The following is a 72,089-nucleotide window of genomic DNA, read 5'->3' on the forward strand; positions in this document are numbered from 1 at the left end:
CAGCTAGTCCCGAGCCTAGGAGTAGATGCAATTTGGCCGGATTGAGGTAGGGTAGAGTATAGTGACTTACCTAGAGGGCCGACCAAATTAAGTCCAACCTACGGGCCCCACAACCTTGTCATGAGGGATCAAATCATGACATACAGAGTTTCAGGGATAAAGCACAGTTATGTATATGTATACAGTTTTACAGTCTTTGATAAATATAGTATGATATTACCAGTATAAAAAGTAGAAAATTCAGATGATACAGTTATGTTTCAAACTACGAAAAGTGTAAGATATGTCTTACATATTTATCCTTTTTTACAGCTCAGATGTTATTTAAAGTATATGTAACTTAGTCGCCACACACTAGTAATAACATATTTCCACTTACTGAGCGTCGACTCACCCTATTATTCTAACATTTTTCAAGTGAGCCAGTTAGGCGAGCATATCATGCTCGCGGATAGAGATTTCTTGGTTACCCTAGTTACAGGGTAAGGTGTAGAGTTTTGTATTTTTGAGATAGATCTTATTGGGGAGAGATGTATTTTATGACTGTGATGGAAATACTGAGTTCTGGTATTGTATTATGGTACATGTGGTTGTGTGATTTGTGTTTCCGCTGCATATGTATGATATTGTATATAGTAATACCACAGCACCTTTGAGGCCTGAGTTTCCATAGTAGGGATATTAAAGAAATTTATTTTTTTTTAAAAAAAATTATATAAATTTTGAGGTCGTTATATTTTGGTATCAGAGCCTAGGTTGTTAGGTTCTGTAGACTCTAGAGTGCAACGAAAAACAATACCGGAATAAAAGAAAAAGGAATTGAGGTTTGTTATGTGGTCTAGATACAAGATTTTCGTGGGGGTTTCTATTTTTTTCCTAGGGTGACGATTTTAGGAAAGCCATGGTAAACTACTAACGAGTCGTGTGTTTGGGTTGCAGGATTTGAGTTGGGAAATAGGATTTTGAAACGATGTTCTATATATTTGTAGGATGGACCCGGGAGGTAGTAGCGCTCACGCCAGTGGTGATGATGGTGTGGGTCCTTCTGGTGCAGGAGGTGGAGATTCAGATGTTGTGCTACGTAGTGTGACTCAACAAGTTATGGCAGAAATAGCGTAGAGTTCTAGAGAGCGGGGAGGTTCATCTCCAGTTCAGGGATGTACCATAGAGAAATTTATGAAGATGAATCCGCCAGCCTTTTCTGGAGTGACTAACCCTACAGTTGCTGGGAACTGGGTGCAAGAAGTAAAGAAGATACTAACAGTACTTCACTGTACTGATGAGCAGAGTCTTATATGCTACATATAGACCGGCAGGGGAGGCTGAGAGATGGTGGGCAACCACCAGATTATTGGAGGAGCAGAGGGCGATTCCAGTGTTGATGAAATGAGCCCATTTTAGGGATATATTCTTTGATAGATACTATCCTGCCTCAGTCAGAGAGGTTCGAGTACAGGAGTTTCTGAGTCTGTCCTAGGGGTTGATAATAGTCCAGCAGTACGAGGTGAGATTTATCGAGCTCTCACATTTCTACCCATATATTATCCCAGACGAAGTGAAAAAGGCTAGAATGTTTGAGAGAAATATGAAGTGAGATATTTTCAAGCAGGTGGTAGTATTGAGGATGCAGGATTTTGTAGAGTTGGTTGATAGGGCTATTATAGCAGAGGAGAGTCTACCGAGGGAGATTGAAGTATAGAGTCATAAGAAGAGGACTACGCCCTCATTTTTTCATGCGGGTCCCATTCGAGGCCCTTGGAAAGGAGGTAGATTTGGCGGAGGCCAGAGATAGATGGTAGAGTACGGTGGATTTCAGGGTGGATAGCTTCCTGCCATTTGTCCTAGATGCGGATGGAGACATTCTGGTGAGTGTCGGCTGGGGAAGAATGTCTGTTGTCGCCGCGGGAGACCTGGTCATATAGCTCGATCATGTCAGATGCTGTCGACTTATGCACCGGTTCATAGACCATTTTGGGGTGGATACCAGGCGCCTCACGGTGGTCAACAGAGGAACACTGTGTTGGCGAGGGTGTTTGCGTTGATGCCAGGTGATGTTGATACGGTTGGAGACGTGGTCACGGGTACCCTTACTGCTTTACCATATTAAATTATTGTTTTATTTGATACAGGTGCCACACACTCCTTTATATCGGCGGGATATGTGAAGATAACTGGAGTAGAGACCCAGCCATTAGATGTAGAACTGTCTATGGGTACGCCGATGGGATCTGTAGTAAGATGTAGGAGGGTACTTTGGAATTTTCCAGTAAGTATTTAGGAGAGAGTACTACCAGCTGATCTAGTGGTCCTAGATATGCAGGAGTTTGGTGTGATATTGGGCATGGATTAGTTAGCTACTCATCACGCCAACATAGATTGCCATAAGAAAGAAGTGATTTTTAAACTCCCGGGTGAGCCAAAATTTAGATTTGTGGGTTCACGCGTACGTGCCTCCCCACAGCTGGTGTCAGCTATTCAAGTGATGAGATTGCTGTAGGATGGTTGCCAAGGGTATATTGCATACATAAAATAATTGCCAAAAGAAGAATTGAGACAAGCTGATATACTAGTAGTGAGGGAATTTCCAGATGTATTTCCAAAAGAATTGACTGGTTTGCTGCCTTACCGTGAGATTGAGTTTACTATAGATCTATTGTTGGGATCTGCAATAGTATCTAAAGCACCATACCGTATGACTCCAGTTGAGCTGAAAGAATTAAAAGATCAGTTACAGGAATTATTGGATAAAGGTTTTATCAGGCCCAGTGTATCGCCCTGGGGAGCACCAGTTTTATTCGTGAAAAAGAAGGACAGGACAATGAGGTTGTGTATCGATTACAGGGAGATAAACAAACTGACAGTCAAGAATAAATATCCTCTCCCTAGGATCGACGATTTATTTGATCAACTCCAGGGGACCCGCGTTTATTCTAAAATTGACCTGCGGTCAGGTTACCATCAGGTGAAAGTAAGAGCAGAAGATATATCGAAGACCACATTCCGTACCAGATATTGGCATTACGAGTTTTTAGTGATGCCATTTGGGTTGACTAATGCACCAGCAGTATTTATGGATTTAATGAATCGGGTGTTCCATCAATATTTAGATCAGTTTGTGGTTGTGTTCATTGATGATATACTGGTCTATTCGAGGAATTTTGAGGAGCACGAGCATCATTTGATGTTGGTGTTGCAAATATTGAGAGAAAGGAAATTATATGTAAAATTGAATAAATGTGAGTTCTGGCTAAGGCAAGTTACCTTTCTTGGCCATGTGATCTCTGAAGCAAGTGTATCAGTTGATCCGAGTAAAATAGAGGCAATGGTGAGTTAGGAAAGGCCAGACAGTGTTCAAGAGGTCAGAAGTTTTCTGGGATTAGCAAGCTATTACCGAAATTTTGTAGATGGCTTCTCTAGACTATCAAGTCCATTAACACGACTCACAAGGAAAAATGTGAAGTTCGATTGGACCGACAACTACAAGCAGAGTTTTCAAGAGTTAAAGCGGCGGTTAGTTTCAGCTCCAGTACTGGCTATTCCTTCAGAAGATGATGGATTTGTGATATACAATGATGCGTCTCTAAAGGGACTTGGGTGTGTATTGATGTAACACGGTAGAGTCATTGCATATGCCTCTAGACAACTTAAAGAATACGAGAAAAATTATCTTGTGCATAATCTGGAGTTAGCTGTTGTGGAATATGCTTTTAAGATTTGGAGGCCTTATTTATATGGTGGGAAGTGCAAGATTTTTACAGATCACAAAAGCCTGAAATATTTTTTTACCCATAAAGAACTAAATATGAGGCAAAGAAGGTGGTTAGAACTCATTAAAGACTACGACTGCACCATTAGTTACCACTCAGGAAAAGTGAATGTGGTAGCTGATGCTCTAAGCAGGAAAACAGTGGGACAAGCGTTAGCAGCCATGGAGATTCTGCACTCAAATATGATGGATTTGGAAAGACTCAGCATAGAAATAGTTAAGGATAATCCTCATGCATTTATCGCCAGCTTGGTGGTTCAGCCTACGTTATACGAGAGAATTAAAGCAGCTTAGGGTGATGATGCAAAACTAGCAAAGGTAATGGCAAGAGTGCAGGATGGTCAGGGAGAGGAGCTTAGTATCTCTAATGACGGAGCTCTGAGGTTCCGCACCAGACAGATGGACAGACCGAGAGGACCATCCAGACATTAGAAGATATGCTTCGTGCTTGCATGCTTGACTTTGGAGGTAGCTAGACTCAATTTATACCATTAGTCGAGTTTGCTTACAATAACAGCTATCAGACTAGCATTGGCATGACACCTTACGAGGCATTATATGGTAGGAGGTGTCGTTCTACTCTTTTTTGGGATGAAGTAGGCAAAATGTGAGTTTTGGGTCTAGAGATAGTACAACAGGCTTGTGACAAGGTCCGACTAATTAAAGAAATAATTAATACTGCGCAGAGTCGGCAGAAAAGCTACGCAAACACTCGCTGCTGAGAGTTAGAGCTTGACGTGGGAGATCAAGTATTCTTGAAGATAAATCCTCTGAAAGGAGTTATGAGGTTTAGGAAGAAGGACAAGTTGAGCCCTAGGTATATTGGCTCTTTTGAGATATTAGAGAGAATATGGTCAGTTGCCTATAGGCTAGCATTGCCACCAGCTCTAGCTAGAATTCATGATGTGTTTCATATTGTTATGTTAAGGAAATACATCTCAGACCCGTCCCATATAATTAGCTATGTAGAGATAGAATTGAAAGATTCACTAGCTTATGAGGAAGCACCTATACAGATTCTAGATCAGAAGACACAAAAATTGCGCATGAAAGAAATTTTGTTAGTAAAGGTTTTGTGAAAAAATCACGCTATAGAGGAAGCTTCTTGGGAACTCGAGGAATAGATCAAATAGAGATACCCGCAGTTGTTCCAAGAGGTTAGTGATAGTAGGTAAAGTATAAGTAATTAGATAAAGTTTCTTTTGTAGGTACATGTATTGAATTAGTTAGTAGGTGGTCTTTTAGTTTTATATGTGTAATCTCCCGTAACTAACTACGGTATTCCTCCGCCATAAGTGAGGGTAAGTGATAAAATAAGTAGACTATTTGCCTATGTGAGATGATAGATGATGATACATATAGTAAATTTTGAGGACGAAATTTTATAAGGAGGGGAAAACGTAATAACCCAAAGAATTAGAAGGGTTCTCATCGATGAACACAGGGGATTTGTTAACGAGGATATAAGAGGAGCTCGTTGACGAGGACAAGTTTTTTCGACGAGAAGATACCGAGAGGGGGTTTATGGAGATATGAAATTCATTGACGAGGAGAGAAGGTTCGTCGATGAACTTCTTAAAGGACTTGTCAACAAGATGACGTGTCTCGTCGATGAATCTGGGGCTATAAATAATAAAAACCCAGGTTTTTTAGTGTATTGTGGTGAAAAACTTCCTCTCTCTCTCTAAAACGCTTCTCTCTCCTTCTCTCTTCGATTCCGGCTCCGCCTCTCATCGGATCGACGATTTGAAGCCACCACGATGCTCTTGGGGAAGTTCTATGCAAGTCTACCGGAGCAGATCATCGATGGAAGTGGTTTGAAATTCATCCCAAATTCAGGGTAAGGTGTTTTATTTAAAATAAACTTTCTCTATAGTTATAAGAAATGTTGTATGTAGGAAAATACTGATGTTTTGTTCTGGGGGATGTCGTTTTCAGGGTGTTGAGTGGAGAACCCTGCGGGTGTAGGGCCAGAGTTCAGTGTGGGTTTTTCAGAAACTAGGTAAAGGAAATATGTTATGCTGGGAATTTTACAATATTAGCAGAGATTTTATATATACCAGTTTATTATCTAGCTTTTGCAGAATAAGAGTTTTCAACGCTTGTGTGGCTTGAGTAGATTTTTTTTGATATAGAACTTATATAGTTTTTTACAACATATTATACTATAAAATATTTACAGATAAAGATTGATATATATATCACAGTTTATTTCAGAACAGTTTATTATAGATATTTATCTAGATCAGTATACATATACAAAAGTTTATTCAGATTAGTATATTACAGCTTATTCAGAATTAGTACGTTACAGTTTTTATACAGATCAGTTTATACAGTATTTACAAATAGAGTATATAGACAGATTATAGATGCCATAACACTCAGAGTATATAGACAGATTATACAAATAGAGTATACAGATAGATTATATAGACATATTATACAGTACAGCATCAAGATGCTACAGTGATTCAGAGAGTACAATATTTACAGTACAGAATTATAGTGTTGTGGTTATTTTGGAAACATGATGAAAATAGTAAAAGAGTATATATGTATATATATATATATATATATATATATATATATATATAGTATCAGATCCCTGTGAAAAGATTACAGACAGATACAGATACAGAATACAGAGCACGATGCCGTTGCTTATACAGATAGAGTGCAACCACATATCTCAGATAGTGTGTGGGTACCGTCAAATTGTGCTTGGAGAAGATGCAGCTCCCTAGTTCACTGGGTTGAGGGGGCCACTTTGACGAGGTAGCATCCAGTCCCGAGCCTAGGAGTGGATGCAGTTTGGCTGAGCTGAGGTAGGGTGGAGTATATTGACTTACTTGGAGGGCTGACCAGGTTAAGTCCCACTTACGGGCTACACAACCCCGTCATGAGGGGTCAAATCATGACATATAGTGTTCCAGGGATAAAACACAGTTATGTATATGTATACAGTTTTATAGTATTTGATAAATATAGTATGATATTACCAGTATGAAAAGTAGAAAACTCAGATGATACAGTTATGTTTTAAACTGCGAAAAATGTAAGATATGCTTTACAGATTTGTCCTTTATTACAACTTAGATGTTATTTAAAGTATATGTAACTTAGTCGCCACACACTAATAATAGCATATTTCCACTTACTGAGCGTCGACTCACCCTATTATTCTAATATTTTTCAGGTAAATCAGTTAGGTGAGCAAATCAGGCTCGTGGATAGAGATTTCTTGGTTACCCTAGTTACATGGTAAGATGGTGTAGAGTTTTGTATTTTTGAGATAGATCTTACTAGGGAGAGATGTATTTTATGACTATGTGATGGAAATACTGAGTTATGGTATTGTATGGTACATGTGGTTGTGTGATTTGTGTTTCTGCTGCATAGGTATGATATTGTATACAGTAATACCCCCGCGCCCTTGAGACCTGAGTTCCATAGCAGGGATATTAGAGAAATTTATATTTTTTTAAAAAATGATATAAATTTTGAGGTCGTTACATGTATGGTTTGAAACAAACTCATAGGACTTGGTATGAAAGACTTAGTGGTTTTCTATTACCCGTGGCAAAATTGATACTACACTTTTCATCAAATCTAAAAATGATGATATGCTCCTTGTGCAAATATATGTAGATGATATTATTTTTGGAGAAACTAATTATGATTTGTGTAATGAGTTTGCCAAATGCATGCAAAGTGAATTTGAAATGAGCATGATGGGTGAACTTAGTTTCTTCCTTGGGATGCAAATTAAACAAGCTAAATACGAGACTTTCATTTGCCAATCTAAATATGTTAGGGATTTGCTCAAGAAATTCAATATGGAAGATGGTAAAATTCTTGGCACTCCTATGAGTTCTTCCATCAAACTTGATAAAGATGAGCAAGGAATCCCTATAGATATGAAATTATATCATGGCATGATTGGTAGCCTTCTATACCTCACAACCAGTCAATCTGATATCATGTTTAGTGTATGCATGTGTGCTAGGTTTTAGGTCGCTCCTGAGGAGTCTCATCTATTAGCAGTTAAACAAATCCTTAGATATCTAGTTGAAACTATTGAGTTAGGATTATGGTATCCTAAGCATACTACATTTGAGATTGTTAGTTATACTGATGCTGACTTTGTCGGTAGTAAGGTTGATAGGAAAAGTACTAGCAGCACTTGTCACTACTTAGGACAATCTTTAGTTTCTTGGTTCTCCATGAAACACAACTCAGTTTCCTTATCTACAGTTGAAGCAGAATATATTGCGGCTGGAAGTTGTTGTGCTCAAACTCTTTATATGAAACAACGACTTATGGATTTTGGATTGCACTATGACACGGTTCCAATTAAATGTGATAATACTAGTGCAATTAATATTTCTAGAAATCCTATCTCACATTCATGAACCAAACATATTGAGAATAGACATCATTTTTTTTGCGATCATGTGTAGAAAGGGGACGTGGCACTTGAGTTTGTGTGCACAAATGAGCAATGAGCTGATATTTTCACTAAACCACTTGCAAAAGATAGATTCATACAGATTAAACGTGAGTTAGGTTTAATGCATAGCAGAGATGCCTCCTAGATATTTGATAGATTGCACAAACTTACAGGAGCTTTCTAACAATTTTAAGTCTAATAATATGTATCACTTTAAATCTATCATTGGCTTAGACTTTATGAATCTGTTTATGGTTTGAAATGCATAACTATCGTATCTCTTGCATGTATGGTATCATTTATGATAGTTACATTTATGTTTTATGCCTTGATCATACTGTACTATTTGAGTTAAGTAGCTGTGGATAAACTGTAAATTTAAAACTCAAATTAGGTCATTTTTATACAGGTATTTTTTGGGAAAATGTTTTATTTTCAAATGGCATGCTGCTGATATTTCTAAAAATTTTCCCAAATATATCTTGTATTTAAATGAATCATACTCAATGCCTATGACTTTATATCTATCATAGCCCTTTTTTGCTGTTGCCAAAAGGGGGAGAAGAGGCAAAATTGGGTATTTGAAACTAGGTATTTAAAAAAAAATGTTTGCATTGTTAAATTTTTAACATTATGCATATTGTCAAGGGGAGCCTTTCAAGGTTGTACCTACTTTTGTATGGTGTATTTGTCATCATAAAAAGTGGGAGAATGTTGACCTTATAGGTCATACCCAGTTTTGATAATGACAAATACTTCGGTATTTAATGTTTGCCGAGTTGATGTGCAGGTTTACATTGACAATATCATTTGTTGGCACTCAAAGACTCGAAGGAAAATGAAGACCTTATATGCTTTTAAGTGTTGTAATTTTTATTCATTTGGGTCTGTAATAAGCATTTATTCAAACGTCTATAATAATCATTACATTGCATGCATGTAGGGATAAGTAAGCTCTAAATGACCTTAGAAAAGCCTTTAGGTCCCTACACTTCGATAGCACATGAAATTAGGACCTTAACTCGAAAAACATGAGGTTTCAGGCGACTGAACTTGGCAAAGTTTATTTGCCTCAGTCGACCGAACCATAGAAAGTCAACATTTTTTACTTAACTTTGGGCAACCAAACTGGAATGAGCGTATCTTCCTCGGTCGACCGAACTCGTTTTTGACTTTTCCCTAACTATTCGGGCTCCCCAACCTTCACGTGTAAAATACCCTTGGGTGATCGAATGTTGTTGTTAGGGCTACCAAAAATATGTACAGGCGACTGAATTGCGGTCTTTTGAAATCACCTTCAATTCAGCCAACCGAACCTTGACTCGGGCACCCAAACTTTGAAAAACAATTTTTTTCGTTGAGTTTGTTCGGGCGACTGAACCATGGATCGGGCACCCAAAACTCTTGGATTGTTTTATTTTTAACCAAGGTAATTAGGGATAAAATGGGGATTATTTCTTTAAACTCATTTAAAACAAATTTAAGAATTTCCTCTGAGTCCCCAATGGTTATAATTTGCCCCATCTCTATATATATGCCTTCATTTGTCAATATTAGGGGTAATTAACATTGTGATTAAGAAAAATATTCTCTCAAATTTTCCAAACCTATTTTTTACATACTACTTCCATACACTCTCTTACTCCAACTTTCTTGATTGACCAAACTTTGTGAGAGTGCCTAGAGTGTCTATACTCAATCCAATATTACTCAAACATTCTTATTGTACTTCTTGTTGATTGAGTGTTTGAACTAAAGTTCTCTGCCGATTTAATTTAATAAATCTGGTGTGTGGAGAACTTTGTGGCTTGCGGGTTTTTGCATCAATATTACAAGATACCTTAGCCTATAATTTTTATATGTGCAAAATTATTTTTTACAAGCTTACTTTCAAACATCTCTTGTATTAAGTATATTGAGAAAACATTTTTGAGATTGTTTGATTATTCTTGTTTGCATATTTGAAACCCTAAGTTGATATTGAGATTTTTTATACAAAGTTTAAAGATAGGCTTGTTAAACACTCTTATGCATATTTGAGAATATACATTATACTGAGTGTTGATAGCACAAACTCACACCATGAGCTTACTATTCTTACATGTTTGATGTGTTTTGATTATTACTGACACATATCTGCTTGATTGAAAAACATTATATTTGTACGCACCTTGTATTGTGAAATTTGTTGTATTACAGGCGTGGCTTGAAGGGGCAGTAGTCTAGTCCGGAAGGATTGTTTGTAAAGGTTGAGGTCAGTCCTATACTAATTGACCTGGTTGTATTTAGGTGCTGTTCCACCCGTTAAATGAGCTCATAGTGTAATCTTTGTACTAGTGAGCAAAGGCGAGAACGTAGGCAGTTTGCCGAACATTGATAACATTTCTGGTGTTGTCTATATTTACTGCTTTATCGTGCATGCTTAGTTAAATCACTAGTGCAGTTTAATTTTCGCTGAATATTTATATTGATTTTTCTTATACACATTAGATTGACCTTAAACTTGTATAATACTGCTGTTAGTGGATTGACTTAGGGGTTTAAATTTTTTAAAATACCAATTCATCTCCCTTTTGGGATTACAGTAAAACTAACATTATTTTTAAAGACCATCAAATTCAATTTAGGGATAATTCATAATTAATTAAGTATTGTTCGTAGAGCATGTGTGTAGGGGGTGTTAGTAAATTCTTTGGCATAACTGAACTTCCGATCTCGATTTTGGTAAAGTAGACTGAGACCACTGATTTCTTGACTTAATAATAATAATAATAATCTAGAGATCAATCAATAAGCAATAAATAGGTGTTCTAACTACATCAAGGTAAAAAAGTCGCGACTCCATTCAAATTTTAATATCTATTATCCTTCACCATTTCGAACCCTTTTTCGGGACGTTACAACATATATCTTAATGAAATAATAATATATAAGAATTACATATTTATAATATTATTATTTCATATTAAATTAATTAAATTATTTTTTTATCCTATAATGTTATAATTGATAAATTAAATTATTTTTGATTCTTATATTTATGTATATTAAATACTATAATATAATTTTATTTTAATTTCTTATGAAATCAAACCGGGAGAGAAATTTGACATTTTAATTTTAATTTCTAAACCCTATGGGAAATTATATCGAAGTATAGAGGGGGGGCAAGATGTATTAAAAAAAGAGGTATTGATGACGTCATCCTTTTTGCACAGATGGCAACTTTTAAGTGGTTGGGAGTACGGATGACGTGGCAATCCGATACTGGCAGTACTGAAAAACCATTCGCAATTTCCCAAATCCCAACTCACAGGATCATATCCCTCCCGCCCTTGCTTCCCCCACTGGTCCTCTCCCTCCGAGGGAGCTCTTTTTCGCATTTAGCTCAATCAATGGTTTTCACTCTTTTATGATAAGTCTGTCTTTGATTTTTCCCAAATGGACGGTTCCGCTCTCTCCGCCGCCGCCGTTATGGCCACCGCCACCGCCACCGCCACTTTCGGTATCAACCAGTCCATTCTCAAATTGTTCTCATCCACAAGAAGAACGAAAACCCTCTCTTTCCCTCGAAGATCTAGGCTTACTGTATCTGCCTCCAAAGAGGATCTTAAACTTGACAAGTGGGACCAGATGGAGCTCAAGTTCGGCCGGTTGCTCGGCGAAGACCCCAAGCTCACCCTCGCTAAGGTCCGCCCTCTCTATTTTTCTTTTCATGTTCCTGTGCTTTTATTCTTTTATTATTATTATTATTATTAGTAGCAGCAGCAGTAGTAGTATTAGTATTAGTAGTAGTAGTAGTAGTAGTAGTAGTAGTAATTTTCTGATACTCACCATCCTTTTGGTCGGTGAGAAAATATTGAGAAGGAAAGAAACTTCTGAATTTTCGTGGTCTCGAGTTAATTAATTGCGCCTAATCAAAATGCAATTTTTGTTGTTTATTCTATGACACAACGAAGTATGTTCTGGCTGCGTTTCATAATTTGTGCTTTTTCTCCGTTTTCACAGCAACAATCTGACTTTAGAGTGTTTTCATTCCTGCCACCTATTCACTGCACTCACTGGACGATGTATGCAAAAGCTCAATTTCGTAAAACATATTAAAATTGTGTGAACCATTGAAGGGGAAGAAGGTACCCTTCAATTATTATTATTATTATTATTATTGTTTGTGTGCGATAGGCTTGTGATTGGCTTTTGAAGAACTTCATTTGACAATATGAAACAATTTTGATTCTTCAGATAAGGGGTAGAAAATTAAACCCAGATGCATCTTATCTGGAAATTGAGAAATCATATTACAAGAAAAAGGGTAAATTAGAATATAATGATGTAGAGGAGGTTCCATTTGATGTGTCTCCGGGAAGGCAGCCATCGAGTTCATTGAATGGGCTGAACTTGGTCCGTCCTGTTCCTAAGAAAGGAATCAAATTCGAATCTGGAGACAAGTCGGATGCAGCAGGGATGAAGAAGCCAAATAAATCAGTTGGAAAGGCACAAGATAGTAGTAAAGCTGCTGTACCTAATGTTGAGGCAGCACATAGTAGAAAAGATACTGTACCTAATGTCATCTTGCGAAAGCCAACAATGTTTTATGAGGATAATGTGGAGATGGAGAAGCCTTCAAGATGGAGGCTTGAACCAAATTTGTCACTGAAAATGGGACAGGAACCAGCAAAGGAGAAATTCAGTGACATCATGTTGCTGAAGAAGCCAGAACCCATAACTGTCAAGACAAGTCATGATAGCAAACAAGATACCACAGGCGTTTCCGAACTCAAAGTTTCCAATGACGTTGAAGGGAATATTTTACATGGTGGACCTGCATATGCAGAAACAGCTGATGTGAAAGAGTCCACGTCTGTTGAATCCAGGGATGGTTCATTGCCACTGGAACTTGAGATAGAGGATGATTCTTTGATAGGTAGTGCAGCACTCCTTGGTTGAATTTTTTGTGGTTGGAATATATAAATTAACATCAGGCCTTTGTTTAAAGGATTACAGCCACTTGAGCAGAGAGATGCAGGGTCAGCTGCAGAGAAAACCGCTGCAAGTGAACTGACTGCAATGGAAGTAGTTGATTCTGCTGCCGAGTTCTCTGTAGAAGCAGCACTGCAGGGAAAACCCATCAGGTATTCTAAAAGGCAATCTTTGCAAATTTTTATGTTTTCTTTTTCTTCTTCAGTTGGCTTTGTTTGTTAAAGGTTGCTGTCTGCTATCATATAGATTAGACCAATCTGTTAAAGAGACATCAAATCCTAGTACAGTTGAGACAGTTCATGTGAATCCTGAACGCTATAGTGAGGCAGTTGACAGCGAGAGTCTCCTTGCAAGTTCAACTTTGAAGGTTGGATAATGCATGCCATTTAGTTCTTTTACTTGTTTTATTTGAGATATACTTCATGATGCATTCTAGGCAAATCTAAAAAAATTTTAGGAACATGAAGATAATGACTGGACAAGGGCAGAAGATCTAGCTAAGAATGGAGGGAAGGAGGAAGTCGAGTTGATAAATTCCAGCACCAGAGGTTTTGTAGTAAGCACTTGTAGGCCGGAAATCTGATAGGCTTTGTTTGATGTGGATGTTTTGTTTTGTTTTTGTTTTGGTTTTTGTTTTTTTTTTTTTTCTTATTTTTTTTTTTCAAATTTTTTGTTTTGTTTACTTGCATGTTCAATTGCATTACAAAAATTTATTTCCATTTCAATTTTCTGAACTTTGTTAATCATTTTCAGGTATCTTTTGGCTCTTTGATAGGATTTTTGCCATACCGTAATCTTGCTGCCAAGTGGAAGTTTTTGGCTTTTGAGTCATGGTTGAGGAGGAAAGGCTTGAACCCATCAATGTACAAGCAAAATTTAGGCATTATTGGGAAAACTGAAGTTGTAAATAATAGTTCTTTGCCTGATTCAGATCCAGAAATTAATAAAGAAATTTCACCAGATATGACACTGGAAGATCTTCTTAGGATTTATGACCAAGATAAAATCAAATTCTTATCATCATTCATTGGCCAGGTTTGAAAAACTCAATTTATTATTGCAATCTTGATCACTCTTACTTTGAATTTTGATAAGCTTGATTTTTGCAGAGAATCAAAGTTAATGCTGTATTGGCTGACAGAAAATCCAGACAGCTAGTTTTTTCCCTGAGGCAAAAGGAAAAGGAATATTTGGTTGAGAAAAAGAGAAATCTTATGGTATGGAGCTCTAATCACATTCAACTTTTCCTGAATGTTTTTTTTTTGCTTCTCCTTTTGCTTTTAGTACACACTCCAGAGTTGCTGAAGTGTAGCAATTTCATTAATTCAGCATCAACAACTAGTTATATGAGTTCTCTTTTTCCTATTAATGAAACTCTTGATTACATTGATGACTGATGTGATAGTTTTATGAAGTAACTATATTTATACAATTTGGTGGAGTATCCTGATTCAAATGTGAATATCATTTTTCACTCTCCCAAATTATTTACTTGTAAGTGACTAAAAATTTTTTGGCAGATCGGTTACCAAAACTGTAAATTTTTTTCTTTCTTATGGTACTTCTTTAAACAGATATAAAAATTCTCTTAATCAATTTTCCTTTTGATAAGCCAAAAAAAAAAAAAAAAGGAAAAAAAAAAAAAAACACTTGAGGGGGCATCAAGGGGTACACCCATGTACTAATGTAGAAATTACACGGGAAGTTTCAACAAAATCTTAGGCAGCATGAGCATTGACAATGTGCGCTGCTGCCTGCCCCTGAAACCAATATGAAGTTCTAAACCATGTGATTTACAGTTTGGAATGCCTATATTGCTCCATGTATACTGGTAATTTGGTGAAAACTTATTCCATCCAAAATGAAAGCAAATGTCACCTCTCCCCATGCTTCTGCTGTAGTGACATCAATCTAAAAGCTGGAGCTGTCCAAGAATAGATTTAATTATCTAATGTGCCCCCAAAGCACGTGCGCATCACTTTAACATCATTCCTTCTTGTAATTAATTAGAAGAATGGGGGCTCCATGGATTTGTAATCTGGACCTTCGGGTTGGAGGGGTCTGAATACCATATTGAGGAGCTTCTCAACCCAAGAGTTTAGGCCATTAGATGAGGACCCAGAATAGGTTTATTATCTATCGATTGTTTCTGAAAGTTCTCATGTTTGCTCATTTGATTTGACAATTTGCAGTCAACTGGCTATCATGCTGTTTCATATTGCAGGCTAGACTCCAAGTTGGGGACGTTGTAAAATGTTGCATCAAGAAAATAACTTACTTTGGAATTTTTGTTGAGGTAAATCAAAAGTTTGTTGCTCATGTTTCTTTCAAGATATATGATGGGCTTTCCAGCAGTATTTTGATATCATTTTAGAGTATACTTGATGAGGAGCTGTGAGGCTAGAAATAATTAGAACTTGAAAGCAATTGGTTAATGGACTGTTGTATGACTCTGTGCGGTTTGCTCCATAGTCCATACTTGGTGGCCTTTTATGGGTTATTATTGAAAAACTGGGACCACTTATTTTTGTGCTGATCCTTTTTATCTTTTGTAAGAGAATACAGCATGCAAGAGCATTGGAAAAGTAAAAATTATATATTCACATGCAAATCCTTCATCTGTCATGTTTGAATATTAGAAAAACAAGAAAGGGTAACAATTCACCAACTTTTGGATTTAATGAATTTATTCCAGTTCTCTTCCGATAACCTCAAAGCCATGACTTCTTAGGTGATGTTTAGTTCATGATTTCATGGAATAAAAAATATCATCATGGGATGACATTCCCGAGAATCTCATTCGGGGGAATGAGATGTCAGCTTCATAGGAATATTTTTATTTGGTTCTCATTATTATAAGTTTGCTAGGAATATACTCCATATCAGTGTTTGGTTCAACATGGGAATCCTTGAAAGCATTTTAAAAAGATTACCATTGTACTCTTGACCGATGTATGAACAATATATGAAGAATAATTATATCTTTAGCACAAGAACCTATCAAAGAATATGTTCCAAATTAAATGCATGCCCTAAAAATTTCAACCATCATAATTTTTTTAACACATAATAATCTAATTAACCAAAATAATGGAGTATGGTTTCAAATTTGAACTATTATCTAATACTATTATAACAAAATAACATTATTATTTTTATTTTTCTTTATTTTTATTCTTGTTACTATAATAATTAATTATTATAAATATAACTTTACAAAAAAAATTGTGTAAATACAACAAGATGAAGGAACTAACCAAGCCTTAAGTCTCACTAGTTTAAAAAACTGTATAAATATGGTGTGTTATAATACTAAATTATGGGGCCATTAATGTTGTAAGGGCAGTTTAGTCTAAATAATAAGATTCATAGGGAATTGGATTCCAAAGTCTTTTTTTTTTTTTGTGGCAATTCTTTACTCCAAGGGAATGTGCCATGTCATATTCCAGCACCAAAAGAAATGTGGAATGGGATGCATTATATTCTTGGTAATGTTGATGCAGTGAACCAAACGTCTCATAAGGGTATTCACATGAGTGACATTGCAAAGAAGAAGCTCTCATGTGCACACACACTGCTCACAATTGAGAGAGAGGGAGGAAGGGGGAGGGAAGGAGGCTATTCTTGGTCGCCCCCTCCTTGACCTCATTGAAGAGGAGAAGAAAGTGTGCAGGATGGACTCAAGGCCTTCTCAAAATCTAATTAATAGGGTTTAATAAACACTTTTTTATTCACAGTCTCACCCCTCGTGCATCTCTTGCATTTAACCTCTCTTATCACTTTGACCTTTAGTGTGTGGTTCATTTTAGTCTAGTAATGGATTTAATAACATTAATGTCTTAGTAAGAATTCAAGGTTTAATAAACAATTTATTATTCACAGTCTCACCCCTCGTGCATCTCTTGTATTTAACCTTTCTTATCACTTTGACCTTTTGTGTGTGGTTCATTTTAGTCTAGTAATGGATTTAATAACATTAATGTCTCAATAAGAATTCTTTTTAATTAATTTGAATTAGAACACCTTCTTGTTCTTTCTCACCAAGTAGTATTAGGGGAGTCCCTGAGTCGTTTCCACAGGGAACGGTTTGTTTAAGTTCCAAATTTAACTATTATAAAAAATAAAGGAGAATTAAGCACTACGATTAATTACAATGTTATTTACAATGAAAATGGGTTTTTGGGCATAACCAAAAATGGTTTGTTTTTCTTTTGTATGAATTGGTAAAATGTATACTAAGTAAGCTAAAAGAAATTTAAATGCAGCGTGTTAATGAACTCAAAAAATAGCTATGTATCTAATTAAGATTTATGCTCCAATGCACCTTGGCACTAACATTACTCTTTTCCATAAATTGGAGGAGTTTGCGGACGTGTGTTGAATGAATTATGGTTATCTTTGCTCAAGGAGCTAAACCATAATCATCAACATCATCTAATCCACCTATTCCCAACAATAAACAGTAAATTATAATGCTTATGCTCTAAGGGGCATTTTTCCAAACACTTTGTGTGCACTTTGAAACTAAGCTAGGTTCCATTCTCGTTGAGTTTCAAAACAGCCCACAAATACAATTTAAATCAGCAAATGGCAACAAGAATATATGCAAAAGAACAACAACAATAAATCTTGAACTAATTCCAGCAGAATTCACAATCATAAGTCTAAGGATAACACAAAGAAATTGCAGAAAATTAAACTATCAAATTAAGAATTGGAAAATTAAATGGAACACAGATTGGGTTTGGATTCAGCCAGCATTTCTTGATTTCAAACCCAATTAAAATAAAAATTGGAAGGAGGAACAGCAAGGGGACACTCTCAGGTTGCTGTGCTGGGTGTAACCTGTGAAGAAGAGGGCCTTGGGCTGCCGTTTGGCTGGGCAACAGTTTGCGAACAGCAGGGAAGGCCTCGGACAACAGGTTCGGGTGCTGCTGTATATTGAGTCCTAGACCAAATTAAAATCAAATTTGGTAGGAGGAACAGCAAGGCGACACTCATGGGTTGCTTTGCTGGGTGTAGCCAGCGAAGAAGGGGGCCTCTGCTGTTTGGCTGGGGCAACAGTTTACGAACAGCAGGGAAGGCCTCGGACAGCAGCTGCTGTTCTGGGTTCGGGTGCTGCTGTATATTGAGTCCTAGACCAAATTAAAATTGAATTTGGAAGGAGGAACAGCAAGGGGACACTCTCGGACAGCAGCTGTTCCTGAAATCAAAAACATAAATTGAAAGCAAAATAAAATCAAAATGGAAGAATAAAGAAGTTGCAAGGAGAGATTTGGTGCTGGAGTTCAGCTGGGGAAGCAATCTACGAATAGCCTAGCCAAGCCACCCAAACTGAAATCAAAATAGAATGAAGGAAGGAGAAGAAGTGGGCGCTGTAGCTTGGCTCAAGGAATCTACAAACAACCCAATCCCATCGAAATTGCTGTTGTGTTCTCCCTTTTCTTCCCTTCTCCCAGCCGAATTTCCCTCCAACAGATTGCACATGCATCCCCTCCTCCAGCTGCGAATTTCCCCAACAGATTGACACATGCGCAGGGGGGGAGCATCTCCAATTTCCTGAAATGCTGTAAGAGCCCTCAAGTTCCTGAAATGCTACAAGAGACCCTACTATTTGGGCTTGGAATAAGTTTCTGTTGCCATTTTGACCGGAAGAGAAAAATCAAATAGTAAACTGTGTTTTGGGAAATAAAATAAAATGTACCGACAATTTAAGCATTAAACTATATTTCAAGATTGCACAAATGTCAAACATTTTATAGCCAGTTCAAACCTTAAGAATGCAGCTAATAAAGGGAAAACACAGTGATTTCTTAAGAACCGGATTTAAACACGCTTTTTGTTCTTCATGGCCTAATTTCATCAATTACAAGTGAGCAAAACTGTGATTAATGCGAGTTATCGTGCAATATAATTGCAATATTATGGCTCAATCATTCTCCTAATATACTTAGGACCTCTTTTGTCCATAATAACACCCATAAGTATATCATAGCAATTGAGGTGAAAATGAATTTGAGAAAATTTCTGTTACAATTTCCATGTGAATGTGTAACTTTCTGTTCACTTTGGGAAAGAAGAAAGATTTTCTTAGGTCACACCATAGTCAGTGATATTGATCCCCCAAATTCACACGTGTTTAAGCTTAAGATATAAATGCACTGCATTGACAAAGTTCAAGAACTCAAATACAAGGCAATTATGAAGCTTTAGATTTGGGACAGTTCGTACAACTATAAATTTGAGTATCTAAATGTAGGTTGTAACTCTATTTAGACATTGTTAACATGGTCAAGCTCAATGAACTTGTTCTCTAACAAGACACACTATGTTTGTCTTAGTGCAGACAATTAACTTAAGATGCTCCTCTATTCAAATAGTCAATATCCAATTGACAATCCTGTGACTATGAGCCTTTATGAATTAAGGACAATCCTCTTGATGTGAAGGAGGAGGAGAAGGATATGATTCATATCTTCCTTGGAATTATGCTAGGTGTGGTAGTGAATAAGGATGGGGAGAGCAGGCAGGGACAGGGTAAAGCATATACTGGAATAGGATAGCTAGGATAATGTTATGGGGATAGTGGAGGATAAGATTGTGAATATAGTAGGAGGCCTTCAAAGGCATTGTGCCTAGATGTGTGTTTGTGGGTTGTATCATCAGTTCAGAAATTGTTCCTCATTTATTTTTGCACTACTGATTTACTTGGGGCATGTGGAACAGATTGTTTGGCTTATTTGGTGAGGATTGGGTGTGTCTGGAGATGGTGGGAGGGCCATTGGGTATTTCGTTTACTGGATTCAGAGATGTAAGGATGCTGTTAGTTTGTGGAGGTTTCCTCCAATTCTCTATATATTGAATTCTCCTTTCTTGCAGTTGTTATCTTACAATCTTCATCGTCCCCTAATTCAATGAACCGCTCAAAGATTATCTCGTATTCTTTCTTTCAATTCCTCTCATAGTTGTTGCCTCTCTCTCTCTCTCTCTCTCTCTCTCTAAACAAAGAAGGTAGAAAGAGTACAAGAAGAAAAAAGAAGAAAACTGGGAGGATAAGATATCCTCCCAAAACACGTAAGGAGCACAATGAAAGCTGCAAAAAACAGAGATTACAAATCAGTTATAGAAGAGCAAAGCCACCGAGTCCCACTGTAGATCTGCCTGAGGAAGATGCCAAAAGAAACCATTTGCTGGAAACCACCGCAAGCAAGAAAAACCATTCTATTCCAAAGCAAGCTAAGAGGGGTATCCAAATTCTTAAAAATTCTGGCATTTCTCCCCAACCAAATGCACCAAAAGGTAGCTGTAGTTGGACACTGTCACAAAAGCCTTTTTCTCCTTTTCCCTATCTAAACCCCATAAACATCAAAGTGCAAAATGCCTCCAAGGAGGAAGTTCGTACCCAATTCTCTCCAGAAATACCAGACAACTTGCTCCAAACAATGTAAGAACAAGTGAAAACAAGTCTCTCCACTCTTGAAACAAATGACACACACATTTTGTGATAGAGAGTTAGAGACTTGTAAGGTCTACATTCCTGAAGCAAGTCACTGTCTACAAAAAGGCCATAACCTTGAAAAGAACTTTACCATTCCAAACAAAGGAGTAAGGAGAAAAAGGAGTAGCATTGGGAACGTGAGTCAAATGAGAAATGATAGGATTACAAGGAAAATCCCTAGCAGAATCTAAACCCCAAGCTTTTTCGGCACTCCCTGATTGGAGCTAAAATGAAGGAAGCACACTGATTGAAAGGGCAAGCTCATTGGTTTATCTCTCATTGAGGTTCCTTCCAAATTGAAAGTCCCAAGAATGCCCACTCTCTTGCTAGGGGAAAAAAGCAGAGATGGGGGAATCATTAAAGAAGATAATCTATAAAGATGAGGATATGTGAAAGCCAAAGGAACCTCCCCAATCCAGTGATCCTCCCATAATTTAATTCTCTCTCAGTTACTAACACTGTATCTAACACGAGGAAAAAAATGGTGAATCTGAAACACAAATTTCCAAGGACTCCAATAGGTTTTATTAATCCCAACTTTAGCATTCCATCAATTTTGAAGAAGTCAAAAATGGGTTTCCTATTCATTTGTTGTAGATTTTGCATCATATTTGTCTCAACTTCAAAAGAAATGTTGGGGCACCTTGACACTTACCCTTGTTCATGAACCAAATGTTGCTTTAATCTTGTGATAGCCTCTGCTTTGCAAAAACATCCCCAAATTAGTTTACTGTAAACCTTATTGACATAATTTCATCCACAATTTCAGGAAATTGCCACACTATTCTCTCTAGGTGCATCCCTTCAAGGCCACCCTCATTCCTGGTTCTACTACAATGAGGTATTTTGAACCTTTCAAGGCTAGAGGGGGGAGAGGGTGGGGGGGGGGGGTGAGAAAGAAGAAAAACAAATGTAAAGAAATTATGATAGGTCACTAAGCAAGCTCCAAGATGGCATTTAGTTATTTACAATTTTACATTGATGGAGTGGGTCAAATGAACAATTCATGTGGTCATGTAGTTGATATTCATAAGTCAGTAGAATATTTCTATCTAAAAAAATAAGTTGTCAGTAGAATTTTCCCTGAATTTTTATTGCATTCATGATGTCTCCACATAAATTAATAATAAAAATAAATATTAAAACAGAAAATATGTACTTTATAAAATTAATTTGAGCATATTCTTCTGATTTTGAATATTATAGCTAGGTAAAATAAATTAAGAAGAAAATCAGGTTATTAGTAGCAAGTATAAACTATAACTCATAATCATATAGAAACAAGAAGAAAAATAAAATACAAAAAAAGGTCTGCTGGGAAATAAAATTTTAGTTTGTAAATGGTAAGCTGGGGCTTAGATCTCTCCAAGATCATTGGCATCCAGTTGGGCATATCCAAGATTCACAAGGAGTTTCATCTCCCTTTGGCTGCTAAAGTTAAGTGCATTTTAGATGGATGGCAATTGGAGCTGGCGTAGGAGACAACCGATAAACATTTCTATCATGAAAGAAAGTCTGCATTTTGGCCCTCTCCCTTCAGCTGCAAACAAGCTGGTTCTTTCATCCGGTTCCTCTGATAGTTTGAACCTCTTCAAAGGTTGAGACCTAATTAGAGTGAGAGGCCAGGTCTGATCATATTCCTAAGCATGCATTTATTTGTTGGATTGCTGCTAGGAATAATAGGCTGAATACCCTTGACAGAATAGCTTGTTGGAGAGATTCTCAATCATTTCGTGCTAAATCTGCCATGAAGTTAATGAACCAAGGGAGCACCTGTTTTTCCGGTTTATTTTTACCAAAAGAATCTATGGTAACCTGACAACTGTCTTAAGGATTTTTTTACCACTCTCTGATTGGGATGAAGAGATATTCACAGATTATATTGCAAGAATTGCCCTGCCAATTTCAAAATATGCTTTGAACCTTTTATCTTCTATGTTTGGAGAGGTAGGAATGAGATTGTTTTTGAGAAGAAGAGGGTTAGTTTCATGAAGCTTACTAGCAGATTAGTTCATGATGTTAGATGCTTCACTAGCTAGCTGATAGTTTGGAGCCTGTTGGCAACTAGGCTTGCTGTTCTGGTTTTTGGCATTCTGGTTGTATTTTGTTGTGTTTGTGTTTTTGTGCCGTTCCTGCCTGTGCTAATATATGATTTATTGCCTTTCTCCAAATAACAGAAAAAAGTGCTGCGACTTGGACCAAGCAACTGAATCCTACAGTGCAACTCCAAATTATAAATAGCTTGTAATAAAAAAGAAAACGTAAGCAACAAAAATTAAGAAGCAGGAAAAAAAATATTTGTCAAATACAGGGGGGGAAAAAGCAGATGTAAGATTTTTTTCTGTCATCAGGAGATTCATGTTTTGTTTGATCAAGTACACCCAAAATTGCACAAAAAGAGCACTTGGGTAGTTGAAAAGAACACTACATTTTTGCTTCCGAAGATGGTACTTCTAAAGATTGTTTATCAAGATTAGAAATGATGTGTCTAACTTAAGTAGAAGTCAGATAAAGAAAAACGAGAAAAAGATAGCATATTACCTTTGTTGTTTAGTGTGTGAGGTCACTAGTTTGCTCCCAAGGATGAAATCCAACCTTACAGGTTGTCTTGGTTAGAAAGATCAATCAAATATTCCAGTCCATATCAGAGCAATAAAACAAAAGAAAGACTTCATTTTCCTATGCTTTTCATTTTGTGATTTGGAGCTCCAACTTAGAGAAATCTTAATACCAAGCTAGGAATCTTTTTTTCTTTTTAATGCAAAAATTGTGTTGATCCAGCTTAAAAATCTTGTTTCTACCCCACAGAGCTCAAGAAACCAGAGAAAAATTGGAAAAAAGATGAAGTCTGTCAGTAGTTTAAACTCATCTGGCATTGACAGGATATTCTGTCGTCCTGTAACAGAAGATATGACTTTTATATGGTTGAGATATTGACCATGTGGGTGATATGGACAATATATCTTCTGATATAATGTGAGTTTCTCTTGGCACAGCATATTCCCCATTTTGCACTTGTTTTCGGGCAATACTCTTACGTGTTGCCGGATATAAATTATTTTTGTACCATGAGAGTGAGAAGGTGGGACAGCTAGGGATGCTAGTCATTTTTCAGTCCCCACCTTGAACTTATGTTGAAGAGAAGAGATAGATTGCAATAGCCCAAAGGGTCTCCCAACCATTAATCTCTAATCAGGGTTTAATAAACACTATTGTTTAGAATCTTGCTGACCTTTATGCATTTCATGCATTTAACTTCTCTTTTCTTCTTAATTGCATGTTGCCCCTTTTGTGTGTGACTCCTTAGGCTTATGTGAATATGGTAATTGGGTAAAATGGAAGATCTAACACCCATGATAGGTCTCTCCCTCTATTTATGATATATGTCCAGTACAATACCAATGAGCATAATACCCTTACTAACTCACACTTATTACTAACATAAATCTAACACATAATAATGATGCTAAATGACTAAATAACCATTAACACCTCCCCCTCAAGCTGGAGCATATATATCATATGTTTCTAGCTTGTTACAAATGAATTTCACACGAGCACCTCCCAAGGCTTTAGTGAACAAATCAACAAGCTGAAACTCAGAATTCATGAGTGGTTGTAATGAGCTCCTGTAAAAGTTTCTCCTGAATAAAGTGGCAATCAACTTCAATGTGCTTTGTCTGCTCATGGAAGATTGGGTTGGAGGCAATATGAATAGTAGCTCGATTATCACACATCAACTCCATAGCAAGGTTGTTAGAATCGGGATTCTAAGTGGGATCATTGGAGGGGTCTGCAGAATTGAATTGTAGAATTGGATCGAGAATCGTAAGATTACTTTCAATGTAAAATGAATATTAAAAAATTATATATGTGGAACTTAATGATAAGTCTTAAGACAAAAAACTTGGTTAGTAACTAAGTATAAGAAGTTAAAAATACAATAAAATGTTCAAACAATAAAAAGAAGAAAAAGAAGAATAGTAAGAAAAGGAGAAGAAGGAGAAAAATATTGCTCACTATTGAGTCTTTTCAAGAAGCAAAAAATTTGTTTCAAAGCATACCTCTGCAGCTCTGCTGGACCAGCTGGCTTGGCTCTTTTCTTGGCTGCTGCTGATCAAACAAGAACTCTGTGTTGAAGAGGACTGATGACTGAGTATTTGTCAAACCTCAGGAACTCTTGTTGTTGAACACCAAAGAACTGTTGATCAAACCACAAGACTGCTAGCTGCTGCTGGTCAAACAGAAATCACCAGATGGAGGGCTCTCTGGTTATCAAACAGGAGAGAAATTCAGGTGCTGGGTTGCTGAATTTCAATGAGTAGAGAACTGAGGTGTCGAACTCCAGTGAAGTCAGGTGCAGATTCCGCTGAATCTGTTCACTAATGGGAGGTTGGGAGCGATTTTGCCCCAGTTTTAGAAGACTTTGGACCAAACATAAACCTTTTGGGGCCTTTGGGCAAATAAAAACATGTATAGGGCTACATTATTGAAGCCTAAAAAGGAAAAAAATCCCAATCCAGGTGACAGAGTAGGATCTGTAGGATTCTACTTATGATTCTATGATTCCGATTCCACGATTCTACCAATTCTACTTGATTCTGATTTTTGTTGTGACTTGGATCGTTTAGGTGAATCTGGATCATAGAATTGTACGATCCTACAATCCAAATTGCAATTTTAATAACCATGCTCCATAGGCTGAGAATGTCGAAAACCTAGTTCTTTCAAAATGTTCTTCAACCGAACAAGTTCGCATGTAGTGTGCACCATAGGCCCATACTCTGACTCAGCACTTGACCTGGTCACTTTAGTTTGTTTCTTACTTTTCTAAGACACCAAATTACCACTGACAGAAATACAGTACCTAGTTATGGATCTTTGGTCGAAAGGTGACTTGGCTTAATTTGCGTTTGTATATCCCTAAATATGAGTGTGACCTTGATCTTGATACAAGAGACCCCTCCCTCGTGGTTGATGCACGTTTGAGATATCTCAAAATGCGAATTACAACATCCCAATGACTTGTTCTTGGGGATTCGAGAAACTGACTCACAACACTTGTTGCGAAGGATATATTTGGTTGAGTGATTGTGAGATAATTCAACTTTCCAACAAGTCTCTGGTACTGACCAAGTTAGGCAACAAAGCACCATATCTGGCACTAACTTATTATTGGGATCCATGGGCGTATCAAAAGGTTTGGATCCCAACAGCCATATCTTATCTAAAAGATCCAGAACATACTTCCTCTGTGACAAGACAGTTCTTGTACGAGATCTTGATACTTTTATATCCAGGCAGTACTTCAATGGTCCCAAGTATGTGGTCTAAAACTTACTATGTACAAAAAGATTTAGGTCTTGGATTCCTTGATCCTCGCCACCAGTGATCACAATGTCGTCCACATACACAAAAAGAAAAATCCTGCTAGATTGAGTATGATGATAAAGTACAGAGTGGTCTACCGCACACTGTTGGAGGCTAAACTCAAGTATTACAATACTAAATTGGTCAAACCATGCTTTGAGAGATTGTTTTAGTCCATTAATTACTTTTTAGCCAATACATTGAGCCTGAGTCCCCTTGAGCAACAAATCCAGGTGGTTGCTCCATATGAAGATTACCAAGTAGGAAAGTATTCTTCACATCTAACCAATGGAGAGGCCAATGACAAGTAGTGTCTAAAGGGATGAACAAACTTATTGAGGCGAGTTTAGCCATTGGAGGGAATGTGTTTGAATAATCCAAACTATACACTTGACTATATCCCTTAGCAACAAGGCAGACCTTCAAACAAGCCACAGAACCATCAGGATTGACTTTCACATTGTAAACTCAACGACAACCAACCACAAACTCATTAGGAGGACGAGGTACCCATTCCCAAGTATCATTATCATGTAGTGCATGCATCTCTCAACCATTGCAATCCTCCACCCAGAATGGGATAGGACTTTAGAGATAGATTTTGGAAGGGCAACAGAAGACAAAGTGCTAATGAAACAGTAATATGAGGGTGACAAGAAATCATAATAAACGAGTGTGTTTACCTTTCCAAAGAGCTATAGGAAGATTAACATCATGGGAAATAAGATTATCTAACAAGGGAAGAGGTGTAGTAGTAGAAACTGGAGGAGGCTCCCCTTCTTTCAGTTCCTGTGTGTACCTACAAATAGGGATGATCTAAGCAACGAGAAGGACTCAAATTGGATGAAGATGTAGGAGGATTGGGCATAGATAATAGGTTGGGATTTGGAAGGCAAGGTAGAGGAAGGGGCTTATCAAGGTCAATAGAACTCAAGGAATCATAGTAGTATGGTGTAGAGTCAAAAAATGTGACATTGGTAGAGACAAAGAATTGATGTAAAGTAGGACTATAACATCGATATCACTTTTGAGGATAGGAATATCTCAGAAAAATACATTTGATATCATAAGGATCCAACTTATGCATTCCTGGAGTTAACCGATGGACAAAGTACACGCTGAATATACGAGGAGGAAGGGAGAACAAAGGAGCTTTAGGGAATATAACTGAATATGGTATTTTACCACCAAGGATAGAGGATGACATTTTATTGATGAGGGAGCAAGCTGTGAGAACAACATCACTCCAAAAAACTTTGGGGACAATCATTTGGTACAATAGGGTGTGAGTGACTTAAAGAATATGTCTGTTCTTCTGCTTTATAACTCCATTTTGTTGTGGAATGTGGGCACAAGAGGAATGATGGATTATACCAAAATTAGTCATATAGGTAGTGAATTGGGTACTGAAGTACTCCTTAGCATTATCACTATGAATTATCCTGATTGACATATCAAATTGAGTCTTTATTTGAGAATAGAAGGCACAAAAGATCTTGAACAACTCAGGACGGTCTTTCATCAAATATAACCAAGTCATCCTGGAGTAGTCATCAACAAATGTAACAAAGTACTGAAACCCCAACTTTGACATGATGCGACTAGGACCCCAAATATCGAAATGGACTAGCATGAGGACTAACCACCCGTTTGTCAACTAGGAAAGCGAAGGGAACACAATGATGTTTTCCCAATTGACAAGACTCACACTTAAGATTAGACACATAACTCAATGTAGGAACTAGCTATTTCAACTTGTCCAAGGTTGGATGACTAAGGTGACAATGGATTTTTGAAGTGGTGTAGTTGCAACTGTGCAAGCAATGGGAGGAGAAAGCGACTCAAAGTAGTAAAGTCCATGAGCCTTATGTCCTGTGTTTATTATCTTCCTCATCTTCAGATCATTAATAACCATATAAATTAGGAAAAAAATAACAACACAATTGCGTGACTTTGTAAGCTTACTAATTGACATGAGATTGAAAGGGGATTTAAGAATGTATAAAACAGAAGAAAGAGAGATGGAAGGAATAGGATTTACTGTTCCTATTCCCTTAACAACAATAGTCTACCCATAGCAAGGGTAACTTGAGGTAGATTTTTCAGATATTAGAGGTCAGAAAAAAAGAAAGTTGGTTGCACCTATTATATGATCAGTGGCAGTTGAATTGATAACCCAAGGACTATTGGGAAAGATACCAGATGACATACAAATTGTAGGATTACCTTTCTGGGCAAAAGATGCAATGTGATAAGTTGCTTGTTGAGATGATTGATATTGTAAAAACCTTGAACACTTTTCTGATATAGTCACAGTTTGCGGTTCTCTCTAACAAGTGACTAACGAGGGAACCATACTTTTGGGATTTACAAACTCCGTCCCAACACTCACAAACTTAGACCAATGATAACAAGATTAATTGCTGGAACAATCGGAACAATCACGAACAAGGTGTCCACCATGAACGAGTCACAAATAAATTAGTACAAGGATGCCACAGCGCCAAGAAACTCAGATGCAGCCCCAAGAAGCGAACACACAACACTGGAGCAATTTGAGAGGTGAACCACCGAAATTACCATAGACAAATGACCAACAAACTTATATAACACTGCCACAGCCTCACAAAAACAGCTTATGAACACTACCACTACTCCATCACCAATGACCTTTACTAACACCGAACAACAACTAACGAATTACCACGAGTGCATGGTCAAAACAAAGATTGGATCTTTATGCAAAATACATGCCCAATAGCTTGATATTTTGGTATATGGAAGGAATTAGAACATTGAATTAAAAACACAGCAAATCCCAGTGTTCCAGACCCAATAAACTCAATAATCACTAATAAACGGCTTTACAAAGCATCAAACAAGGATTCCTCAGGTGCCGCACTTGAACAATTAAAAAAGGTGAGATTTTTGGACAAAAAACATCATGAAAAATTCCATCAACATGTTTATAGAGGGATTCAATCACTGTTAATTGATTTTAGGTCAAAACATGATTGAAAGTAGCTACATGCGCCAGCGCATGGGTTCAGCTCTGGCATCCTTCAATGGCGCGTGAGGGCATGTGGGGTGCTTCTTGGAGATAGAATTTCAGTGGGGGGCAGATTGGCAATGTCTGTGGGTGACTATGGTGTTGTTTTTGCAAAATCTATAGTAGATTTTATGTTCTTGAACTAGTAGTGTAACCTAGGAAATTTCCAATGACTTGTCTGACTTCTGGCAGCTGCTGGCTTTGTTCAAAGGCTATAGTGTTGCTGGAAATTCTTCTATGATGGTAGACATGCAGCGGATTTATGTGTTAGGCTTTGGTTTTGATGGTGGTTGTAATTATTAGGGTTTAGGTTTTAGAATTATGCTCTGATACTATGTTGAATAGTTGGGTAAAATGAAAGACCTAGCACCAATGATAAGTAGCTGCCTGTATTTATAATATATGTCAAGTATAATACTAATGGCCATAATACCCTTACTAGCTCACACTTATTACTAACATAATAATAATGCTAAATGACTAAATAACCATTAACAGGAGGTAAATAAATTAATGTCTCAGTTACTAATCTTCTAATTAATTTGAATTGGAACACCTAATTCTCCCTTTAAACTTAGGACCTCCATTACCCATAGGTGACAACTAGCAATATGTTGTGGCAATCTAGATCATACTGGTATTTGAGAGAACCTATTCCGCTAAAGTTTTTGTGTCATATAAAATATTTGGGTATGAAATTACTACCAAACCCCTCGTTCATTCATATGTGCCCCACAGTCTGAATTTGACTTTGTAGTTGAGATTAAAAACTCATTTTTAGTTCTCACTTCACCAAATTTTCTTGAGTCACATCATAGTTAGTGACATAGGAATTCTTTCTCTTTGCCATGAGTGATAGATCCCATGGCGTGCTCTCATTTGCTTCCATGTTTGAACCGCTAAACCCAATCCACTTTGTTGTATGTGGAGCCTGTTTTATAGTACATGGATTATTACATGGACAATATTTTGGGTGCAACATTTGTCTGTGGCCCCCTTTTCCCAAAGAAGTGGTCTCATTAGCTGGTTAGTGCACTGGGGTCCAAGGGGCAATGCCCCCGAAACAAAATATTTTTTTGTTGAGAGGGATACTTACGTAATTATGTAATTTGTGAGGATTGCCAAAAGTCCTCATATAAATTGTATTGTTCTCAGTTGGAGCATAGCACTGTTAAACATGAGGAGAGTGAGATTAAGGGGCTAGAGAGTTCTGCTTGTAATTATCGTTGAATAGTGGAATCAATGACTTGATCTTACTCAGACGACGTAGGAAAATTGCTGAACCTCATAAATTTGTGAGTTCTGTGTGTTGTTTGATCTTTGATTTCTTGTTTTTCTTTCTTTCATTTGCTGGCTTTGTTATTGGTTTGTGTAACACATGCATGTTTAAGTTTCTCGGGGGAGAACCATGATTGAGGTTCAATAGCTGAAATACTAAGGGTTATTGAACTAGGGACCGTATTAACAACTATAACTAAGGTCATTGAATTGACATGTAGCAGAACTCCATTTGTATGAAGTCAAGCTCTGTAATTTTTTCCTCTGGCAAGCACCTATGTTTATCTTAATGTCTTCATGCAAATGACTTGAGATTAGTCACCTCGAAAAGACAAACAGAACAGAGGCTAGTCTAATCTGGATAGGCATTACCGAGTTGATAATTCTATGATTAGGAGCATAATTTAGTGCCAATAAGTATAGGTCTCACAACTTTGATTATATGGACTTATTCATGTAATGTAAATATTGAATAAAGGATATAAATAAATTAGCTTGCCTTTTGTTAGAAATTGAAAAGAAATACAAAAATTTCCTAGCCAACTGATTGGCTTTTAGAGCATACTACCAACATTTTTATCATATATTGACCTAAATATACAAATGTAGGTTGAAGGAGTTTCTGCGCTGATTCACCAGACAGAAGTGTCATGGGATGCCACTTTGGATCCTGCATCATTTTTCAAAATTGGTCAGGTATGTGAGTTTTTCTTTGGCTAATAAGTGAAGTATATTAGACTGCTTCAATAGACAAATGCTAGGTAGAAATTGTAGATCTCCTTCCAAAGATTCTCTGCCTTTTGCTAAATGTTAGTTTGAGAAGAGTTTGCTCTCTGGTCCTTCCTTTTATCTATGACTTCATCCAGTTAAACATTTGTGTGGTTTCATGCTTCAGTGCTCAATATTATTTTTCATTGTCTGAATTCTTTTTGAAATCCTTTTGGTTGCAGGTTGTTGAGGCAAAAGTTGATCAACTGGATTTTTCCCTTGAACGTATATTTTTATCTTTGAAGGAGACTACGGTAATTTGAAATCTATTCACATGCTATTTTTCTCTATATTCAAAATTTTCTGGCATGTTAAGAAAGCTATTGATTAATGTTAAAAGGTTTGTTTCTCTGTTCCCCTTATGGCAGCCAGATCCATTAAATGAGGCCTTGGAGAGTGTAGTTGGTGATCATAATTCCTTGGATGGGAGACTGGAAGCAGCACAAGCAGATACTGAGGTTATTTTCTCCCTAGCGATAGCCAAGCATATGTGTCTTTTGTGGTGTCATGGTTGTGCTTTCTGTTGCTATCCACTCTGCATGTATGTGTTTATTTATTTTCCTCTGCTCTAAGTGCATTGAAGGAAGACTTCTCCCAAGCAGCAAAAGCAACCTTCCAAGAAGTTGCATAATCTTCCACCTAAAATATCCAGAGAATAATTCTTCTCAAAGAAAGTGAAACCATCTTGAACTAGTCAATTTTACAGCAAGTTGTGTTTTTGTCGGTTTCAACTAAAAAATTTTTGTCCTAAAGCTCGAGGTTCTTATCTAGAAACTTGTAATTCTAATGAGGCAACAATTGGAGCAGTGGTGTTTTTAATATGATGCTTTCCAGTTTCTCTTTGATCTTTCCCTTCAGAAAAAGCATGCTTATACTTGGGACTCTGGACACGTGTTCCTTCACGCGTGTTGTCTGTAAGGCTGCAAAGTTTCTTTCCTTTGTTTCTTCTTGGCCGAGCCCTCTTCGCCCCTTTGCGCAAGCTTCAAGGAGTTGGGGGCTAGTTTTTCTTCAAGCCCCTCTTGTTCAAGTCCAGATGGTTTGACTTTCTGCCTTCCATTCTCTGGATCCCCCTCCTCCACTTCACCTGTTCAGCCTGCTGCCTTTGCCCCTTTCCCCTCCACTGTGGCCCTGTTGGTTTTTTGGACTCACAGCAGGTCTTTTTTGGGAATTCCAACTCTCAGCTGGTCTAGCAAGACCAGATTGAGCAGGCCTGCCCTGTTTTGGCTGGCGACCTTTCTTTTGGGGATAATCTGGAAATTATTCCTGCAGCCGCCACAAATTGGTAAGTGATGAAGATAATCCTCTCGTCCCTTCTCCGTCTTTGAGGGAGTTAAATGGGATGAGACTTTGATAGCTCTGGTTTCAATCTGTAGGTGTCCAATTGGGATGCCTCGCAAAATGAACTTGGTGAGCAAGACTATCGGGGTGTCTTTTGAAGGATTTGAGGAAAGCGCAAGGCGACTACTTGAGGAAATAGAGAAGAAAAGAAGAGAAGGCGGTACAACTTCTGCAAAAAAAACTGCAAGGCAGCAGCCGCATGAAAGGCTCAAGTAGGGAATTGAAGAGGCTGCAGTGCTTGGTGAACTATGACAAGCTGAGAAGGCACTCTGATTTGGGAGAGGCTGGAAGGATCATGGTCTTAAATTTCCACAAAATTGTCGAAATTTTCGATTTCCGTCACCCTCGAAATCGAAATGGCAGTCAATTTCTGCCTTGATTAATTTCCATTGAAATCTCAACGAATCATCTGAAATTTATCGAAATCTTGAAATTTTAGTGAAACTTGTCGAAATTTTAACTATATGATGAAATTTTGTCAGAATTCAAATGAGAAATTTAGGAGTGAAGTGAAATTTCTATCTTAATTTATTTTATTTATTTTAGCGAAACAAAAGATTACAAGTGCTTTTGAAATTATATGAAAAAATAAACTTATAGTAACATTTTATTTAACCATTCATGTCTAAACTATCATTATTTGTGTACTAAATAATATTTAAATGATTTATGAATTTCATTTGTATTAATTGAATATGTTTAATGTACATTATCTTACAAATATGTTTGATACACATACTATTTTACAAGTTTTCCACCTCCTACAATACATAGATGTATTAATTTTTAATATATTAGTCCTAAAACTTATATTATTATGTTTGTTAACCATTTCTTAAGTTTCACAAAGAATTCCATGCTTTATTACTAATTTCTGTTATTTTTTCAAATCGAAATCGAAATTGACATCGAAATTGAAATTTCCATTGAAATTTTCGTTCTTTTGGAGCTTCGAAATTTGAGTCGAAATCGAAATTTAAGGCCTTGGAAAGGACCCAGATTGGTGATTTGATCCTATATTGAGGAAGTTAATCTCATGTAATGTAAGGTGACTTAATGACAAAATAAAAATATCTGCAATCAGATTGGAAAGGGGATGTTATTTGTTTTCAGGAAACAAAGGTGAATCCCATGGGTAGCAAGTTGGTCAGCAGTTTATGGGGAATTAAAAATTGTAAATGGATTGCGTTGATTGCAAATGAAAATGTGGGAGGTATTCTCGTTTTATGGAATGAATAACTGGACCATTCCATTGATGCCTTCTTGGTCTCCTATTTGTCCAATTGAAGATAATTTTGTTTCAAACTTTACCGGGTTTTATCCGTTTATGGCCTAGGTGAAGGGCCTTCCAGACATCTTTTGTAGAAACTAAAGAGATAATCGTGGTTCATTGGGGGTGATTTAAACATGATCCTTTATCCTCACGGAGGGAGTGGGACTTCTTCTAAATCTATTTGCATGCAGGAGTTTCATGATTTTGTCAATGCTTACATTCTCATCAACCTCCCCCTCATTGGTGGCCCTTTCACATGGTCAAAATTGAGGTTATCCTCAAGGATTATTAGATTCTTAATTTCCTTTGATTGAGAGGAACATTTCCTGAAGGTTACTCAATCCTCGCTCCCTTGTGCTTTCAGATTCTCATTGACACGGGGAATCAACGGGGGGGATAATCCCTTTCTGCTTTGAGAACATGTGGTTGAAAGATGAAGGGTTTGATGAACAGGTCAAAAAATGGTGGCTTGAGCTTCAAATTGAAGGGAAGGCCATCTTTGTGGTTGTCTCAAAGCTGAAATTGCTCGAAGGAAAATTGAAATGGTGGAACAAAAATGTTTTTAAAGGGAGTTTCTTGATAACGTTAAAGAGCTAGATGAGAAGGAAATTTGTGTGGGTCTAAAATCTAAACGTGGAAAATAGGTCTAGAAGGTTTGCTCTGAAAAAAAGATCTTGCTCAAATCATCATCTAGGAGGAAATGGCTTGGAGGCAAAATCTAGGGCTCTTTGGTTGAAGGAAGGGGATGGAAAAAATGCTAGTTTCTTTTATATGATAACCAGAGTAGAAGTGGAGGGAGAGATGTTGGTGGATGAGGGGGAAATCAATAAAGGCATTTGCAACCTTTTTAAAGCCTTGTATGCCAAACTAGAGTCATGGAGACCAACAATGGATGGCATTATGTTTAGAAACCTGAGCCTCTCCACAGCTCAGTAGCTTGAGAGGCCTTTGAGGAAGAAGAAATTGTTCAAGCTCTTAGAGAGTTGTGATGTAGGACAAGAGCAAGGTTGTGAGAAGATCCTTGTTGGAGAATACTTACGAAGAATTGGATCGAGAATTGTTGGGTTTAGTTTTTAGTTTGTTATGCGTTAGTATTGATTAGGATAGGATTATGAGTATTTGGGGGTTGTTTGTAACATTTGTGTAAAGTAGGGGTTTGTTTGTAATTCATGTTGTTTTAGGGGATATGTATAATTTCATGTGTAGAGGCTTTCTTATGAATAGTGTGTGAAAGCCATGTTGTAGACAGTTACTGTTGACTTTGAATTTGAGAATTGAATGTGAATTCCCCCCTTGGTATCTCCTCTCTCCTCCCTTCCCCTTCCTCTCTTTTATTTCTTCTAAATTCTCCCATGGCTGCAGAACCTTGATGCTGCACCTGCATCATTTGTTATCAGAGCCCAAACTCAATCTTCCTTCTTCCATTTAAATCCCCCCATTCTCCTTCCAATGATTCCTGTTCTTCCCCCTCCTTCTTTTCTCCTTCTGTCTGTTCTGTTCTGTCCAGCTACCTCTCTGTTCTTCTGCCTTCCTGGATTATTTCTCTCTTCCTTCTGTAATTCCGTAATTCTTCCCCCTCTTCTCCTCTCCTCTTCTTCTTCCTTCACTCTTCTTTTCAGTCCTGCTTCTTCTTCTTCTTCCTTGTTCCCCTCAGTTATGTCTCCCTAATCTCTTCTCTCTCTCTCTCTCTCAAAATTTTCCATTTTGAAACCATCCAGGAATCTAACTCCCCCTCGTAGATTTCATTCCCTTCAACCATCCTCTCCGCTGAAATTTCAGTTTAATAAAAGAAAAAAACCACCACCGAAAAGCAGTTTCTGAACAATTTCAAAATTCCAATTACGTCCCCATTTTCCGAATAGATCCCTTCCTGCAACACCACCCATCCCATTGAATACAGAACCCGCCTGAAACCCTTCCTCTCAATTTTTCATCACCATCTGACCACTGGAAAAACCCCCGTGCATCGGCCAAACATCTCCAGCCATTGGCTCTTTGAAAACACAAACGTCTTGTGCTTTTTTCACCACACGACCAATCATTGAACTCCTCATCCCCTGATCTTACCTCAACCAAAGTTTCATTGCTGGAGACTCGCTGCCAGCGACCTGCAAGTGGGACTCTGCCCGAGTCTTCTCCTGTTTCCAGTTTTGCAAGAACTTGCTCCAGCCATGATATTTTGGGTTTTCTCGACGGTATTTGATCTGCAAGGAGATCTTTTGTTTGTGGACACAACATATTGCAAGCAAGAGTGATAATTTGGCATGAAACCCTAGAAATTGTCATTGCCAACATTGGAAATCAGGTTTTGTTGCTGCATTTTGTGAATTTGTTTCAATGCAGCACTACAATCAAGACTACATGTGAATTGAAGTAGGTTCTTGACAAATTAGGTGTCATATTTGTGGTTTTGCATGATTAGATTGAGAATTGAGGGTAAATTGTGTTAATGGCTGTTGGTGATGTAAAGCTGCAGTTTTTATATGTATACATTCAGCAGCATGTTGACGTATCCTGTCTTTGAAGATTGGCTATTTACTCATTGGTTCTCCTTGGTTGGATGATTTGGGTGTGACTCAAATGCATGAGAACACATGTCTTCCACTATAATAGAAATGAAATCATTTTTAAGCCTGCTCTCCCATCCAACTAGGACAAAGAATCTGAGATTGTTGATCCTGTCAAAGTTACTCAACTTAAAGACACTGTTAGATTACCATTTTACCTTAAAGCTTAAGCTATTAGGTTGTGGGCCAACAATATATATCGATCTTTAACACTCCCCTGCATGTGCTGCCCGACAACACGTGCAGAGATAAACACGCACCCATGATAGGGAACATAATAATTTTTTTTAAACACCACATAATAAACGCGGGCAACAAGACTAGAACTTAGGACCTCCTATTAACTAGCTTTGATACCAAGTTAGATTACCACTTTACCTAAAAGCTTAAGCTATTAGGTAGTGGGTCAATAGTGTATATCTAGCTTTAACAGACACTACAAGCAGGCAATGGATGTGTTCGAAGGCATCCAAAGTCTTTCAAACATTCTTATTGTCAAGTTTGTCATCCCTTATGAGTTTATTGATGCTAATTCTCAAGTCAAATATATGGTGCTGCCAATGAAACGTGGTTTCTTGACTCATTCAAATGCTGGCTTTCAAAAGACCAAGTTTGCTTCTTAATTCTGATCCTCCAACATTTTAAAATTCAAAGCTGAATTTCTTCAAACTGAGGGAGAGTTGATGTAGGACAAAAGGCAAGGCCTTAGGAAGATTTTTGTTGGAGAATACTTGGGAATTATTGGATTGAGAATTGTTTGAGTTTAGTTAGTAGTTTATTTTGTGTTTAGTATTAATTAGTATAGGATTATGCGTATTTGGGGGTTGTTTGTAATATTTGTGTAATGTAGGGGTTTGTTTGTAATTCATGTTGTTTAGGGATATGTGTGTAATTTCATGTGTAGAGGATCCTTATAAATATTGTGTGAAAGCCATGTTGTAGACAGTTTCTGTTGAATTTGAATTTGGGAGTTAAACATGAGTTCCCCCTGGTATAACCTCTCTCCTCCCTTCCCCCCCCCCCCCCCCTTTTTTTTTATTTTGTTATTTTTATTTCTAAATTATCTCATGGCTGCAGAACCTTCATGATAAAGCACCAATCTTGCTAACTTTAATATGGATTTCTTCTGAAGAAATTAGGACCTTCTCGAGTAGGTTATTGTTGGGGTTCTTGAAGATTTCCATAGAACTTGCAATTTTGTGTCCAATATAAACTCGAACTTTATCTCCTTGATTCTTATGAAACTAAGGGCTTGCAACAACAAAGACTTTTGCTGGATCAGCTTGGTTGGCAGTTTGTATAAAATCCTATCCAAAGTCTTGGCGGCTAGACTCAAACATGCAAATTCAAAAGTTGTCAGGAAGCACCAGCACGCTTTCATTGCAAGTAGGCAAATCATGTATGTTGCTCTGCTTGCCGATGAAGTTGTGGATGCCAACATTAAGGGTGGAAGAGAAGAGTGGTGTGCAAGCTGGGTATGGAGAAGGCCTTTGACCATGTTGACTGGAATTTTCTGCTGTACATTCTTAGGAGAATGGGTTTTGGGGATTTTTGGTGCAGATGGATTCATCAGTGTATCTCTAACTCATCTTTATCAGTGTTGGTAAATGGTTGACCTATTGATTTCCTTAATCATCACATGGTTTGAGGCAAGGTGAGACTTTTCCCCTTTTGTTTATCATGGTCATGGAAGTTTTGAGTCTTACGATAACTAATGCAAATGAAGGTGGCCTTCTCAAGGGACTGCATTGGAAGGAATAATGACCCTGTGGAAATCATCCATCTCCTTTTTGCAGAAGATGCTATCATTTTCTTTGAGGATGACCTGGAGCAAATTCTTAATCTTGGACGCATCCTCCTGGTTTTGAAGCAGTTTCAAGCTTAAAGTGATTCTGGGCAAAGGTGAAGTCATTCCAATGGGGGCTTGTGACTGTGGACCTTTGCGTGCAAGTCTCCTTGGCTGTAAACTCGACTGCCTTCCCTATAACCTATCTCAGCCTCCCCTTAGGAGCCAATTTTAAGGATAAGGGTATTTGGGATACTGTTGTTGGCAAATTTGGAAAGGAACATGCTGGTTGGAAAAAAAACTGTTGTCAAAAGGCGGCAAGCTTGCTCTCATAAAAGTACTCTTTCCAATATGCCGGTTTACTTCCTACCTCTTTTCCTTATCCCCAGTATAGTTGCCAAGAGATGGGAGGGTATCCAAAGAAGATTCCTTGGGGGAAGCACAGGTGAGATTTTCAAATGTCATCTTGTTAAATGAGGGTTGGTTAAACAACATTTGCAAAAAGGCAGCCTTTGCCTCAAATCCCTTATTAGCTTCAATAAGGCCTTTCTAGGAAAATGGCGTTGGAGATTCATGAAGAGAAAAAATATTTTTTGGAGGGATCTCATTACTGTCAAGCATGGTCTCTATCATATAAGCTGGACCTCAAAAGAATCAAAGGAAGCTCACAGTGCAGGTGTTTGGAGATATGCCGGAAGAGGACAGTAGAAATTCTTCTCTCTTATCTACTTTCCTGTGGGGAATGGGGAGGATGTGTTATTTTGGCGCGATATATGGTATGACGAATCCCAGCTCAGCTCCTCTTTCCATTCCATCTTTAGAATAGCTTATGACAAAAATGCCCTTATTAGCCAACACATGGAGTTCACTTGTTAGGCGATTGTTTGGAATATTCCTATGAATAGGAATGCTTACAATCGGGAGCTTGATAGTCTTACAGATTTTTTCCTGCATACTCACTCTTCTTTCCCCACATCGTTAGGGGTCTTGTCCTCTTCCTCTTGCATGAGAAGAGAGACTACCGGATGGGCTGGCTTTTGGGCACATGGAAAAGGTGAAGTGGATGGAATATCCCCAAAGCTACGGTCAAAACACTTGGCAACAAGATCAAGTCTTGAGTGAAATAAATACCTCAACTTTGGTCTTTTTCAAGTCTAAGCCCAGCACCTCTCTTCCATCAACCAGGCAACAAATCAAGTCAGCCAACTAAAATTTGTCAGAAGACATTAGTGAAGATGTTATTCATCGTCTGATCATTTAAGAACATAGTGAAGGGTGTGGTACTGCACAAAGTCTCTATAAGATTGTGTCATGCTAATTGCACAAATGGGTTTTGAGAAAGGATGGGAACTTTATGGTCAGCTCTTTCTCCAAGCACCTTAGCTCCTTGACTGAGAGCAGCACAAACTTCTTTGGAAACTTATTTGGAAAATGGCTGCCTCTACCAAGGAGCAGAAGGAATTGGTTGATCATGTCCTTCTGCATTGTTCATGGACCAGGAAATTGTCGAACTTAGTCATCTCCATTGTAAAACAAAATTGGGTCACTGCAAGTCTGCAACTATGGTAGTGTGTGAATTGTGGGTTTGGAAAGGGATCAGATCAAATGAGGAAGAAAATCTCTTCCTCATTCCCCTTGATGCCTCTTTTTAATAAACTATCTTTGCTGATGACCAAAAAAAAAATGGTTTAGGGCCATGGTTTTTAATCACGATAGTGGGTGGCATAATGTAACGGTAACGGGAAGTGGGAGTCACAGATGTTACATAATGGAAAGCGGGTGTAATAGCCTTGATTTTTTTTTTCCAAGCACGCACAACCTTGTGAATATTAGTGTACTTGTGTGTTTTAAGGTTTTAACCCTTCTTTGAAAGAGTTTTAGTGTATTTTGAATTTGGATCCTTTAGTTCAGCTAACGAAGTTGTTTGGTAAGAGTAAGAAGTTTTCATTTGTTTTAAACCACCATTGACTAAAAAATTACGTGTGTGCATATTTATACTTCTCATTTTTCTTTTGTGTGATAAATTCATGTGCTAAATTAATTAATAAAATAAAATACGTTGTATACTTCTTTAATCTATAAGACACATAAGACATACGAATAATACAAATATAAAATAACCAGAAAAGAAAGAAGATTGAAGTTTAAAAATATAAAACATAAATATCAAATTACTCATATTATCAATGTAAAATATTTTCCTAACAAGTTAGTATTTTCAAATTGTTAATTAATGCATCTCTTGTGAGTATTTAAAAAAGTAATAAATTTTGTATCATTATCATCTTCATTATAATCTTTTCCCCCCTCTCATCACATAGTATATTGAGAATGATTTATGAAGGGGGAGAAGTGAGAAGAAAAAGTAAAAAAATAAAATAATTTTTTTGGCATAATAGTCCTGTAGTGGTTATGTAACAGCCGTAGCGGCCTTTATGTAATGTTCACAGTCTATAATGGCCGCTATGGCTGTGATTTTTACTCCCACCGATTTCGTGGTGTGTAACGGTATCAGTAATCCAAAAAAGGTTACATAACAGCGTTACATAATAATCCCGGCCGTTTAGGACTTTGGATAATGCAGCATGAATTCTAAGTACATTTAAACAAGTTGTCAACTGAATAGAGATCATTTGGAGACTAAGCTGCCTTATGAGCATTTGATCAAACAAGTGATGATTGTGAATGAATTATATTTTATCTATATGATGAATCATCAATCAGTAGCACTGTTGCTGAGTTCCATGTATGCCAGTGGTGGCTACTAACTTTGTTTTACTAATTGGACAGTGGGCTGATGTGGAATCACTTGTCAAAGAACTGCAAAAAATTGAGGGGATCCAAACTGTATCAAAGGGCCGTTTTTTCATGAGCCCTGGATTAGCTCCTACATTTCAGGTACTTACACCTTAATGCCAAATTAAACTTGGGGAAGACTTGCATTGTTCATATTTTTAGATGCGAGTGTTTTGTGTGTATCTATTATTTGGAGGTTTCCCTTAATATTCCTAGTGCTCGTCTCTGTCTGCATGGGTACTCCAGGGTAATGGGTCCAAGCATCAGAGGAGACTAAAGGAAACAGTTAATAAAATTTTTTTGAATAGATTCTCGGCTTGAAAACTTTCCTGATTATTTTGTTTCAAGTTTCTTGAAGTAGCTCAAACTTCCAAGTGCTATGTTGAGGCTGTGTATGGTTCTAGGGATTTGGGCAGGATTGCCAGGAATGTGATGTCCTTCTTGGGCATCTAGGATGCTTTGTGTTGGTCTCTGTCATCCCAAATAGCCAGGAATAATGGATCCTAGGAGAACTCAGATTTCTATCGGTGGGAATTTGAATCCCCGAAAATGCGAGTTTTTGAGATTCCGCCTCCGCGGAATCTTGGCCCAATTTTTATTCCAAACCTGCTCCTGTTTAGGGCCAAATTATGGCTCATGAGCTGTGGCTAATCTGCCGTTACGATGGATATGTGATTTGTGGGCATCTGAAAAATATAGATGAAACAACAAGGTTGGTAAGAATGCCATTCCCTGGGGATGTGATGCCAGAAGGTTGTTGGGACTGACTAAGCCAGTGATTTAATAAATTGTAGGTATTACAATTAGGGGTGCTATACAGGGATTGACTCTATTATTTTATGGGTCCAACATGTAAGGTTTGGGTTGGTATTTGGTCTGCATAGATAATTGTGTTGGTGTCTTTTTGGAGAAGTTCATTTTTTGTTGCTTCTATTTCTTCCTCTGGGAACAGATTGTTTTCCTTTTAGATAATCCATTTAACATCTTTGTTGACCCAAGTCTAAAAATTACAATGATCATAATAATTTTTCCCAGTGCGATCCCGCCATCTTGGGGTAGTGGGTGTTTGAAACTGTAATCATATTTTGATCCCCGGCATTCAAATTGTCCCTCTGCCCCTCTGCCAGCTTCCCAAAAGAATGATGGCTTTTTATTGTGGGACAACATACCTGCTTCTAATCTGTCCTTTGGCACAGGTTTATATGGCGTCCATGTTTGAAAATCAGTACAAGTTACTTGCTCGAGCTGGAAACAAAGTACAAGAGGTAAAAACTCAGTGATCCCAGTTTTTGCTTCTATCTCCAAGAGTATTTGATAATTGAAAAAGGTCATACTTCCCATCTTGATTGGGGAAGTCGATTTTACCAGTGTGATAGTTAGGAGGCCTGTGACAGATTCATTCTTTTAAAACCTTTTGACCTCAATATGATGACTATGATCATCTCTTTTTGATGCATAGTAAAAACATTGTAACATAATTTGAATCCATGCCATGAACTCTGTATATTGTTATGCCAAAGCTCTCAACTTTTATCTTTCTTGAAATAGCTAATTAAATTAGTTAGTACTTTACGAGTGATGTTATGCATCATGGTCCGTGATCATCATGCCCACGATCTTGAACTTTTTTGCTCGGGTTTTGTTTAATCTTTTTGTCATTTAACAATCAATCAATTTATGCAACACGGCCGATGATGACACGGATCCAGCTGACATAGGCCCGTTTTGTTAAGCATTTTCCTTTATTCATTCGTTGCTAGGATGAAGTAATTAGGCACTGCGAGTCTAGGGAAGAAGCTAACCTGTTTATCATTTTGAGCAGGTGATGGTTGAGGCAACATTGGGAAATGAAGAAATGAAGGCGGCAATTCTAAGGTGTACCAACAGAGTGGAATAACTGCTTCTGTTAACGGCCCTTTTTTTTGTTTGTAAATTTCTAATTGCGAAACACTCGATGCTATTCCCTCGACTTTCAATTTCTACAATCCTCGAATGTGAAATTGTGGAATTGATTTTTTTTTTTAAATAATAATTTTTTTTTCAGTTAGGAAGGCGTTAAATTTTCATTCATAAAAACTCTTTTTACTGTGAGTAATAAAATCATAAAATGAATTAACTTGCCGAACTGTTACTTTTGGATTAAGCCTTCGCAACTATTGGATGGTCCACAGATCCATGGGTGTAATACATGTCTGCTAACATCGACACTTGTGAGATATTAACCAATTTTATATTTTGAGAAGGTTAGGCCATTTAGATGGTGGATTTTGTTTGGGAAAAAAATAAAAGTAAAAGTAAACTCGTTTTTTAGATTTTTTTTTTCTGTCTAATATTAATAAAAATAAAAAATTACGCCACTACAATTATAAATTAGGAAAAATTAAGTGTTTATTATGTGTTCAATTAAAATTTTATTTCTTATTTTGTTATATTTTATTTTTTTCATAATTGCATAAATTGGGGGAAAATGATTTATATAGTTGACCTCATCTAATGGGATTTAAGGCTTCATTTTGTTGTTGTTGTACTTTCTTTGACAATTAATTGGGGTAATTAGTTGACAAATTGGGTAAATTAGTCGATGAATTGGGTTGAATAGTTGTTGATTTGCATCGGGATTCAGTCCCCAATAGCTATAAAAGACTAGTCTTTAAAGTAAAAAATTATTTTACAAGCTCAAGGATCATAAAATAGTTAGTAACCCATTTTATCTATAAATACAAGTTCAAAGATTTGTTTGAACATGATTTTAGTCATTATACATTATTTCCAATCATACTTCATTTAGTTCATCATATTTGTGCTCAACTTCTCTCTTGCTCCTTAATCTTAAGGTGATACATTACTTTGAGAGAGATTGTGTGAGGTTTGTGTTGTATCAAATATTCGCTCATTTGAGAAGCTTTGTTTGTAATTCTTTTTCTTGTAAGAGTTCTTTATGAACCAAGTGTTAAAGCGATTGATTCCCTTGTTTTGGCTCTTTATGAGCAAAAGAGATTAGTTCCTCTGTGAAGGTTCTTGGTGAACCTTGCGGCTCTTGGTGAGTGTTAAGGGATTTGTTCTCGGGTTGTAAAGGCTTCTTCGCCAGTGAAGGAGTTTATAGTGGATTGTGGAATCCTCGAGTGTGTCTCAAGGCGTGGACGTAGGTTGAGTGTCGAACTAAGTTAAAACATCGGTGTTAAACTTTTATTTCTAATACTCTTTATTTTATATCTTGTGCATGATTTATATTTTATATATTGTGACATAATTGCTTGTATTTTGCAAAGATTTATATTTTGTAGAGAAAAATGAAAATACGCAAAAAAAATCTATTCACCCCCCTCTAGACTCTACTCCCGAGCCAACAAGCCCAACTGCCATGAATTATCTGGACCCAAAATCGCCTAATCCGTCACTGAAATGAGTCGAATATAAATTATGATTTCTTCACCCGATAATCCGCCTTATCCACCATGGATTATTCAACTCGATCCGCTTTGCCAGGTCTAGGCTGACCACAATGAACCTATAGTACGCAACCTTACCTTGCAATTTTTGTAAGATGTTATTTCCACACCTCGAACTAGTAACCTCCAAGTCACACGGCGACAACCTTACCATTGCGCCTAAGCTACCCTTCTGATGAATTTTTTGTTCTACCATAACGCAAAGAAAGCAATTAATTGATTAAAATAAAATTGAAACATCATTTCCGAATCCAATGGTTCTAAAAATAACTTTCAAACCTCAATAATGTGAAACATCATTGGGAGTTCTTTCCTTTGTAGAAGACTTGTTTTTTTTTTTTAGGCTCTTGACCTTTGGGCGTCTAATTTGAGGTGAGGTGTTCCCCATTTATCTTTTTGTTTTCTTCCCTCATTAGGCCTTGGGTCAAGTCCTTTTTTTTTCTTGACTACAAGGATCGTTCCATAGGGTAGCAAACTTTTCACAAATGGTATTAAATTGTTGTAAAAAATCAAGTCCAATCTTTGTATCCACAATTTATAATGATCATCTACAACCAAAATGGATAAAAAAAAATAACTTTGGGAGATGCGGGAGGCCTATTCCAACACTCAAGTTAATATTAAAATAATATAAAAATCGGTATGGCGCGGTAGAAAGACATCAGCAAGTAAGAAGGAGCATTGGGAGTTCAATTCCAGGTAGATACACTTACGGAGCCAGCGGTACTTGTGGATGGTGAGAGTTTACTCTGTGAGCCAGTAGGGACCGTGAATGGTAAGAGTTTGCTCTGTGAGCCAGTGGGGACCGTAAATGATAATGGAGATGTGTCTCGAGAGTCGGGTTGATTGAACGTTTAATTGATGCACAGAAGTCGTGTCCGCATCCGGACTTTACCCTGATTAGCGAGACTTGGGGGCGGAGGATGCTGATCCGTAAGTTTGGTGTTGCACCAGGGGGTCCAAAGGGCTCATTGGTGGCTGGAGTTCCTATGTAAATAAAAAAATATAAAAATGATATAATTATAATATAAAATATCTTATCGCCTTTGGAATACCCTCTAAAATCTATAGATGAAATATCTTTTTTAATATTCAATATGAGTGCCTTTAATTTAAAGGATGTTACACAAGCCTACTCTTTTATTTCCCCTTTATTTAGATATTACAAGTCTTCCATTAGCTTTAGTCACTTTGAAATTACATGTATCAAGGTGCTCTTTCATCTCCTCGCTATATTTTACTCAACCTAAGACTTAATTGCAGTCTTAAACTAATTGATTCAAATAATTTGAATTAAACAATTTATCATGATAAATTAAAAATTAATCAAATTATGATTAGTATAAGTTAATCAAATTAATAAATTTTGGATGTAGTTTTGTGCAATATCTCTACTGCTAGAAAGGAAATTCCCCATTCTTTGTCTGGTTTTTAACATCTCCAAAATGTCCTTATAACTATTTATAAAAATTTCAAAAAAGTTTCCTAACTACCACGTATATTTTAAAAATATTCTTATAGCTATACATAAATATTTGAAAAAAAATATCCCTACAACTATCCATAAAAATATAAAAAAAAGTCCCTATAATTACCCATGTATATTTAAAAAAAATTCCTATAACTACCCATAAATATTCCAAAAAATACCCCTTATAACCTATGTTGCTGCCAATAATTGTATGACTTTAGTTAAATTGTCCTTTGACTGCAACCACCTGAAAGAAATCAAACAAGAATGACTTAGAGGACCCGGGGTGTACTTTAAAGAATCGCTCCTATGCCTGAGTTGGGGAATGGGAGGTGAAGAATGAGTGAGAATGAGATGCTTACCTCCTTTTGGGATCCCCTTTTTATAGTGGTGGAGGCAAACCCTCCTTCAACTTAATATTTATAAGCGTGTTATTATGTTCAGGAGGGTTATAGATAACTTAAGGATGGTTATGTAGGATATTAATAATGGTTTTGTAACCGTATCAAGGGGGTTACAGATAACTCCAATGCGGTTTTGTGAGGTATCAATGGTGGTTTTGTAATCGTATCCCCTCATGAGTATTTCTACTAATTTTGGATGTAACAGTTGCCTAACTCACTCTAAAAATGAGCAGCACAAAGACTATCCTAAGTATAGGAGTCCTGTCATGTAACAATTAACCCAAGGGCCAAATCGTCTTCTCAGGAAATGTAATTTAATTCCAAACTCGTGTAGAAAATTTACTGAACATGGTTCAGATTTAGTTTTTGAGATTTTTGAGATATTTGTGATGCAATTGAAACGACATAAAAACTAAACTATAAACCTAACATGTATAAAATTAACTACAAAAAATGGAAAACAAACATAATAAAATAGATGGTAACAAAATTAATTATAGAAAATAATCCTACGTCTAACCATTCAGATAGGGAATAAAACCTATGTTTGAAATTTTGGACAAAAGCCTAAAAATGAAAACTTTATTACGTAACTGAAGCATGCAACCCTAAAATCATCAATCAAACACTAACGCAACCAAAACTAAATTTTTAACACAATCAAGAACTTAACAAAACGCAAACTAAAAATTGAACTTTAATGAAAACCAAACAGAAATTAAAAATTCCAAGACTTTAATTAAAACACAACTCAAATAAGCAATATTAACTTAAAGAATCATTTAAAAGAAAAGAGAGAATGGAAGAGAGAGAGAGATAAACATAACAATGACTTTAAAACTGAATATTCAAAGAAATAATGAACTTAAACCAAATCTTTAAAATTGTATTTAAATGACAATGAAAGTAAAAAAAAAAATTAATTAAACAAAGAGAAAAAGAGAGAGAGAGAGAGAGACAGAAAATGAGAGATGAGAGAGAGAGACCCAGTGCATTCCTCATTCGCATGGGCTACATGCGAACATCCCATCAAGCCCAGCTTGAAGCTCCCAGCTACCCTTATGGTCTTGGCAATTTCGGCCAGCCTAGCCTAAAGCTCAGCGCATGCCTTAGCGCACACCTTCACACGGTCTGCATGGGCAAGTCATGTCAGGGCTTTCGAAGCCCAGCTACCTTATGTTTGAAGCCCAACACCCCACACAGCCCATCACATGCACGACCTTGTTATTTCATCAATTGCATGAAGCCCCCTACGGTCAAGCCCAATTCACAGGTTCTCACTTGCACACATGGCTTGTTCACTTATCAATTGGCCTTATAAAAAATTTTCTTCGACTTTAATTTCTAAAAGAATTTCTTGCAATAATAAAATACCAAAAATCTATAAATTATCGAATAAAAATCCAAATATTATAAATTGAGCTCAATGTTAAAATATTGAATATAATTAGATATTTAATTAAAATTATAATCATTAATGCATTAATTTCAATGCCTAATGACGCAATTTTGATACATAATCACACCCCCCCCAACTAACGTTTTACTAGTCTCTAGTGAATAAAGTGAATGCAATCAAACCAGGAGAGTGACAACCAAAATTCCGATACTCGTGAAAACCACATGCCATAAAAATGCTTAATGAGTTTAGGAACACATGACACAGATTAATCCAAATTACGTATTAACTGAGAGATTTATACATCATTGAGTAAATTAACCAAGGTAATGGAATGTAACAAAGCTCACGTGCATAAGAATAAGGTTAGAATTCCAAGACTGACTACCAAAAGACATTAATGGTTTCAAACACAACAATTAATCTGAGACAATTGCATGATCTTACTCTAATTTAAAACCATTGTATTGGTGGCTTTCATACCATTACACTTAAAAGACACCCACTTTCTTATTTAGTTAGGACCCCGGTAGTTGTTTCCAATGCATGAACGTACAATGGTGGTTTTCACTTTACTACACTTTAAAAGGAATCCACTTTTTTTATTTAGTTAGGACCCCAGTAATAGGTAGCCCTTTCCAATACACAATTGTTTCCCTCTTTTTGATTGATTTTTTTTTTTCTTTTCTTTTTGCAATTGATCCCTGGCTTGTTTCTTGTTTCCATTTGCTTCAAAATTTTTATTTTTCTTTCTTTTCTCTTTTTTTTTTCCTAAGCCATTAGGATATGGTTCACTAGAGTCCCAAACAACTAAAGTGTACATCAAACAGAAATGATATAAGGTAGTCTTTCTAAGTCTTCTAACTTGTGTAGTGTGTGTAGCAAAACTTTTAACACCCTTCCTTTGGTTGAGACTAAGTAAAATGGATAAAAAATCCCACATATAGTAAGGAACAAATGCTAAAATGTACGAAGTGGACTAGTCTGAAAGGGATCCAACCTATTTGTGAGGTGTCAGGTCCGTCACTTTAGCATCTTCTCACCTACTCACCATATCCAACCAAGACCACCCTAAATCAACTTATTCACAAACCAGACATGAATACATTTGAGGCATTAGGCGATTGAAGAGTCTTCATATGTGGAGAACATGTGTTGTATCCCTGACTTTTTGTTATAGTTGTGTGGAGCATGTATTAATGTTTCACCTCATTCTGGTGCATTTCTATTTATATTTTCTTTCTTTTGCTCATTCTTCAATTTCTTTCTTTTCATGGTTAGTTAGGACAATAATTACACTTATTTTTTTGTCGTCATACCACCCATGTGAATTAAACTTGAAAATAGGAGTCCATAAAATAAGTCTATCTCTAGGGGTGGCTCAGTCTTCACATCTTGAGTAGACTACAAAACCTAGGTTTCTATCTCCCCACTAGATGTCACCTTTAGGCTAACAAGTCAAAAACAGAGACTAGTGTACAAAAAATTATCCAAAAGAAAAGGGAAAATTGAGTTTCATGAACTCTGAGTTGATGCCAAAATCTCAAAAGAATGATAAATGGCTAAAGAGTACCTCACAAGGTGTCATAGTCGCCACGGATGCTCTTTCAGTGCCCACGAGGAATCCTAAGTGCTAAGAGTCATGTGAACGTATATTTGCAGTCTCATGAAATACCATGTAAATATAGGAGTTTATATAGCCAGATTAACACGAATGAACTATTAGTCAATCTACATGGAGTTACAATTCCTAGACTAACCATATAAAGAGAAACTACACATACATAACTCACTTAGTGATGGACCTAAGTGTGTAACTCATAGGTTATATGCAAGTATGTAAAGGGTATAATTCAGTGTTAATCATGACCTAATCATCCATATTCAATTTTTTTTTTCAATATGTTTTCTCACCCCCCCTAACTAAAGTGAAACATTGTCCTCAATGTGAAAGCATAAGGGAGATGGGAGAGATGATTAGGAGGGAAGTAGAGGAGTACTTGAGTAGAGAAGTGAGGGAAAAAAAAGACTGAAACTAAGGAAAAATGTACCTGAAAATAAACTAAAAATAAAACAAGATAAAAAAAAATGAAAAGAAGGGAAAGAAAAACATCATAGTCTGTCTGGCGAAGGTTCGGGGGGAATTTTATCTGGAGGTGCAGTTTTATAAATTGAACTGGCGGGTTTGCAAATTTGAGTCGCCACAATGAATCAATTTTATTACCTACACGAAAGTTAGCCTCAAATGATTTAATGCTCTTCAAAATACCAGCCAATACATGTGCAGATTGACTTTCTTATTTTAACAAGAAATGATCTTTATTCAATATGCTTTCTAGGAAATTTACTTTTTTAAGAACTGGTTTTTGAGGAAAAGTTGTTAAAACAATTACCTTTAGTTCTTTAGAAGCATCAACATTAAAATTTTTACCTGACTCCTTAAAAGTTGAACTCTCACTATTCTACTCAATTTCTTCATTTGGTGCACCAAATACCTTACCGTCGTAGAGATTTGCTTCGACATTGCAGTCCTTGATATTTACTACAGTAGGTAATGACGGTTCCATGGCTGACACTTGCACTTGAGTATTTGGCTGGGCTTGACTTGACTTCTTCAATTCCGCGCTCGCTTCCTCTGATTCTTCTTTAGCTTCATCTGTCTTAGTTGTAACTTCAGGTGTTAGGACAACTGTTTGTCTATCGATGGCTATCTCAGGTTGGGAAACTTCTTTTCCACTTCTCAGAGCACTAACGTCCTTCTTTGTTTCAAGAAAATCCCCTGAGACATTATGTACTTGTTGATGTTGTTGTCGGTATACCTGAGGATCAGGTTGAGGTTGTGCAAGAAATTCCCCTTTTTCTAGGGTACTCAATTGCGTGCTTAACTCATTAATGGTGCCTCACAATGCATTTATGGTTTGAGTGTTGATCTGCATAAATTCATGAAGTGTATTAGAAATCTATGCCATGCTATCCTCAAAAGATGTCGTCGGTGGAACAGGAGCTTCATTAGATTGAAATCCTAGAAGTGTGTAGCTCTGATAGATCTGCTGTGGCTGATACTGATGTGGAGGAGCAACTGGATAATATATTGGCTGCAAAGGTGGTGCATAAGACTGAGTAGGCTGTTGAAACTGTGAAGAAAATGGATTAGATTGATCATTCCTCCATGAGAAATTCGGGTGATTCCTCTATTCCGGATTGTAGGTGTTTGAGAATGGCTGATTTGGAGCTTTGTTAACCTAATTTTCTAATTGCATCTTATCAGAGCTACTCTCATTCTATAATTCCATAATTTCTACCCTCCTTTCTAACGCAGCAACATGAGCTTGGAGATCAATCTCCTATTTGACCTCATATTTACCTCTACCACCAATTGCTTTGAGAGGTTGTACTGCCATTGGTGCCCAATCATATTGTGTATTTCATTGTTTGACACTTTCAGCTAAGTAGTCAAAGAATGAAAATGCCTGATCTGCTTCCTTTCTGAAGAATTCTCCATTGCACATAGTCTGGGCAAATTGTTTGCAATCAAAAGTAAGAGTTGTATAAAAATAGTTAACTAACCTCCAAGATTCAAACCCGTGATGTGGATAGATATTAATCAAATCCTTGAACCTATCTCAGCAAGCCTGGAAAGTCTCGTCACCTTTCTGCATAAACTAACAGATCTGCTTCTGCAGGAACTGGGTTCTTTAAAAAGGAAAGAATTTGTGTAAGAACTCACGCTGCATTTCAGTCCAACTAGTAATAGAGTCAGGTCTCAAAGAGTTAAACCAGATCTTCGCCTTATCCTTCAAATAAAAAGGAAATAAACGAAGCTTGACATACTCATCAGTCCTGACCTTATTAATGAAAGTGGTATAGACCAGCTTAAAATCTGTCATATGCTGATACGAACTCTTAGAATCCACCCTATGGAACTGGGGTATCACTGACAACACCCTAGACTTAATCATGAAATTTGGTGCATCATGTGGTAAAGCAATGCAAGAAGGTGTGGTGGTGCGTGTAGGCTGCAAAATATCCATAAGCGTGCGTGGTGCATGTAATGACCTGCTATTTATTTTCCAGTTTTATTTTTTTATATTTTATATTATGAAATTTATAATGCTCTGATACCTACTAGATTAAACCAAACCGTTAACCTAAGCAGTAAGAAGCGGAATTCATATAAACACAATCAAGAGTAATCTTGATATACATATACAATTGTTTCCCAAAATACCCTCAACTGAGTAATCTTCCTAAAATGCTCACTTTACTGACAGGCCTGAACTGTAACCTTCTCTATCTACGAGCCTGATCTGTTCGCCTAACTGGATCACCTAAAAAATATTAATTTAATGGGATGAGGCGACGCTCAGTAAGATGAAATATGTTATTTGCTAGTGTGTGGCAAATGAGTTACAATACTATGAAAATCTGTTTCTATATAATTATGTATAACTGAAACTGTAAATGCTTTACAAATAATATAAACCACCACCCTTCCCATGTTGCTTAACATATCTGTATTTTAGATTTCTATACATAATACTTTTAATATATCTATACATATATATATATATATATATACGTATATTCCCTGTTTCTATGAAACTGTACATACATAATAATAATTGAAAACTTCCTTGGATGGATAACTGTATGTCATGCTTTAACCTCTCATGATAGGGTTGTGCGGCTCGTAGGCGGGATCTAACCTGACTGGCCGACCAGGTTAAATTACTATACTCCGTCATTCTGATCAGCACTCCTCAGCCCATATCTGATGGGGAGCCTGTCCACATGTGGGCACGGACCTACCAACCACATATTATCTAAATAGATGGTTGCACTCTATTCTGTATATAGTAACGATACCGTGCTCTATAAACTGTATCTGTAATAATCCATAAGGGTCTGATGCTATATAATATATCTCTATATACAACTATCTGTTTTGTCATGATTCTGTAATAACTGTATTAACCATGACGCTGTAGTAAACTGTATCTATATCAACCGTGTTTTTGAAATTAACTGTAAATCTGTATGTCATGCTACTGTAAACTGTATAATCTTGGTATTCTGTAATTGCTATAAAACATATCCACTGTTTGTATATTCTGTAAAACATAACTCTGAAAAATACGGTAAAACATGTTTCTGTAGTATATCTATATTCTCAAGCCACATAGTAATTTAAAACATATTATTCATGATTAATAAACTGTATAAAGTTCTACTGTGAATAATAGCCTAGTAAAAATATACATTTCATACTGAAAATCATTCTAAAACTACCTAACATACCATATCTCCCTTACCTGACTCTTGCTAAAATCTCCTACTGTGATGGATCTTACACCCGTAGGGTCCTCCATTCAACACCCTAAAAATTATATATCCCAGAACAAAATATTACTATTTCTACGTCTACAGCATTTCCTACAACTGCTAGAAAGTCAAATTTCGACAAAAAGGCCTTACCCTGAATATGGGATGAAATCCAACTTCGTTCCACTGACGATCCGCTCTAGCAGACTTAGAGAGAACTTCCTCAAGAGCTTTGTGGTGGCCTCAGATAATCGATAAGGCGAATGATGGGGCCGAAATCGAAGAGAGATGGAGGTGGAGCAGTAAGAGAGAGAGGGAGAGTGAATTTTTGCCGTTTCTGTGTAAAAAACTGAGTTTCACACTATTTATACTGCGAGATTCATCGACGAGCCACGTCATCTCGTCGACGAAGCCAAGAAGGAGGTTCGTCGACGAACACCATCATCTCATCGATAGAATTCAGAACTTGAACATAGTCTGTCGGTATCATCTCGTTGACGAAATTCAAAACTTAAACACAGTGCAGGTGCAGCCATTTTTTTTTTTCAAAACTTTTTTTTTCTTTTTTTTTTTTTTCATGAGGAAAATCAAAATAATGAGAAAAACACAAGTTTGAAACTAAATCTGACATTCTCCGGCAACGACGCCAAAAACTTGACTGACTTTAAAAAAAAGCAGCACAAAGTCTATCCTAAGTATAGCCCAAGGGTGAGATCGTCACCTAAGGGAATACAATTTAATTCCAAACTGGTGTAGAAAGTTTACTGAACATGGTTCACATTCGGTTTTTGAGATTTTAAAGATATTTGTGATGCAATTGAAACGACATAAAAACTAAACTATAAACCTAACACGCATAAAATTAACGAAGAGAAACGGGAAACAAGCACAATAAAATAAGTGGTAACAAAATTAATTGCAGAAAATAATCCTACGTCTAACCATTCAGACAGGGAACAAAACCTACGTCTGAAATTTTGGACAAAAGCCTAAAAACGAAAACTTTATTACGTAACTGAAGCATGCAACCCTAAAATCATCAATCAAACACTAACACAACCAAAACTAAATTTTTAACACAATCAAGAACTTAACAAAATGCAAACTAAAAACTGAACTTTAATAAAAACCAAACAAAAATAAAAAATTCCAAGACTTTAATTAAAACACAACTCAAATAAGCAATATTAAATTAAACAATTATTTAAAAGAAAAGAGAGAATGGAAGAGAGAGAGGGAGAGAGAGAGAGAGAGAGAGAGAGAGATAAACCTAACAATGACTTTAAAACCGAATATTCAAAGCAATAATAAACTTAAACCAAATCTTTAAAACTGTATTTAAATGACAATGAAAGTAAATAAAAACTAATTAAACAAAGAGAAAAGGAGATATGAGAGAGAGAGAGAGAGAGAGAGAGAGAGAGAGAGATGAAAGAGCAAGCCTTAGGTTCTCCATAATAGCAGCAGCTGCTCCTGCTCGGGGTTTCCCCCTTACTGCGGCACCCGTTCCCAAACTCCCCTCTCCAAAAAGCTAAAAACAAACCCTACTATTCTCCCTTTTTCAAAAGCTTACTGGTTTGCCCTAAGGAACCCAGCGCATTCCTCATTCGAATGGGCTACATGTGAACGTCCCATCAAGCCCAGCTTGAAGCTCCCAGCTACACCTATGGTCTTGGAAATTTCGGTCAGCCCAGCTTGAAGCTCAGCGCATGCCTCAATGCACACCTTCACAAGAATATGCATGAGCGGGTCACATTAGGACTTTTGAAGCCCAGCTACCTTCTGTTTGAAGCCCAACACCCCACACAGCCCAACATATGCATGACCTTGTTATTTCATCAATTGCATGAAGCCCCCTATGGTATGTTCACTTATTAACTTATAAAAAAATTTCTTCAACTTTAATTTCCGAAAGAATTTCCTGCAAAAATAAAATAGCAAAAATTTGTAAATTATTGAATAAAAATCCAAATATTATAAATTGAGCTCAATGTTAATACTGAACATAATTAGGCATTTAATTAAAATTATAATCGTTAATGCATTAATTTAAGTCTGGCTAAATCCGAGCCAACATCTTCACTATCTGGCTCAATCTGAGCTGATATCTTCACTTATCGACTCAATAAGAGCCAACATCTTCACTATTTGGCTTAATTCGAGTTGACGCCTTCACCATCGGGCTCAATCTGAGTCGATGTCTTCACTCATCGACTCAATTAGAGCCGACTTCTTCATTATTTGGCTCAATCTGAGCTGATGCCATCACTGCTCAGCTTAATTCGAGTCAATGTCTTCACTGTCTAGCTCAATTCGAGCTAATAACTTCGGTGCCTCATGAGCAGTGCTCAATAGATAACCCATTACTGATGAGTCTCACTCTTTTATTGCCTTATGATCCGTGCTCATTAAATGGGAAAGACTCCTCTCAATAAGACTCCTCTCGATCCTGATATGGTCCTGAAAAATGATAAATTGTATATTGGGGTGAGACTTCTCTCAGTAAGATGTATTAAATTAATATCAGGATATGGCTAGCATGAATTTAAGTAAACATATATATATATATATATATTACCCAAATTATTAAATTTGACAAACATAACATTTGTATATTAAACTCACACCTACACAGTTAAAAAAATGCACTTCCATGATACCACTTGTAAATCAGTTTAATGAATATCACCATTCACATAAATCAACATATATATATATATATATATATATATATATATATATATATATATATATATACACGTAAAAATACTCCTTGGGTCCAACGACATGTTTAACCCTCATGACTGGTTGTGCGGCCCGGAGGCTAGAATTAGCCTGGGTGGTCATTCCAAAACTAACTCAAAGTGAACCATCTGCAAGTGCGTTGCAGGCTACAACCCTATTGCAAATCCGATTGCCTTATAACTCCACCCTTACGTAAGTCAATCGGCTACTGAGACCACTCTACACTTCCACTATAGTGTGGGCGCACATGGCCAAATATTCACTTAGCTACGGTACCGTACTCACAATACAACAGGTCCTCAGGATTTTTAAAACCATATCATGCAATTTTAAGTAATTAAACAGTAGTATGCATATATCTTTCAAAATCCAGTATAAATCCATCATATCAATCCTAGCTCTTAGCCGCCAATTCAAATCCCGATTCTTAGCCATCATAATAAAAATTCAGCTCTTAGCCGTCATATAAAAACTAAGTATTTTACACAAACAGTTCCAGTATGTTTCACAAATAGTTTCAGTATTTCACAACCATTTCCATATCCAGTTACTACAATAAACCATACCAATTATTCACCTGCTACATAATTTCCATATTTGAACATAGCCCAATAAAAAATTAAGAAACACATTATTTTAAATCTATATGATAAAACAAGTTTTCCACCGTTCGTATTATTCAAAATACCGTACCATATATCCTATATATGCAAAAATCTATTTTGAAAGGTCGATTTTCAAAATAATCCTGGAAATCAAGTATATATATATATAAAGCAATTTAATCAGTTCAACTTTAATAAAAACCTGACTTAATTTAATCCCCTTACCTGTTTATTGAGATATTTCCTATTAAGACCCTAAAACCAAACCCGCGGCGCTACGTAACTTAAAAACCCTGAAACCACATTTTCCCAGTTCCATCAGCTCAACCCCAAAATTATAATTTCCTTAATATTTTTAGGCTCACAAAATTCCGAATTACTATTTTAACATTTTCTAAGCCTATTAACTCCAAATAAATAATTAAATTCCCAAAAATAGCAAATTTTCTTAATTCCCTAAACATTATCCTACCTTTGGAGTGCTGCTTAGGAAATTCAAGTTGAAAATTCACTCCGATTAAAATAACAACGATCAAGGCTAGGACCCTGTGGTGGTGTCCGATTGTCGATTTGACTAAAAATTTAAGGAAAATTACAGAAAGGAAAATGGTTTACCTTACCCCAGGAGTGGTACTTACGTCACTCCTACGACAAATTCACTCTGGTAGGAATTTCGGTGGCGGAGAATGGAACTCAGAGATATTTTCCGTTCTTCCATCGATGCACAATTAGTCGACGAAATCGAAGAGAGAGAGATAAGACAGAGGAGAGAGACAGAGCAGAAGAGAGAGCACAGAGAGAGCTTCTGCAATTTGAAATCTCAAGTTCCTGAATTCTCAGGAAGTTTACACTTTATATATATATATATATATATATATATATGTCTTTTACTTATATTATATTAATATATTATAGTATATAATTTAATTAATAATAAATAATTAATTAATTAACTTTAAATTTTAAATTTTATTTTAATTATATTATTATTTTATTTTATTTTTTTTTTTTTTTACACTTTCATGCATATTAATTTTCTAAGACATTACATTTTGTATTTTCATCAATCAATATAAATCACATTTTTTCCACAATAATGTCACAAAAAATACTCAGATTCAATTATGCAGTAAAATATAATTAAATCTCATGCTACACAATTTATTCAATAATTATAATTTCACCAATTTTCTGCAAAATTTTCAAAATACATAATAGGTAAATTTAATTATAGTGCAGGTATGATCAATTCCCCATTTTTAAATTTAATCCCCAATATATTTTAAAAATCCGAATATGATCAAATCCCCGCTATTTGATTTAACTCCAAATATTCCCAAAAAATCTGATTTGATCAAATCCCTAGAGTTTAACTTAATTAGAATATATTCCCAAAAATCCTGATATGATCAAAACCCTACAGTTTAATTTAATTAAAATTTATTTTCCTAAACATACGTATAATAATTCAAAATTACCATTCCCATACACCTAAATACTCAGAAAATCATGTATATTATTCTTGAAACTAAATACTACAATTTAATTGGGAATATTTTCAAAATAAACTGACATAATCTATTCCCCTTACCCCATCTCAGTAGTGGTGCCTATGACGTCCTAACAATGAAATCATCTCGGTTAAAACGTTGGTGACTGGAAATGAAACCCATAAATATTTTCTTTTCTTCAATCGGCGCATGTATCGCCGAGAAATTGAGGAGAGAGGAAGTGACTTGAGGAGAGAGAGAGAGAGAGCAACAGTAAGAGAGTGGAGAGATGACGCAAGACTCAGGAATTCTAATTCCAAGATACCTTTTATATATATAACATATTATAACAATATATTAATATATTATATTATGTTATTTAATTAATAATAATTATTAATTAGTTAATTAATTAATTTTTGGAATCACTACATTGTTTGTTAATCATATTTTTATAAAAATAGTTATGACCATAGGATTTATAAGATGAACTCGATTCCTTTTTAAAAAATTTATTTCTTTTAACTTTTAAGGATTTATTGGAGTTATCCTTTTCACGAGAAAATTTGGAAATTATTTTTGAATAATCTTCTACCTTTCTTTCTAAACTAATGATTTTCACATAATTTTCCTTTTCAATAGTGACATGAGATTCTTTTAAACTTTTTAATTTTTTTCCAAACTTTCATTTTGGTTTTTCAAAATTACGTTCCTTTTAGACATTTTAACTAGAATCTTGTGAACTTTAAATAATTCTTTTTGTAGTTCTTAATAAGAAGGCATGCTTTCATCACAAGAATTATCGTGTGATTCATCATAGGATTCATTATAATAATTAAAAGAGGTATAGGGAGAGATGTGTACCTCTTCATTATTTAACGCCATCAAGCAACAAGTTGCTTTTTCTTGATCATTGAGTCCGAATCATCCCAAGTGGTGGCCTTCTCCCCTTTGGTTCCTTCATATGTATTTTCTAGTTCTTCCCTGTTAGTATATCTCCCTAAAATATCCTTATACCCTTGTATGCCTCCTTCTCCTATAAAAGGATGGCCTTGTACAGTTGTATTAGTACAAAAAGATTAATAAAGTTTTATTTAATCTTAACATGGCATCAGAGCCAAGTTAACCTAATTTTTTTTTCTTAAAAACTCCTTCCCCCGCTCGGCTGCCGTTCTTGCTTGCTGTCGTACCCGTTCCCGTCGTCGCCTTCAGCGCAACAGTCCCCGCCTGGCGTCATTTCTTGCTCCCCGTTCCTGCTCGCTGTCAGACGGTGTCATCCCCGTCCGGTTTCCTGCTCGCTGTCCACTGTCGCCATTAGAGCTCTGCTTCAAACTCTCCGTCGTCGTTAATCGTCTGGAGCTCCTCAGTCACCATGAATCTTCAGACGATCCTCTGCAGCGGAAACGATCGAATGACCCCTCTCCCTCTATAAACGACGCCGCATCTGCCGGAGAAGCCTAAGAAACATAGCAGAGAAGACTAGTTCAACCACCGAAGCCCTAAAGAGTCTTGCCTTGCCTCCTGAGCGTGTAAACAACGTTTATTGCCATCACCATCTTCCTCCTCGTGTGCTCGGTGTAAGTCACGGCGTCGCGAATCATGTTCCCGAGGAAGATCTTGAGGACGCCACGGGTCTCCTCATAAATTAGACCACTGATTCTTTTGACGCCACCTCTTCTAGAGAGATGGCGAATCGCAGGCTTCGTAATGCCCTGGATGTTATCTCGCAGAACCTTCCTGTGATGCTTTGCTCTGCCCTTTCCCAAGCCCTTGCCTCCTTTCCCTCTGCCGGACATTTTCAAGAGCTTCTAGGGTTTTTTTGAGACACAGATGAGTATTCGCGGTTCATTCATGTCTTTCTCTAGGCTATGCACTCCACGCCAAGCGGGTCACCATCATGCCTAAGGTTATCCAGCTTGCGCATCCCTCAGCATTGACAAGCTACCTGAAGCCAGGCTACATAGGCACAACCGAGGCGCTGAGGCTTATTTAATTTTGTTACTGTGCTTCAATTTTTGCTATTGTCCTTGCCTTACGCTAAGACTTGATTAATTTTATTACTGTGCTTCAATTTTTTCTATTATCCTTGCATTCTTTTTTGTCTACATGGCCTCTTTAACTGATGTTACTCACCCTATAGAGATTGTTCTGAATGGCTCCAACTACAATGCATGGGCCCAACAAATGTTAGTTTTTTTGATTGGTAGAAGATTATGGCGTTTTGTCACTGGAACAAAACAAAAACCCATGAAAACTAACACACAATCAAAAGAAGAGTTTGATGAGGCTCTTGATGAATGGGAAAGTACTCACTGTAAGATCCTTTCCTGGTTTATTAACACATCCGTTCTTACTATTTAAAGTCTACTTCCTAAATTTCATAATGCCAAACTTGCTTGGGATTTTTTGGCCAAACGATACAACTGTGGTAGTGATGCTGCTTTTGAGTTTTAGTTAGAAACTAGGCTTTCCCAGATGCGTCAGAAACCTGGACAATCTATTGCCGAGTTTCATGCTCGAGTTAGTGGTACTTGGGATCAGCTTTCTCAAGCTAACCCTGCTTTTCTGATGAGTAGTCGATTAAACTTTTTGTTGCATATCGGGATCGTCATCAGTTAATATGCTTCATGATGCATATCTGGGATGAATTTGAGAATACTCGAGCTTCTTTGTTACATCGATCTCCTCTTCTTATACTAGAGGTTGCTTTTGCGGAGCTCATTTCTGAGGAGACACGCCAACAAACTCGTCTGGTTCATTCTACCGATATGGTTTTAGCTACTGCTCCGTCTCGCTCCTCTACTCCGGCTCCTGTTGCTGCAGCTGTTGTGTCTTCTAAATCGTGTCGTTTCAATGGCCAGTGCCACTATAGTAAGGAAGACGGTCACCGTATTTCTGATTGTCCTAAGAAGAAGGCCAAGCACTCAAGATGCTCTTAAGGCTAAGGCCTCTTACTCTTCCACGCCTATTGCTATTGTCTCCACCAGATCCTCCATTTCTGCTCCATCTTCTGCACCTTCTTTGTCATCTCTTTCTGCAGCTGACCTTGAGGCAATTATCACCTAGGTTCTATCCCGCACTTTTACTGCCTTATCAATCTCCGTAGGTACCTCTACACCTTGGTTTATTGATTCTGCCTGTTGCAATCATATGACCTCTAATTCCTCTTTAGTAACACATAAGTAGTCTTTAACTTCTGTTCCCTTAATTTATACTGCTGATGGTTCACATATGTCTGTTAGTCATCTTGGTCATCTTTCTACTCCTACTGTTTCTGTACCTGATACATATGTTGTGCCTAACTTGTCTCTCAATCTCCTTTTTGTTGGTCAACTTGTTGAATATGGTTTGATCTTAACCTTTTCTCACAATGGTTGTGATGTGCAGGATCCGAAGACGGGCCAGCTTGTTGGGACTGGGCATAAAGTTGGTCGCCTTTTCGAGCTCACATCTCTGCATTTGCCTCGTTCGTGTTCTCCTCTGTCTCTTTCTATTACCGTGTCTTCCAGTTTTGGCATTCTCATCTCGGTCGTGCCTCGTTGTCTCGTGTTCAGTCTTTAGCTTCTAGTGGTTGCTTAGGAAATGTTAAATTTGAACATTTTGATTGTATGCCTTGTCAACTTGGGAAACATAAAGCTTTACCTTTTAATGAAAGAAATTCTTTGTCTTCTACACCTTTTGATTTGGTTCATTATGATATTTGGGGACCTGCTCCTGTCCTTACTAAGGGCGAGTCTCGTTACTTTGTCATTTTTATCGATGATTACTCTCGGTATACATGGATTTATCTTTTGCATGATCACACTGGGTTGATGCTTTTCGTGACTTTAAGCAGATGATTAAAACTCAGTTTGCTTGCACCATTAAAGTCTTTCGGTCCGATAATGCCCTAGAATATACTTCTAATTGAAGAACTTCGAGAGGCTGGCACCTTATCCCATCGATCATGTCCATCCACCTCCCAACAGAATGGTCGTGCCGAACGTAAGCACCGTCACATTCTTGACACTGTTCGCTCTCAACTCTTCTCTGCATCCCTCCCAGAATCCTTTTGGGGTGAAGTTGCTCTTACCGCTATTTACACTATTAATCGGGTTCCAACCCCTACTTTTTCCAATAAATCTCCTTATGAGGCTTTATATGGAAAGGTATCTGATTATTCTCTTCTCAAAGTCTTTGGTTGTGCTTGCTTTGTTTTGCTTCCACCTCATGAACATACAAAACTTGAACCTCGCTCTCGTCTTTGTTGCTTTCTTGGTTATGGCATTGAACACAAGGGTTCTTGGTGCTATGACCCCATAGCCAAGCGTCTTCGCATCTCTCGGCATGTTCAGTTTTGGGAACACAAAATGTTTGCTAGTATCTCTCCATTTTCTTTCGATTGTCTCTCATACTCCCCCATTTTCACTGATCCAGCCCTCGATCCCTCTCCCGCTTTCTCTTTAATGCAGGTCTTGCCAGCTTATCAGGTGATCCCTCTGCGTCTGCCGCTCCTGAACTTGGACTGTCTGATGATCCTGTCGTTGCTTCCACACCGCCTGAGTTCACTAATTTGGATGTCCATCGTTCTAGTCGGGTAAGGGCACCTCCTACCTATCTTAGTGACTTTCACTGTTTTTCTACTCTTGACTCCCTTCACGAGCCTGGCAGTTATTGCGAAACTTGTTCTTTTCCTATTTGGCAGCAAGCTATGTCTGAAGAACTTGATGCATTTCACAAAACTCATACTTGAGACCTTGTTGACCTGCCTCCTGGTAAGACTATGGTTGGGAAAAAAGGGGTGTATAAACGAAAAACAAACTCCGACGGTTCTGAAGTATGACATAAAGCTCGTTTAGTGGCAAAGGGCTTTACTCAGGAATATGACATTGATTATGAGGAGACATTTACCCCTGTTGCTCGTATTACCTCTGTTCGCTCCCTTTTGGCTGTTGCCTCTGCTCAACGGTGGCCTTTATTTTAGATGGATGTCAAGAATGCCTTCTTACATGGTGATTTAGTTGAGGAGGTATATATGCAACCCCCTCCTGGGTATCCTCATTCTCCTGGTTAGGTTTGTCGTCTCTGCCGTGCTTTATATGGGCTTAAGCAAGCTTTTTGTGCTTGGTTTGCCAAGTTCAGCTCCACTATTGCCCAGCTTGGGTTTGCCTCTAGCCCCTATGATTCAGCTCTTTTTACCCATCACACTGCTACTGGCATCACTCTTCTACTACTTTATGTTGACGATATGATCATTATTGGTGATGATACTTCTAGTATTCATGAGCTTAAGCAATTTCTGTGTCGGCAGTTTGAGATGAAAGACCTCGGTTCTCTTCACTACTTCCTTGGCTTAGAAGTGTCCCCTAACTCTGATGGCTACTCCTTGACCCAAGCCAAATAGGCCTTTGATCTTCTCACCTGTGCTGGCCTCACCGATTGTAAGATAACTGATAGTCCATTGGAGCCCAACATCAAACTTTGTCGTACTGATGGGGAGCTCCTTCCCGATGCCACTCATTACCGATAGCTTGTTAGGAGCTTGATTTATCTCACCGTCACTCGACCAGACATTGCCTATGCGGTGCACCTTGTTAGTCAGTTTATGTCGGCTCCTCGGTCTGTTCACTATGCAGCTATTCTTCGCATCTTACAATATGTGAAGGGCACCTTATTTCATGGCCTTTTTTTCCCTCTCACTTATCCTTGACGTTACAAGTTTATTTCGGCCTACCACTAGTTTTCTTTTTTTACTTGGTGACTCTCTTATCTTTTGGTGGAGCAAAAAGCAGATTGTTGTTGCTCGTTCTAGCACTGAGGCTGAGTATCAGGCTCTTGCTGATACTACTTTTGAGCTTCTTTGGCTTCGTTGGCTTCTCCAAGATATGGGAGTTCCTCAGTCCTCGAGCACTCCGCTTTATTATGACAATTATAGTGCTGTCCAGATTGCTTACAACGATGTCTTTCATGAACGCACCAAACATATCGAGATCAACTGTCATTTTGTGCATCATCATCTTCAGGATGGGACACTTCACAAAATCTCATCCACCTGGTCGTCATTGTGTTTTAGTCTGCAAACTCCAGATGTCATCTTCGATACCACCTTGAGTTTGAGGGGGGATGTTAGTATATCTCCCTAAAATACCCTTGTACCCTCGTATGCCTCCTTCTCCTATAAAAGGATGGCCTTGTATAGTTGTACTAGTACAAAAAGATTAATAAAGTTTTCTTTGTTTTTAACAGTCCCAAATTTCCTCCGCACTTTGACAAGTCATGATCCTATTAAATTCATTAGTATCTAAAGCACAATATAATATGTTCATAACACTAAAATTGTTTTGCATTAATGTAATGTTGTTATCATCCAATTCATTTTCTAGCTTGGGAAACTCTTTATTATTAATAATTTTCATAGGAACATAGTTTCATTGAACAATCACTTTCCAAACCCTTCAATCCATTGTTTGGATAAAAATACTCATTCTTCGTTTCCAAGAAGTGTAATTTACACTACAAAACATTGGAGGCTTTGTAAAGGATTGACCCTCACAAAATGGGGATACACCAATAGGTGTCATGTGATCTTTATACAAAAATGGTTAAACTTATTGTTACCGAACTTTGGTACCAATTATTAAAAATTGTGTAGTCCTAAGAGTGCGGGGTAAATTGGATGTTTAAAAAATTTAAGCAAATACTTAAACAATTTTAACCACAGTTTGAGCAAGTGATTTAACACAAATGCAATCAATATTCACAACAAATATGAACAAATATAAATATGCTCAAATTAAAGAGATTAGGGAAGAGAGAATAAAACCCGTGTTTTTACAAGGTTTGGCAATTCTTACCTATGTCCTTGCCTTAAGCAACACACTTGAGGATTTCACTATGCACTCCTTCAATAGGTGGAGAAACCTCTCTCTTTTAGTAGGCGAAGATGTTTATTACAAAATTCCTTCAATAGGCGGAGTCACCTCTCTTCTTTACGTAGGTGAAGTTACCTATCTCTTTTGCTTGGGCGGAGCACCACACTCCTTCACTAGACCAAGTTGCCTCTCTCCTTTCAATATGTGGTTACCTCTCTCCTTCAATGGGTGGGGACGCCTTTACAAGTGGAATCAATGAAAATTATGTACAACGAGTGCTCCTTCAGTATTTAGAGTATAACTATTATTAAAAAACTCCAAATAGGGCAATCTTAGTATCAACTGAAATCTAAGAAAAAATATCACAACTTTCGTGTTGAACATTTTTGAAGATAGAAAGTTATTGATAGATAAAATCGCACATTAAGGCGGCCATAGAAAAAAAGAAGGGGATTTGGAGAATTTTATTTTGGGGATTTTCATTTCAAAAATGATTTTAACACTTTGAAATAATTTTTACACATTTAAAAAATGATTTTCAATAAAATGTAGAGTGTCTAGGTCCAACTAAGTCACATATGAGTTTCTTTACGGATAGAATACTTACGTAAGTCTTATTTACAAAATATATAAAATAAATTCTTCCAATCCTTCAAACTTAAACTTCATAAGCTCTATAATCAGAGTCATAATGTTCCAACTTGTTCATACCCAAATAACATATTCTTCTATGCTTCACGGGTTTCAATTTATACTTAATACCTTTGAAAAAAAAACACACACCAGGAACGGCCTCCATCGCAGTAGTTTAGAGAAGTAGATGCCGCGGCTTCTTTCTAATAAAAAAGTTCTAACCCTGAGAAAGAGAAGGGAGAGAGAGCGGGCGACGCTTCCTCATCGGCGGGTGGACATCGTTCTTCTCCGGTGAGGTACTCACTCTCTCGTTCTTATTCGTCTTTCGTCGTTCCTATCTTGCTCCTATCACTATTATAATAAGGGCTCAGATCTGCGACCTGCGACCCTGAGACAATTGGTGTTCCTGCTTTTTGTGATTTTGATATATTATTATGCTAATATGATTTTTGAGATGACCATTTCTTGATTTCAGACCTACTGTGGTTCCGGCCACACTGCAGTTTTTCTTCTTGATCCTTTTTTTCCAGTTATATCTAAGTGTGATGCATCATGGTAGTTCTTGTTTGATGCCTGTTTATTTGACTAATTTTTTTTTTTAATCCTTCTGAAATTCAAAACAAATCTCTCTCTCTCTCTCTCTGATGCTGTTCGTATTGACTTTCTTGTGCTATTTGCTTTTTTACCATGGAATCGGAGGAGGAAAGAAATTTCTGAGTTATTTGTTTTTAATTGCTTTTGTTTGGAACTCAATAAAACCCAAAATCTTTCTCAAAATCCAACTTGAAAACCTAGCCTTTTCTATTTGACTTCCTAGCATCCTCAACAACACGTTTGCCACCAGAAAAGCATTTTAAATCTGCCTACCTCCTACAAAGGACTAGAGTCTGTAAAATCCAAACTCACTCAATGTGGCAGCAAGAACCTCCGTAATAATCTTTTAAGTACTGGTGATTAAGCTAATAGGGTCTAAATTCTTTCACGGTGATATACTGACCCTTTTTAGGCACCAAAATTTTAAGATTATAATTCACACTTTTACCAATCATGCCATATTGTAAGATTCCTGAAAGACCTTCAAAATATCAGTCTTAAACATATTTCAACCCTCCTAAAAGAATGCCAAATTGGACCTATCAGCCTAGAGCTTTATCTCTCCATATCAAACTCTGTTCATAATCTCCCCTTCTCCTCATAAGGACCTCCCTAACCAGAAACTCTTATGACCTGAAATTAGTCCCCAATACAACACCCACCCCCCTCCTTCCCAAAAAAAATCATAGGCGATAGGCCTAAAAAAAGCCTTGTCAAAGTACATATTTTTATAGAAATTGGTTATTTCCTCAACTCTTTAATCACTAGAGTTACTATCCCCTTCCTTAACCTACTTAAACCTAGCCTTCTGCTTCTATTCCATATCTTTCTTCAAAATCTATCCTCCAAACTCATTTTTAGGTGAAGCTCTGCTCATGGGCATAACTTTAGAAACATCACATGCATTCTCCATCCTATTGACTGACTATATCTTGTGCAAAATATTAGCTGTCCTAATCCTCACCACCAAACACTTCAATATTCCGCTTCTTCAAGGCCTTCTTATTTCTTAAGGTATTTCAATATTTTCATAAACCTAAAACCCTCCCATTCCTCAACAATGCAATCTCTCAGACTTTCCTTAACTAAAGAGTGGAAAAAATGATGAGTGAGCCACATGTTTTCAAAATGAAAAGAAGTAGGACCCCTTTTGATCCTACTAAACTTCCAGGAAATAGGAAAACAATCAAAAATTGGTCTACAGAGAACTCCATGCTATTGAAATCATCAAAATGTTCTTCAAGAGGGCTTGAGCGTTCCCTTTCATCCCCGAGTCTAAAGTGAAACACTCGCACCCCCCAAAAACAAATAGCTAGATCTCATTGGCATTTCAGCATTTCTTTATTATTTTTAGTATGCTATACAATAGCTAATATGCACTTATTGACATGAGAATAACCCACAAATCCCTTACAGCAAACATTAGCAGAGAAATCACCAATAGGGAAGAAAATAACAAAGAATTTTCATCATCTTAGGGGATGGTATGGATAGGAATAATTTCTAAATCACCCTCCTCAGCCATGACAATATTGGAAACTTCAACTTCGCTCAAATGGCAAAGACCATCCTGTGCAGATCCAGTAGAACCATCAAGGCTTCTCCCTTGATTTAGATCCAGGTTATTCTTATTTCGCTTCAAGTCAAAGATATTAAAAACTCAGTTAGATCAATCTCAACAAACTGGCCCTCAGTTCTAGTGAGCTGAAGTTCAGCAATTTTATCTTCTGTGTTTTTTTTTTTTTGGATAGAAAAGAAACTTTATTGAGAAAGAATGTATGAGTAGAATAAGAAATCCTCTTAATATAGACTTTGGAAAAAAAGAAGAAGAAGAAGAAAGATAGAAAAAAATACAAAAAAAGAAAAGAAAATAAAGCCAATGAAAATGTTGAAAATCAGAGAAACTAAAATTGGCGAAAAGGCACCCATAACAAAGTAAAAAAGATGATCCTATCTGTATCCCCAATCAAATCAGGTGAAGTGCGATCACAAACCAAGCATCTCTCTAACCAAAGCATTCAAAAAAACGGTGAAAATATGACACTGCCATAATCTTCTTTGTTCCTTGTACTCTTGTAGATTCCAAACCTCTAAAGTTGAGCAATAGGAAATTCTCCAAAGAACTAGGGACTTACGTAATACTCTCCAAACAATACACACATCCTATTTCATAACTTGAGCGATGAGGAAAAAAATGAGAATTGAGTCTTACCACTGGCTTAAGACATGAAATAAACATTAGGAGATAGAGCCATGTAAGGTTTCTAATCCACTATAGATTGTTGGTGTTAACTCTATGAAGGTCGACCATCCACTGAATGCTTTCTAAACCTTAGAATGAATTTTAGATTTCCACATACAATTGACTAGAGGACAAGAATGAGAAGAACGGGTGGGATAGTGTGAAAGGAATCCCAAATGGCAGGTGTTCCTCTTCCAATTGATCAATAAGCAATCTGGCCTCCACGTCAAACACACTCTCCATATCCTCCTTATCCTCATCGGAAACTGTGTCAGAAGCTGAGACATTGTTTCCAGAAATAGGGAACCATATTATTTCTGTCACCTTCCGAAGACAGATCGTAGAAAATGTCCTCTGAATTCTGTATGGGGGTATCTGAGGGTATCTGAGCAAGTTGTTGAGACTTCCAATGTGGCCTTTGTCTTACCTCTCAAAGACCCTGTCTGATCCTGTTCCTTGGAAAACCTGCCTCTGCCCTAGAGGCTCTGTTTGCATTCAGAATGATCAGACCTGAAATTTCTGTGGAATTGATTCCTCACAAGAAGAATTGTGCCTATTCACCTCAGATTGAATGTTCTGGGACATCATAGCTTCAACCTGACTTGATCCTTCTGCTTAACATGCAAGCCTGCTTAACTTGCTCGATCTTTCTGCCAGCGCCATCTGAGTTTTTCTGTAGCGGAACTGAGATAGAGGGAACATAACCTGTGATGCAAGTCGCATCCCTTCAATTTCATAGCTTCTTCTCAAGCAGACCCTGCAATGGGAGTTGAAGCATCTTTGTCTTTTCTTTAAGACTATTGCAGCTGCTTTGCTTCTCTTCTGGCCCATGTGAAGTGAAGCAGACATGAACAGTTTGACCTCCTGGCTTTTCTTAACCAAACTTTCTTTCTTTTTAGGTCCAAACTTATAATGGGCCTTAAGCGTTTGGCCTGAGCTCATCCCACCCAGCCCAACACCATTGATTTTGAAATTTAGTTCAAAGAAAATTTACTGCTTACTTTAGGCTGAAAGTGGTGGCCGAGGATCCCTTTGCCAAACTGATCATCACCAATGGATCCTGTTGAAATTTTCTGGCTGTTGCTGCTGGAAAACCTACATGGCTGAACAACCTGGTGTACTTTGAATAAATTGATGAATTGGGGCTTATTATTTTGAGGCTCCAATAGCTTGAAAATCCCAGACTTAGAATTTATAAGATTCCGATATGGATCCGAGGATTATTTTCCCTGCCACAAAGGGCATTGAAACAACTTGAGAGGAGCGCGATTTTAAAAAATACAAAAATTGAAATATAGATGAATTATACTGAATAGGCTTATTTTTTTTTCCCTCCAACCTGACACTGCATCCCTCTCAAACTCTTCATCTCTCTGCCAGTGATAAGCTCTGTGTGTGTGTGTGTGTGCATGCGTGCACGCATGGGTGTGAGTGAGTGGAATTTTGGAGATCAATTGCTGTGGCCATCCAATCAAATTAAAATAATTTTTAAAATTAATGATGGATCAATCAAAAGGGAAAAAAATGAGTGTAAATGGTGCAATTTTCCTCTTTGGATTTGCTGAATTAAAAAATTTTCCTTAAAATTTTCCATTAATCTACTTAATGGGATATATAGGTTCTATAAATGCTATCCTGGGCATAAAATCAAATTGATTTTTTGACCCTTGTCTTTTACCTTAGTTTTGTTAAATTACCTGTTCCCAAAGTTTCACTATAGGACTCATAGTTTGATTCATTGATAGTTGTTTCATTTTTTTCTTTTTTAGATAATAAAAAAAATCTATTAAAAAGATACAATGAAATGAGAATAAGAAATTCCCCAATAAAAAGCACAAAAAAAAAAAAACTAATAAATTACATCAAAACTCCCTTGTAATCCCTTTGAATATCATATAGCAAAAGACCACCCAAAACCCCAAAAGAATGAGCCAAAAAGAAGCAACAAAAATAACTTTCTCCCTAAGCAATCTTGGAGATGTCTTTTGATCTTTAAAAACTCTAGCATTCCTCCTTTCCAGCCAAAGCAGCCACATGATTGTAAAAACTGCGGAGTCCCTAAATATCCTTTTTCTCTCCTTCTTGAAACCCCAAAACTTCACCTTCAAAAAATCCTGAATTGTTGCTAGAGCCACCCAAACCTCACCAGAGTATGAAAACAAATTGTTCCACATGCATCTTGCTACTATACAATGAATGAGCAAATGGCTAATTGTGACGACCTGCTTATTTTCCACGTATTTTTAAAAAAATATAATAATAAAATCAATATCACAAATCCCAGTTCAGCAGATCATAATCCACGATCCACCTGAACCCGTGGGTACCAGGGATACATCAGAACACAAAACGGAAGCCTAAGCAGCAGGAAACATACAATCATATACATTTCATTATACCATACATCACAATACTAGAATAATTACAATCATTGTATACATATGTACACAATACACAACCCAAAAAGATGTCTTAGGGCCATTTCCACAAAATACATATGACCCTATCAAAATACTTACCCTTCTGGAATGGCAGATCTACCGTACTAGATCAACGGGACTTTACCTGCTCTCCTATCAGGGGCTCTTGAAAAGTTTATAAAATTTAAGGGTGAGACACTTCTCAGTAAGGGAAATAAATTAATACTAGTGTGTGATAATATGAGTATTCTGTGTTATACATATACCACACAGAACATATTCAGTAAGCTGTTATGTCAAATCTGGGAAAACATACGTATCATCAAAACATGGCAGAACATACTGCATTTTCATAAATATATTTCATCTCATATATTAATAATAACATAAAAACATTTCTGGTAGGTTTGCTGATTGTTGTCATGTATTACCCCCACATGACTGGGTTGTGTGGCCCGAATGCGGGACCTGACAATGGTTGACTAACCACTGCCAAGTCAAAAGTACAGTCTATAAGTTTGATGGGTCTGCCAGACCTGGTCCGTACACCAGGGGCGCTCACACATTTCTTAAAAATCACATCGACCGTCCAATCTTACACCACTCTGTACAGCGATGTTAACACAAATATCATGATCACGAAGACCATGGACACATAGCAACGGTACCGTGCAAGTGCTAGCTTAGACCAAGTCAACCAGGTTCTGATATCATATAACATATACTGAAACTGTGATACATGAATATCTTATATCATTAATTATCAAATCAATCATATATACGTATGTCATAAAAATTATCGGCTCGTACGCCGGTATTACACATTTTATCATAGCTCGGCCCGTACGCCGGCAAATCATAGCACAGTCTGTATGCTGGCAAATCACATCCATAGCTTGCCCTGTACGCCGACAAATCATATTATAGCACAGCCCGTACGTTGGCAAATCACATTCATAGCACGATCCGTACGCTGGCAAAATATATCCATAACTCAACCCGTACGCTAGCAAATCATACACATAGTACGGCCCATACGCCGGCAAAACATATAAAAATTTCGGCCCGTATTCCGGTTTTTCATTATAAAAATCCGTATCATTATCACATTTTTAGAAAACAGTATTTCAAAACAATTTCTACTCATGCCACACTAACGGGTTTTTCACATATTCAACATACCATCATTTTAACAGTATTTTTCCAAATATAAATCATATATATGAACATATTTACTTTCCTGAAATCAAATGTTATATATACATACATTTTCTTAAAAAGAACTAGCTTAGTTTATCCCCTTACTTGTGTCCTGAAAAGCCCATAAATCAAATACTCCTGCACTCGCAGGGTTCCCCGTTCAACACCCTGGAAATAACATTCCCCATAATTAAAGTTCAGTATTTCTACGCGTATATCACTTCCTACAACTGTCAATTAATCAAATACTGAGTAGAAAACCTTACCCTGGATTTGGGATGGTTTCCAACTCAGCCCCACCGACGATCCGCTCTGGCAGACTTGCAGAGAACTTTTTCAGGA

General features: G+C 37.1%; 3 protein-coding genes across 11 annotated transcripts in view; 2 read left to right on the plus strand and 1 right to left on the minus strand.

Annotated features, from left to right (window-relative positions):
• Positions 1-11,526: 11,526 nt before the first annotated feature.
• LOC131164558 (uncharacterized) lies at positions 11,527-42,969 on the plus strand. Of its 4 annotated transcripts, XM_058121835.1 has the most exons (14): positions 11,527-11,909; positions 12,462-13,143; positions 13,216-13,351; positions 13,446-13,566; positions 13,657-13,755; positions 13,953-14,234; positions 14,309-14,416; positions 15,424-15,495; positions 31,004-31,090; positions 31,345-31,416; positions 31,531-31,620; positions 40,917-41,024; positions 42,119-42,187; positions 42,745-42,969. In XM_058121835.1, the coding sequence occupies exons 1-14, from the start codon at positions 11,661-11,663 to the stop codon at positions 42,817-42,819; spliced, it is 2,250 nt and encodes a 749-aa protein (XP_057977818.1). In that variant the 5' UTR covers positions 11,527-11,660; the 3' UTR covers positions 42,820-42,969. The 4 variants fall into 4 exon arrangements, 2 of the variants coding, with proteins under 2 accessions (XP_057977818.1, XP_057977820.1); XM_058121837.1 differs by lacking the exon at positions 40,917-41,024 and having other exon boundaries at positions 11,544-11,909; XR_009139282.1 differs by lacking the exons at positions 40,917-41,024; positions 42,745-42,969 and having other exon boundaries at positions 11,544-11,909; positions 31,535-31,620; positions 42,119-42,146.
• Positions 42,970-59,306: 16,337 nt separating this feature from the next.
• LOC131164455 (histone H4-like) lies at positions 59,307-59,603 on the minus strand. 2 transcript variants are annotated; one of them, XM_058121649.1, is made up of 2 exons: positions 59,559-59,603; positions 59,307-59,507 (listed from the first exon to the last, which is right to left on the minus strand). In XM_058121649.1, the coding sequence occupies exons 1-2, from the start codon at positions 59,601-59,603 to the stop codon at positions 59,307-59,309; spliced, it is 246 nt and encodes an 81-aa protein (XP_057977632.1). The 2 variants fall into 2 exon arrangements, with proteins under 2 accessions (XP_057977632.1, XP_057977631.1); XM_058121648.1 differs by having other exon boundaries at positions 59,307-59,603.
• A 5,715-nt stretch (positions 59,604-65,318) lies between these two features.
• LOC131163993 (26S proteasome non-ATPase regulatory subunit 11 homolog) overlaps positions 65,319-72,089 on the plus strand; it is an 11,858-nt gene continuing 5,087 nt past the window's right edge. For 2 of the 5 annotated variants that reach the window (XM_058120864.1, XM_058120859.1), the window contains exon 1: positions 65,319-65,587. The gene's annotated coding sequence lies outside the window, so the exon portion shown is untranslated. The remainder of the gene's footprint in view (positions 65,588-72,089) is intronic. The other 3 variants (XM_058120861.1, XM_058120863.1, XM_058120860.1) reach the window with 2 other exon arrangements.

This window comes from Malania oleifera, chromosome 9, assembly GCF_029873635.1.
Source record: "Malania oleifera isolate guangnan ecotype guangnan chromosome 9, ASM2987363v1, whole genome shotgun sequence".
Taxonomy (NCBI): Eukaryota; Viridiplantae; Streptophyta; class Magnoliopsida; order Santalales; family Ximeniaceae; genus Malania; species Malania oleifera.

Excerpts from the sequence above, each read along its gene's own strand:
- LOC131164558 (XM_058121835.1), top strand. The coding sequence starts at position 11,661 with ATGGACGGTTCCGCTCTCTCCGCCGCCGCCGTTATGGCCACCGCCACC. Across the intron at positions 14,417-15,423 it reads AGAAAAAGAGAAATCTTATG|GCTAGACTCCAAGTTGGGGA; the intron begins GTATGGAGCTCT and ends TTCATATTGCAG. Across the intron at positions 31,091-31,344 it reads CATTTTTCAAAATTGGTCAG|GTTGTTGAGGCAAAAGTTGA; the intron begins GTATGTGAGTTT and ends TTTTGGTTGCAG.
- LOC131164455 (XM_058121648.1), bottom strand. The coding sequence starts at position 59,603 with ATGTCCGGCAGAGGGAAAGGAGGCAAGGGCTTGGGAAAGGGCAGAGCA.